The following is a 72089-nucleotide window of genomic DNA, read 5'->3' as shown; positions in this document are numbered from 1 at the left end:
GTTAGAAAAATTTCCACCGGATGTCTACTACACATCCGGACGAGATTTTTAGTGTTGAAAAACAGCATCCTATTTTGGGGGCGATTCTGACCCACAATCCAGTGCGCCGCACACCAGAAGTGACGTCACATTGACGGAGCCTCCATATGAAAACAAACAGGGATGCGACGGATAAAAGCAAGAGGCAAGATCAAGAGCGGCAATGTTATGATGAAATAAATATGTAAAATAATATCTCCGTAAGAGTATGCCTACCGCATCCTAACTAGATTCTGTTTATGATCAGATGTAGTATGTAGAATAGGAAAAAGAAAGAGTATGCGATTCGGAACGCACGGTTACTGTCTTTCACCTTGTCTCTGAAGTCCGCCTCGTTGAGTAGGATGGCTCTCTGGTAGGTGGCAATCCTCATGTAGTCCTGGAGCAGGCTCTGCTGCTGGGCCAAGCAGCTGTGGAACTACAACAACCATCAACCAACACTACAGCCCTCTTTTTAAACCTATGGCTGTGTTGGAAAAGCCCTAACAACGTCCTACTCATACTCATTTTGACGTGTATGTTGTGGTTGTGTATGCAAGTTTGTGTAGGCGAGAAAATGCCCGGATGAGTACTTACTTCCGGGAAGATTTTGTGTTATGGATCGATAGGTTTACTTTTCCTACTCAACCGCCCCCACAATGCATTGCGTCTTTTGAAACGACACAGAAGTTTTTTTTTTTTTCATTCTTTACTGCTTCTGTTCAGTGTAAACGGTCCGTTAAGTAGACAGTGTGTAGTATGTACATGTTGAGTATGTAGGAGGGAAGACGTTAGTAGGCTGTTTGGAACACAGCCCATGTATTTATCTCTAGCTACCAATACACAGTCTGGCCTTTTACCTGGTAGCCCAGTATTGGGACATGTTTAGTCCTTCCATCTAGCACAGTGGATTGTATCCTAGCAGCCGTCTGCCCTCTCTCTACCGCCTCGTTCTCTCTCTCTGTGCTCTCTTTCCTGGTCTCTCCATCATCACCCGCTCTCTTCAATAACTGCAGGAACTTCTTCATATCTGGAACACAGCCAAAGAGGGTTATTGCATGTCGTTAGCCTCTTAGCAGAATGGCCTAAATCATATTTACTCAACTCTACTCTATTCTACATCTACTCTACATCTACTTTTCCTTAGCCTAACAGCATAATTGCCTAAGTCATATTTTAAGGGTTATAGAGTAGGGTAAGGTAGATGTAGAGTAAAGTAGAAGTAGAATAGAGCTGCAACGATTAATCGACAAATCGATTATTAATCGATTATTGAAATAATCGCCAACTATTTTGATAATCGATTAATCGTTTCTTTAATCCTATTATGACAGTAAACTGAAATATCTGTGTGTTTTGGACATAACAATACATTTGAGGACGTCAACATGGGCTTTGGAAAATGTATCAACATTTTTCACCATTTTCTGACATTTTACGGACCAAAACACTAATCGATTAATAATCGATTAATCGAGAAAATAATCGACAGATCAATCGATTATTAAAATAATGGTTAGTTGCAGCCCTAGAATAGAGTAGATGTAGAGTAAAAGTAGAGTAGAGTAAACATGATTTAGGCGATTATGCTATGAGGCTAACGATGTTGTAGTTTGCTGACAAACTGACTGACCACAATTATAAGTAGTATGTACTTGATAAATACAGTACACACCGGTGGGGGATTTGAACCGCAGCAGGAGACTGAGTTTGCCAACGGCGACCAAGAAGGACTGTCCTCCAACCTGGCAACCGTCCATCTCCTTGGAAACGGTCAACTGAAAGACTGATGCTCCGTTGCCTGAAAGCGTATTGGTTTTGACCACACACACACACACGCACACACATGAACAGACACATTAAAACAACAGTGTGTGTGTGTATGTGTGTGTGTGTGTGTGTGTGTATGTGTGTGTGCCCACCATCCTGTACAATGAGCTGCTGAGCCTCCAGTCCTATGTTGAGGATCAGAGTGAGCTCCTGCTCTGCTCTCTGTCTGCACACACTGATCTGCTGCTGCGCACACACACACACACACACACACACACACACACACACACACACACACACACACACACACACACACACACACACACACACACACACACTTCAGAAATCAAGTTCCTAAAGTTCCTTATATTACTTCTGTATAAAATAACTGGTGGTTAATACACAGCCTAGGCTCTGTAAACTGGTACAGACGAAGCAAGTTTATTTATACAGCAAAATTCAGACACAAGGCAATTCAAAATGCTTTAAAGGGGCATCACATAGGCTACAACACGCCTAAAACATGCCTACAGAGACTAGACTGCGTATTAACACTGTTTTCTTTTGTTTCAGCGCACACACAGTAGGCTACAGACAGGTAGCGGATCGTGAAGCAATATTCACTGATCTTGTGCAAAAAATTATTTTTCAAAGGAACACAGTGCACATACAATACACATATACGGTATAGTGTGGGCTACATATGCCGTCTTTAGCTCGTTGTTATCTTACTGTCTAATTATTTGTGGATTTTGAGCCTTCAATGCCCTTACCAGATCAAATACATTCCAACAGGACACAATAATAAGGCAAAATGTGTTGAAAGTTAAAACATGAGGCATAAAACCAGCTCAATGTGACTTTAAAAGCGTATAAGCCACAGGTCTATAGTAATATGATCAGCTGTTTGCTTACCTGCTCATGTGTGTTCTCCTCCTCTTCCTCCTCCTGCAGGGTGAATACTGAGACAGAGAACGCCAAGCACTCCTCACTGCTCCGCTCCATTCTACACTGTGAACCCAAGCTGCTCTCTGGCCAGGCATAAGGAGGGACGTGTGTGTGTGTGTGTGTGTGTGTGGGGGGGGGGGGAAGGATTATAGGGGAAAGGGGAAGAAAAGTAAAGGGCGAGACCGTATAACTTTGGAAGAAACTAAGCAATCGTGCAGTGTTCCTGTACTAGAACACACAATGCTGTGCTAATGGTTATACTGTTATTATTACATTTTACATTTAAAACAGTTGCTAATTATACCCCACAATCACAGTATACATTTTTTTTTTTACATAAGTTGATGTCCTGATTCTTGGGGCCAGATTTAGTATGGTTAGGAAATACCTGGATGTCTGCTACATCCGGCCAAGATTTTTAAGTGTTGAAAACAGCATCCTATTTGGGGGCGATTCTGACCTACAGTCCAGTGCGCACTGGAAGTCACGTCACATCGACGGAGCCATGATGAAGAAAAAAAAAAACAGGGAAGCGACGGATATAAAAAGCAAGAGGCAAGATCAAGGCGCAATGTTACGATGAAGTAAAAAAGTCAAAGTATGTCCCAATTGTAGCATACTGCATCCTCTTTTTATGGTCAGATGTAGTATGTAGAATAGAAAAAAGAAAGAGTATGCGATTTGGAACGCAGGGATAATGTTAAAGGATTACCCATAGGGACATGAATGCCATTTCAAAGGGACAGAAGTAGCCCAGTTTTAACATTTAATAGAGAATAAACAGTCATTGTCTTACTAACATCATGGTGAAGGCTCCCTCTGCTGGATATAAAGCATTACTACAGGAGCACAGACAAATCAACCTATCTATTTTCATAAGAACAATAATTATATCAGGAAATGCCAACAATGTATCTGCTATGTATGCACAATAACAGTGGTACCTCTCAGTGGTGAATAAAAAAACTTGATAATGTAATACAATTTTAAACAACATATGTGCCAAAGAGTTTACATTAATTAATTAATTCATTCATTAAATATAAATATTTTTATTCTGCCCTGTGTATCCTACCATTAAATCTAATATATTCATGTCTCAGCATTATTCTTTAAAAAATGTTTTATTGAAATTATCAACGAAAATGTGTGACTGTCAGAAGCCCAACATTATTTTCAGCAAAGTTTTGTATTGAGATGAAGAATGTCTATTTGTCAAGTTAGTTGTTTTTTAAAGTTGACTCGCTGCTCTCCATCGCGGCACTATCTGATGAAGACGGCTGTGTGTTCATGTGGTGGTGACGTAGGGACGAGGGGAGGGGACTGCTAACTGAAGTCACCGACAAGAAGTTAGCTAGAAGGACCATATCACTTACTGAACCTTTAATGTCAGAGGGTAAATATATGACACATTTTCTTTCATATAACCCTCACTATATTAAAGGTGAAGTAAGCGGTTTATTTATATTAGTATAAGTGTTAAATATTCATACAGTAATCACTTACACGATGTGCGCGTTTCATAAAGCCAAATTCTTAGTCAGCTGCTCTGCATGTAATAAGCAATTAAATGTATGTAGTATCCCGAAATTTTATCCAAACACCAGAGAGAACGCTACACACCGACACCCGTCCGCACCCGTCTCACTCATGGTCTCACTGCCGGTGCACGCCAGCGCGACACATGGGTGAATGTGTATGCGCCTACAATGGCGGAGCAGGTAAAAATCCTTCCCAATGTCTGTTTTGATGGTTTTTATCATGTTTTATCACACTTATGGATCTGAGATGGCGCTAGATAACTCGCTGTGCATTAATGTGGTGACGTAGGGACGAGCAAGGGGACTGCTAACTGCAGTCACTGACAGGAAGTTAGCTAAAAGAACCATTCCGCTTACAGCTCCTTTAATAAACCTGTACACGTCATTTATTTAGAGTGGTTCCACGTTATTGATCACATCATTGATCAGCTGATTGAAACTTTGAATCAGAGAGTTCACATTGTGATTGGTGGACCACTCAGCAGCTGGCCTCTGATTGGTCCGCGTCTCTGAACCCATCAGAGGTGATGTCATAGTGGACGGTAGTGTCAACGTGGCATGGAGATTTAAAGATGGTGGCCAGCCTGGATGTGCCTGCCCAGTGTAGGAGGAGCCTGATGGTGGGGGCGTGTCCCCAACTCTCCCCCAGCGCAGGCACCACCTGTGAGTAAGTACAATGTATTTATAAAAGCACATTTAGAACAGTTCACACTGACCATAGTGCTGTACATCGTGCATTCAGTAGGTAAACAATGAAGGTAAAATAACAATAAAAAAAATAAAATAAAAGACATAAAAGACAGAAATCCACATATAAACAAAGATAGTAGCGCAGAGTTAAGATAGTTAATGGGGAGGGGAAAAAAGGATGACCTGTGATTGGCTGCCCCACAGCCGGGTGGTCATGTGGTTGGTCATCACCACGGCCATGTCCCGGCTGGTGGCCATGGCGATGAGCTGCTGGGCGATGCTGTGGAGGAGGCGTGTCCTCAAAGACAGCTCTCCAATCAGCTGGCGGAAGGGGAACGCCACGCTGTCAATCACCAGGAGGCGGGGCTTAGGGAGGCCCGACAGGAAGTCAGGAAGCAGCCGCAGCTCGGCCAGCAGCTCCAGGTAGTCATGACAACGCACCTGGCAACAGACAATCATAGGGGTGTAACGGTACATGTATTTGTACCGTACCGTGACGGTACAGGCACGTATTTGGTGTTACAGAGGTGGACCGCGGTCCGTTCGTGGCTTACATAGCGTTATATGGCGAATGTACAGGCTTGTTTTGCTGTGTGGAACTTAAAACTTGTCGTCGGAGTTCCCCCCGGACCATTTAGCCTCCGGCTCGGCTCGCACGTGCGCAGTAGCAGCCAGGATTGAGAGTCTCTTATGTCCATGGTGAGCATGAGCATAGACATTATAAAGGATAGACCCCGCGTTGGCCGCTACTGCCTATTGGCGCTGACGAGAAATGCGGGCGCCATCTTGGACCGGTCACACGTTCCACTCAGTGTAGTCTGTTTGGCAGGTGCAATGAACTGTCAGCGCATGTAATTAATCATATCTCATTAAATACCAAACTGATTTTCACGCGGTTTTCTTTGCTGCAAAGATCATACATGTAGCTAAGATACAGGGCACAAGTTTCGACGTGTTTTAATATTCATAGTGGGCTTAACAGTCATAGAAGATTCTGATATGATATAAGTAACCAGACGTCCGAGATCAAAACGAGGAACATCCCCCGAAAAGGGGGAAAACGGAGACATTTCCAGTTTGACTAGCAATCTGATTGAAAAACCTAATGAGGTGTCAACAAAACGGGAACAGGTAGTTGTTTCTGTTTAGCCAGGGACAGGCAACCAACAATGGGGACGTCTGGTCACCTTTATGATATGTGATGTAGGCTATGATAGGTATTTTGCAAATCACACACTTTAGACTAAATATGATAGAGAAGCAGAAACAGATAGGGGCAGTAAAGTCAGCTATTTTAATAAGTTAACAATATATGATTAGGCTATATATAAATATATTTATTCATTTACAGTGACGAGCATACACAATAAAGACAATCACAGGGATAACATAAACAGAGAACAGAAATAAAATAGGATAAAATATATTAATTTAAATAAAGTAGGCCTATACAAAATACAAAACAAGAGCAAAAATAAAATACTAAATGAACAATGAATTCAGCTAAAACAGTTACAGTCAGATGTGTAAAATTCAGAAATCATAGATTCAAATAAACCAAGAGTAAGAGCAGTCATTTTTAAATTGCTCTGCAGAGCGTTCCATGAATTAGGGGCACTACATGAAAAGGCAGTTATTCCTAAACTGGAGTTAGCTCGGGGCAATTTAGGAGGAGTAGTTGAGCATGGTACATATGAAGGGTGGATGTTTCCCATGAAGGCATTAAATACAAATAAAAACCAGTGTATATAATATCTCATTAAAAGAGAAGGACAACATGAGTGTTCATGTAAAAATATGTTTTATTTCTCTAATTTAAAACACAAGCTTGTTAGGCAATTGCCTCTTAAAAGAGGACGGGATTATTTAAAAGCAAAGTCTTCTTGGTTGTCCAATGTTCTATACTAGGGGGGGAATACCAAGTTCAGTCTAGTCTCGAGTTGGTTCCTCAGACACAGACAGGACATCAATGGTGCCTTGCAGCGCGGTACATTTAAAAACACATTTAATAGGCTACAAAACCACAGCAATCAAAAGTATTAAATTAAGGGAAAATCAAACAACAACAGCAAACAATAATACTCAAATGCATAAAATAAAGTTAACCATCCTTACAATCGCATTTTACTCCGAAGAGAAATTCAAGCGAGGCGAGTTTGGCAATGTGGTGCAGCCTTAATTTGTGAAAGACAGACACAACCAATGACAACAAGTCGGAATGGTGGTTGTCGATGCCAAACTGTGTCTCCTCAATATGTTCCCCAAGCAGAAACACATCCTCCGTTTCAATCTCCTCCCGGACGAAGTGTGTGACTCGGACGTCTGGTTACTTATATCATATCAGAATCTTCTATGACTGTTAAGCCCACTATGAATATTAAAACACGTCGAAACTTGTGCCCTGTATCTTAGCTACATGTATGACCTTTGCAGCAAAGAAAACCGCGTGAAAATCAGTTTGGTATTTAATGAGATATGATTAATTACATGCGCTGACAGTTCATTCCACCTGCCAAACAGACTACACTGAGTGGAACGTGTGACCGGTCCAAGATGGCGCCCGCATTTCTCGCGCTCAACGCCCAATGCGGGGTCTATCCTTTATAATGTCTATGAGCATGAGGGTCAGGCAGTGTTGCTAATTTAGCAACTTTGTCACTATATTTAGCGACTTTTCAGACCCCTCTGGCGACTCTTTTTTCAAAATAAGCGACCAATCTAGCCGCTTCTTCTGGTGTTATTGGCGACTTTTGGAGACCCTGGCTGTCGCTAAAGCATGTATCGCTCTTAACTTCTAAACGAGCAGCGGGTGACTCCGCGGCCACTCCCCCCGTCCCAGAGCACTGACAGGCGGCTGAGTCCTCACGCAGCAGTCAGAGCAAGAGATAAACAGCTCTCCACTCTAGTGTTCCGTTTGCATCACTATTAGCAGTTATAGTAACCCTCGTTTACAGTCTATCAGTAGTGCAAATAAAGATGTTATACAGTGCTATCGAACAGAGAGCGAACTGCATGACGAAAGTCAACAGGAAACCGGAGCTTGCAGGCGCCCCCCTGTTATTCAAATCCCGTTTGAGAGATAACTTAAGATTCCAGGTGAATTATGAAAACAGTGATAGACGTTTGGAACAATGTCGGTTGTTTCACTGTGATCGCCTATGCGGCAACACGTCGAACATGCATTTTATAAGGCACCAAAATAAATAAATAATAAATAAAAAAAATACGGGGCGATAGTGTATTACAGAACAGTTAGTGGCGTTCGGAGCGCAGAATCTAGGATCTTCTCCTTCCTATATCTGTCTATCTTTATCCCTCCACTGCACACTCAGTCACTACTATCCATGCTAAAAGGAAGCAGGATTATAACCTCATTTAGCACATTATTTTTAAATATTTTATATTATTTATTTATTTATTTTCTCCCCCATCTAATTTTGACGATTTTTAGAAAAATGTGTTGGTCTGTAAGCGCTAAGGGAGCATGTTTAAATAAAACCTGTGAACCTTAACTTTTAAATGTATTTTATTTCATGTTTCTATGTGCTACGCAGGCTTAGATATTAAAGGCCTACTTCACCGGTTTGAATATGAAGGTGTATTGAATTCTGAGATCCTATGTAGTATAAATGTGCGAAAAAAATTGAAATCGGTTCATCCTAGCCTGAGAAAAGGCCTTCTCGTGACATCTGTGATGTCACGAGAAGGCCTTCTCGTGACATCACAGAAAGAGAAATATAGGGTTAAAAAAAAAAAACTTACTTTGTAAATATTACTGTGATGTCTTTTACTGTGACATCACAGTAATATTTACAAGTACGTTTTTTTTAACCCTATATTTCTCTTTCTGTGATGTCACGAGAAGGAGAAATATAGGGTTAAAAAAAACACTCTTTCTGCCTTTTCTCAGGCTAGGATGAACCGATTTTAATTTTTTTTGCACATTTATACTACATAGGATCTCAGAATTCAATTCACCTTCATATTCAAACCGGTGAAGTAGGCCTTGGTTTTGGTAGACTTGACAATTCATACTATTTTTTCAGAAAACCCTCAGGCATTAAGGACATGCATCCTAGATTGCCATAGTCATCAATGGGTTAAGAGAGCTGCATCAATATTTTCTTTTTTTAAAGTTAAAAAGACCCATTAATAGCCTACTGTATATTTTTTCATTGCAATTTTAGTTACTGCACCTACACTAGTATTTAATAAGTATTTTATTTATTGGAGAATTGCAGCAGTATTTTTATATTTGTTATGCATTTTATTTGTATGTTACATACTGTCAGCTAGTTACTGACAGCTAAAGCTGTTCATTCTCCCTTAACTATGAACCGTACTGTACTGTACCGTACCGTGACTTCAAAACCGAGGTACGTACCGAACCGTGACTTTAGTGTACCGTTACACCCCTAGACAATCAGGACATCACTGAACATCTGTTACCACGACAACATGTCATCATTACCAGGACAATATTGGACAGGATGTGATTGGCTAACCATAACCCTTTCTAACCCTAACTCTCATACCCTAACCCCAGTGTTTCCCCCAGCGCTTTATAGCTAAGGCGGCCGCCTTAGCAACGCCAGCCCCCCGCCTTGACTACCACCCACCCCCCCAAAAAAAAAAAAAATAATAATAATAATTTAATTTTTTTTTTTTTTTTTTTTTTTTTTAGTGCTGCACAATTAATGTACTAGCAAGCGCGATGTGTACTTATACATGGTCATAACTGCGCGAAAGGTAAAAAGCATGTGTCTCCAAGCGTTTCTCTATCAGCTGCTCTGTGTCCGCGGCTTTGTGCGCGCGACCGTACTGCACCGCGCGACTACGGCATGCACGCGGGAGAGTTAAACGAGCAGAAGCAAACCGACATTTAACTGGTGGCGATAATAAACGCGGTGCAGTTCTATGGGGATATTTAGCTGAACAGAAAGAAGTGCTCTGCAAAGCTAGAACAGTTTAAGACTCCACATCACCGTGGCAACACAACCTATCTATCAGCTCAGACAGCGCAGAGAAAAGTTTGATGAATACATGAGAGTGATGGCCCAGGCACCTTTCAGTAAGTGTTTACAGAAGTGCCACACTGTTACTGTCTTTGACCTTTGGAGAAATGTATTTAGTCATTTTAAGGGGAAAACACATTGTATTTATTATTTCAACTATTGAGTTATTTTTCAAACAGCATGCTAGTGTAGGCCAAGAAGATTTATTTTCTGAATTTTCAATGCTGCTTTATTTTTATGTTTTAAATTTGGAAATACATTTTAGAAAACGACCAATAAACTCTGTATTTAAAAAGAAATCAAGCAAGTAGGCTAAAAACAACCATTAATGAATTATAGGCTATTGCATCACAATAGGCCTATTGTCCACAATAATCGCACAACAGCACCCCATCCGGAAAGGAACTTTAAAGTTGAATTTTCACTTTTATGTGCATACACATGTTGAGTGTATGGTCCATTATTTGTATTTAGTGTGTCTGTATAGTATTGCACCAAAACAGTAGAAGTTTTCTTTAATTGTGCTTTGTACTGCATGTTTGCACATCATTTGTACCTGCACATAGCAAACAAAATTGCACAACTGTAAGGTCAGTGTCTGTTGTATTCAAATTAACAGTTTATTTCTTTACTGCGCATTGGCATCTTTAAGCAAAATACCCCCCGCGCCTCCGATGACCCAGGGCAGTGACCACCTTGACTAAGCCATTTTCTGGGGGAAACACTGAACCCCATTTAACCCCAACGCTGTAACCCTAATCCTAACCCTTTCAACGTGTCATCATTACCAGGAAAATGTTGGACAGGATGTAGGGCTGGGCGATTAATTGAATTTCGATTTCGGTTACAATTTTGGCTTCCCTCGATCATGAAAACAAGATAATCGTAATAAAACTGTTATTGTGCGGCCCGCCGGGTCATGTGTAGTAAATGCAGCGCACCCTTCTGTCTCCACCTGCGCTCCGCCCCGCCCGAACACTGTCGCTTTCAGCGATTCCAGTGCAATTGTTTATTCAGCATAAAGTTAAAACGCTCGTCCAGGATGTTACACCGAAACACAAAAGCCTTGCGCGATTGAAGCAGCGTTTCACTCGGTGAAACATGGTGTGAGTGAGACACTGTGATGGCGCTGGGTAACGGTGTCATTCACTGTGAGAACTTGCCGGTGTGAGCCGCCGCGCAGAAAAGCTCTGTGGCTTTACGGGTAAAATGATAGTCGGGGATTCCTGCACGTTAACGTTGTTGAGGGGAAAGGCTTCCGCTTTCTGATTGCATTTCTCGAGCCTGAATATATTGTGCCATGTCGGCAAACTATCTGCGCGACAAGAGCAAATATACAGTGAGACGCACCCCCTCCGTTAGTTTCAGTCTACAGACGAAAAGTTACAACCAGCACCTAAGCATGGACTTCGTTTAAATAAAGCGTCTAATTTTTATGATCAGCGCTCTGATGCAAATTCTGAAGTCTGAACATTATGGTGTCAGCTGTAGTGTAGTTTTTTTTTAACAGCAACTCAACGTGCACTGCAAAAAAAAGAAGGCAATAAGTCGATCTTTTTGTAGATTCATAGCCTACCTCCTCTTATAAGTCGAAGTACAAATCAATGAATGGTTCACAATCACATCCCTAGTAAAATATAAATTTTACTCTTAGATTCGAAGGTTTTACTGATTATTTATTTTGTGTGGCTTTTTAGTTGTAGGCTATGTTTGAGGAGCACAATTGGGAGTTTTGTTTATGTAATGTTGAAAGAATTGGCTGAATTTTCATTTTGGTGCATCCCTACAATGAATAATCGTCTTTAATAACCGTGATTACAATATCAATCAAAATAATCGTGATTATCATTTTTGCCATAATCGAGCAGCCTTAACAGGATGTGATTGGCTAACCCTAACCCTTACCCTCTCTAACCCTAACTCTTATACCCTAACCCTATTTGACCCTAATGCTTTAACCCTAACACTGTAACCCTAACCCTATTGAACCCTAACCCTTTCAATGTGTCATCATTACCAGGAAGATGTTGGACAGGATGCTTTCCACGGTGAAGGTTGTCATGGCGACTCGCTGCTCCTCGTCCTCGGCCAATAAGGAGCAGTGTCTCACGGTCGCCGTGGCGATGTCCACCACCCTCTGAAGCAGGAAGCTTCCCTCAGTGTCCATGAACACCACCTGGCCCCCGACACCGCCGAAACACGGGGGCACCTGTACGTCCACCGCCAGCTGCAGACTGAGGGGAAACTAGTCATCAGTCGCTGGAGGTAATGAATGAATGAATGAATGAATGAGTGAGTGAGTGAGTTTGAATTAAATTCCGTATCCCTGCTCTAAGCTGTCCTTGGCATTTTTTTTTTTTTTTTTAACCTTTATTTATACAGGTAAATCCCAGTGAGACCGGAGACTCTTTTTCAAGGGAGACCTGTTCCCATTCACAAGTTACCACGCACACACATTCATCCACCGAATAATGACATTCACACGAGGCAAGGTGGGCGAAGTGTCTTGCCCAAAGGACAATAACAACCATGACTCAAGTGGCAGGGCGGGGATCGAACCGCCAACCCTTCGATCATTGGCCGACCCGCTCTACCACATGAGCCACAGTCACATATTAGTAATACATGTGAGTCTAGACACACAGCAGCACTGAACTGTTATATTCTTCTTATTATATTATTGTTATCAATAAGCGTGCGTGCGTGCGTGCGTGAGTGAGTGAATGAGTGAGTGAGTGTGTGTGCGCGTGTGTGAGTGAGTGCGTGAGTGAGTGAGTGATTGAGAGAGAGAGTGAGTGAGTGAGTGAGTGAGTGAGTGAGTGAGTGAGTGAGTGAGTGATTGAGAGAGAGAGAGAGTGAGTGAGTGAGTGAGTGAGTGAGTGAGAGTGAGTGAGCGAGTGCGCGCGCGTGTGTGCGTGTGTGTATAGTACCATAGTTGTGTTTTCCCGGTCCCTGGCGTTCCACAGACTTCCGTGGTCTTGCCGACGGCGATGCCTCCTCCCAGAGCTTCATCCAGGGCAGAGCAGAAGGTCACAATGCTCCTCAGATGCTCCTCCCTCTGTAGCAGCTCCAGGGCCGTCTGGACACCTGTCACAACCACACACACACACACACATACAGTCCCCTCCATAAGTATCGGAACAGTGAGGCCAATTGCTTTATTTTTGCAGTAGACTGGAAACATTTGGGTTTGACACCAAAATATGAATATGAGACAATAGATCAACATTTCAGCTTTCATTTCCAGGTATTCACATCTGGATCTGATACACAACTGTGAAGATATCATTATTTGTAAAGGAACGCCACATTTTTAGGTGAGCAAAAGTATTAGAACAGATAGACTTAAAATAAATTAAAGTGAATAAGACTTAATGTTTTGTCGCAAATCCTTCGCTTGTAATAACTGCATCATGTCTGTGACCCATTGTCATTGACATCACAAAACTTTTGCATTCTTCTTTAGCGATGCTTTTCCAGGCTTTCACCGCAGCCTCATTCATTGCATCATTGTATGCTACCTACTAACTAAGTTTTTCGTAAAGTTAGAAGAACACAATTGAGCAGTATAGCATGTTAGCTTGAGAATACATTTTACAGCGCTGTCGGTAGAGGTCTGTCATCATAAATAGTTTGAGAATAGTTTGAGAAGGCGGACTAAAACGAACTGAACGGGAGTTTCTGTTGTGTGTGTGTGAGACTTTACCTCCACGGGGCTGACACGGATCCACTGCGTCACTCTGCGTGTCTGCCGCAGCACTCATATTCATACAAATATTCACACATCTATCTATGGGATATAGATATATAAAATGATCTATGAATCAATATAAACATACATTTGTCTATCTACACTCAAACCGTCCCGCCATGACAGGATCCACACACACTTCCGGGTTTGTCTTTTCAAAATAAGACTCGCTTCATGCCTAAAAAGTGTCAGACCTTCAGTTTGCGGTGAGTATTTATTATCACATCTTTATTGATTTTGTCCACTGGTCGAATCGTTGATTAATCTTACGTAAATATATCTGAATCATACAATATAATTTAGGGTTTTCTTTTAACTTGAAACCCCTATTTTGATAACTATACCAGATTTTTTTTTTTTATGAACTTTATTGAAAAATTCTCAATACATAAATCAAAGGTACTCCATATATCTCATAAAGAATAAGACAAGCTTATTCATAACATATGAAATGGAAAAATGTATATAATATACATATATATTCAGCCAGGAAACCTATACAATTTGGGGAAACTTTTGCAGATGTGCATTTATGTATATGAAACTTTCCACACAGAATAAGTAAATTAACTTTATATTCAATGTTAGTACATTCATGTTCAGAGGACATCTTGACATGTAATTGTAATAACATTCATTTTGCACAAAATATCATTTTCCAGTCGAATCCAGAATGTGATTGAGTGAGTACAAGAATAAAATAAATTAAGTAAAGATTCCGGTTCAGCATTACAAAAGCTACATTTCTCGTCTGCTTCTAAAAAATGTAAGAAATATAAATTTGTTGGATATATATTGTGTACAATCATGACGTGAACTTCTCTAATATTGTTTGTAATACAATAGTTGAATGGGAGCAACCAGTTCTTCTGCTAGTCGATGTCAGTAAAGATGGTGGCCCAAAAGGACAATGGTGATAGGATGGCCTAGACTAGAGGAAAGGTGGCCACCAGTAACCATGAGGTCGCTGGTTCGATCCCCGGCACCGGACAGGAGGGTGTTAGTAGTAAAACTAGAGGTGGCCGCATTACGTATACGATGCCCACCGTCTGTACCATTGTGTCCTTGAGCAAGACACTTCACCCCAAAACTGCCCCAGGGGGTGCTGTAGCCTACTACGGCTGACCCTGTGCTCTGACCCCCTCCGAAGTGTGGTAACTTGAGAGGGGGATATGCGGAAAGACATATTTGAATTTAACCATTCAGTAAGCTACCTGTGCCACGAGGTGGCAGTGTCCTCACTGGGCTGGATGCCATAGTTCCATCTCCTCTGAAGCACATAGACCACGGGTTGGGCCGAGATGTTGAAGCGTGAGGACCAATTTACGGCCAGCGGACCGGAGGAGAGCTCCTCAATCGACAGCTCTTTCCTGGGCTTCAGGGGAGCGCCTAGGGGGGTGGGGGGGAGGTAGCATTATAGCATAGCATAGCATTATACTGTTATCAAGACATGGAATACACTTACATCCAATGTAGAGCAGGATATAACTGAGGGATTGATTTGTGAACACATTCCCCAAAACTGCTCCAGGGGCGCTGTACTACGGCTGACCCTGTGCTCTGACCCCCTCTGGAGTGTGGTAACTCGAGAGGGGGATATACAGAAAGACAAATTTCAATGTGACCATTGACTAATAAAGTAACTTCACAATACCAGAAGTGGATTTTCTGACACTGACATTTTCACGCCTCCTTATCCGTCGTGAAGAAGAGACAGACCCAGTTCCCAGCTGGCATCATACTTATCATATCCATATGTATATCTATGCCAAGTGGGGTGGGATTGAACAAGTTTTTACTTCTTCCCACCCCTTTTCAAATATGTTGTGGCATTTGTATAGAGTGCGTGGCGGCCTTATCAGTGCAGGAGTCACTATAGGGCTGACTCCTGTTGATGCATTTTTATTATTGTATTGTTGTTGCATATTTGAAATAAATTATTCATTCATTCAATCATTCATTCATTCATTCATTCATTCATTCATTCATTCATGCAAAGGGACAGTACTGGTGCATAGTACAGATGGCCTATAGAGTGAGTGCGCCCTTAGAACTCCACAAGAAGCTTTTGATAGAAGATCACTTCATTTGGGTTGGAAGGAGCTTCTTGAGGAAGTTGGGGGGCTGTGGCGAAGTGGATAGGGTGGTGGACCCGCAATTATAGGGTCGTTGGTTCGATCCTCAGTCTCCCCGCCACATGTGCAAGTGTCCTTGAGCAAGACACTGAACCTTAAAAGTCTCCTGATAGTTAGCTAAATGTCTCCTTTGCCACTACCCCCAGATACACCTGAATGTAACCGATTCGAGTTACTGAGAGATCTGAGTTAGGTTCAAACCGGCAGTTAGAGCCAATCAGAGCAGACTGGGGCTTTTTGGAAGGCGGGGCTTAAAGAGACAGGCTCTAAAAAAAATAGCGTTTCAGACAGAGGCTGAAAAGAGGAGATCCAGTTATTAGCACTGTGAGAAAAGATAAAGTGTTTTTGTGTGGACACTACACTATAAAAACAGTTTTCTAGTATCCAAATGACAATTTCAGACGTAAAAAGAAAGAGCACAAACGTGAACTTTAAACTACATCCAGAAGCTATTCCTTCATGTAATCTTAAACAGATAAAGCTGTGATTTAATACACGAACAAACTTCCATCATGGACTGTTGTGAAACTCCCAGTGAGAAACCCAAGAATGTGGACTCCCTTCCTCGCTATTAGCACACACACTCACTCAGTAAAACCACGGGGAGATGGGCCTAAACCTCTTCCATTTTTTTTTACGAGGTGTACCCCCCATTAAGCAAGGGGTTCCCTTCAGTAACAAGTGCCCGGGAGCGCTGTGGAAATAGTGAAGGACCCCACAACGAAAAAGCTTTGGGATTCCACCAGCACACACGCAGAGAGGGAGACACGCGTGTACACACTCAGTCATCCACTGAAGCAATGGAAAACACGGGCAAAGAGAAATCCAAAATAGACTTGGATTCCTGTGGGTTTTGTTTTTTTATGGGCAGTTACCATTAACACATTTGTGCTGACTGAAACACCACTCCTGTCCGATATTTGGGTTATATTTTAAAGCTTTTCTCCGTACATTGTAGTCGCTCAGCCAAGTTAAAGAAGAAATAAAGTGATATTTTTATTAATATACATGTTAAATCTCTCTATATTCATACAGCAATCACTTAAACAGTATGCGCAGTTCATAACACAGGTCTCCCAGTCATTCAGCTTTGCAGTAATCGCCAGATAAAATTATGAGTATCCCGCTTGTTTTTTATCCAATCAGGAGACAGAGCGCTATAAAGAGGCGGGGTCTCTGTGCCCCGTGAACGATGACTCGCTGCTCTCCATCGCGGCACTATCTGATGAAGACGGCTGTGTGTTCATGTGGTGGTGACGTAGGGACGAGGGGAGGGGACTGCTAACTGTAGTCACTGACCGGAAGTTAGACTAAAAGGACCTTTAGACCTCTATATACCTTTAAATTAACTGCATGCTAGTAGTCCATAGACTGATTTATATAGGCCTACATGATGCCATAAACACTCTATTCATGTGGAAAAAATTGCAAAGATAAGGGCCAGATGTTGTAGCACAGAGGCAAATTCTCTCACACCTCCCATTAATGTGGAGGAAACATTTAGGCTGATTTGAAACACACACACACACACACACACACACACACACACACACACACACACACACACACACACACACACACACACAAACACACACACACACACACACACACACACACAGGTGGGTGTGACTTGCATTGTTTTGGCAATGTATTTTTTTCTCTCCAGGGAATCCCATGCACATCCATGTAATGTTAAACAGGTAGCCAGCAAAACAACAACTTTTATTTTATGGACTCTCCTCCTATTAAAAAGTAACCACAAACATAGGGCAAGGCACTCGCTGCTTTTCCTTGCCCAGGGACAGGAGAGAGAAAATATGACGTGTTGGAAAGTGTGAAGATATCCCACTCCTTGGGATATTGGTTGGTTCCTCATTCCTCATCCACCCCCACCCCCTGCAGTGTTAACTAGACGCCTTACTTTTCCCAGCCGCGTTGCATTTACACACACACACACACTCACACCGTGCACACTCTCTCTCTCTCAGGCTTTTTATAGCGCTGCTGTGTATTTGGCCTTAATGAGAAATACTTTTTTTTTACCTCTGTATGTAGTCAATGGGCAGACTCCGCTTCCACACATACTAATGTCCTACTCATACTTATTTTATAACGTGAATTTGAGTATGTTGTGGGTTGTGTATGCAAGTTTGTGTAGGCGAGAAATGGCCCGGACGAGAACTTAGCCTACTTCAAGGAAGATTTGGTGTATGGAATCGATAGGTTTACTTTTCCTACTCAACCGCCCCCACAATGCATTGCGTCTTTTCAACCGACACAGAATTTTTTATTCTTTATTGCTTCTGTATACTTCAGAATAAACGGTCCGACAAACCTCGCATACACAATCGATGGTTACATTATGTAGTATACACATGCTGAGTATGTAGGAGGGAGGACGTTAGTAGGCCGTTTCCAACACAGCCATGGAGCAGTCTGTTTTGTTAAGGCTAGTCCTAAAACACAGTGTTAATAAGGCGACCGTGTCCAGATATGTGTGTTGCCGGAGTGCCGGTGGTCCACACACACACACACACACACACACACACACACACACACACACACACACACACACACACACACACACACACACACACACACACACACACACACACACACACACACACACACACACACACACACACACACACACACACAGGAAGGAGAGAAATCCCTTTGAGCTCCCTGATTATTCATTCACATATAAAAACAACACACTATGACAGTGTAATGGACTCATTGTGTGTACCGTGGCTGTGTGTGCCAATTTGCTCGGGCTAATGTTGGCCTTTCCTTTTTTCAAAATGTCAACTATAGTTCAATCAGGAAGAGATGAAGAATGTGTTGACCCTTTCTGGAGCCTTAAAGGTGTAGTTAGTGATTCTGGAGAACGCTTGTTGTCAAAATCACTCTTTGTCAAAATCAGTGAATATCTCCTCACTGCCAAATCGTAACGTGTGTGCACTGCAAAACAATCTTGTGATAATACATAATACACAGCCTGGGAGCTGTGAACGTGTAGTATGCAAAGGGTGTGTAAACAACTCGGCCCACCAAAGCTAGTAACATGCAAGTTTACAGAGCCTAGGCTGTGTATTTACAATGAATTTCTTTGCAGGGCACACACAGGTAGCGGATCAAAAGTAGATATTCACTGATTTTGACACAAGGGGATTTTGACAACAAGCTTTCTCCAGAATCACTGACTCCACCTTTAAGCCATGTGTTGAAAAGACCGCAAAGCAAATATATGGTCATGTAAAAAGGCCTACATCAAGTATAGAATAGAATACACATTAGAAAAGTGAATGAGAAATAAAACCTTTCAATAAAAGAAATAAAACACAGGTGAAAAGTCTTCAGATTTGATTTAAATGGAGCAGCAGACCTCAAGTGTTCTGGGAGTTTGTTCCAGAGATTTTTGGTGGCATAAAAAACCGAAAGCTGCTTGTTTGGTCCTAACTCTGGGGGACTGGAAGTAGACCTGTCCCCAAATTCAACTCCATTTGCTACTCAGTGGACTACTATGTGGACAGAGACTAGAGAAGCTAAGCTAAAGGGCTAAGGGGCTTATATAGCTTCAAGAGAGGCCTAAGCACAACAACATGCCATTGGGATTGTGGAGCGCTTCAACAACAACAACAACTCTGACATGGGGGTGAACGTGGCGAGGAATCCAGGCCATCAAAGATTACAACATCCCCCCCCAACACACACACACATACACAAAAAGACACACACACACACACACACACACACACACACACACACACACACACACACACACACACACACACACACACACACACACACACACACACACACACACTGAGTAGGATTAATGCAAGTAATGCTGCTGGCCCTGGTTCTCCCTATATATTTTTTTTTCAAAATAAATGTTGTCAAAACAATCTGCTACCTGTAAGCACTTGTGTGTTATTGTAATACACTGCATAGGCTCTGTAAACAGGCATGTGGTATAGCTACGATGGGGCCCTCTTTGTTTACCAGTTTACAGAGCCTAGGCTGTGAATGAACACACACACACACACACACAGTACGGACAGTGAGGAAATATTCACTTATTTTGAGAAGAATTGATTTTGCTGGTTTTTATTTTTTATCTAATTTCTCACAATTTTTTCCGACTGTTTTTGCTTCTTGTTTTTATTATCACTATATTATCTTAATGTCTTATTTTGTAATGTATTGCTATGCCCCTGTAAAGCACTTTGAATTACCTTGTGTCTTAACTGTGCTATAGAAATAAACTTGCCTTGCCTTACAGATGTTACCCTATGATACAGTACATGTACACCTGGTCACATAGCTAGTTTTATCATAGCTACATCTGATAGTATCGATATTCCCTTCAGGCACACTACGCTCCAATCGCATTTTTATCTTCCATACATATTGGCTATAAATCACATTGGGCTCTTTGGCACAGGCGAGTGGGCTCAGGGAACATGCTGAAGTCGCATCCTCTCAGCATCCCGACCCCTCACTGTGTGTGTGTGTGTGTGTGTGTGTGTGTCTCTCTCTCTCTCTCTCACTCTCTCTCTCCCTCTCTCTCTCTCTCTCTCTCTCTCTCTCTCTCTCTCTCTCTCTCTCTCTCTCTCTCTCTCTCTCTCTCTCTCTCTCTCTCTCTCTCTCTCTCTCTCTCTGTGTGTGTGTGTACACGCCTAAGATCTTCTAGCCCCTCCCTTGTCTATATAATTGGAGTTAAAGTGGACTTTCTCCCATCACACTACACCCTCAACCACTCCTGGACACATTAGGCAGAAGCGATGCTGGTTTGCGGTGGTGTCATGGCGAGCGCGTCTTTTTTGTGGATTATTTTGCTCTTGAGCGCCGGTGGCGTGAGCTCCAGGAAGCCCCGGCCCCAGCAGCCCCATCGTGCCGGCGGAGGTGGCGTCGGTAGCGGGGATGATGGAGAGGATTCCTGGGCAGAGAGCGTCTCCAGGGCGCGGTGTGCGTCACGGTGCCTGGGCTTGCACAGAGTGGCCGCGCTCTCCTCCTCCACTACACCGCTGCTGAAGGTAAAGAGACGGGACCGGGCTTGGAACTCATGCGCTTCTGATAAAAGTAACCATAGGCAATGTCATGGTCATTGTCTGAGCGCACAATTGATGGTACTTTGTTAGGCTATAGAACCGTATAAATAGCACGTATGACAGTGAGGGCAAAATAATTGGGAAAGTTTATTTATATGGAACAATTCAGACTAATAGATATTGAAAGTGCTTGTCTATAAATTAGACAGTAATAAATGATTGTTGGCTAATTGCAATTAAGAGATAATAAACCCCTTTTATTTATTTTATTTTATTTTATTGCATTTAGAAGACATTTCAAAGAGTCGAGAGTCGCAGGGGACGCTACCTCACGTTTTTGTCTGGGAGTTTGTTCCTAAGATGTGGCGCATAAAAAGTGCGGTATAGAAGCATACGGGTGACTTATCTTTTTATTGTACTAACAAATCATGCTTTTACTGTGGCTATACTTTCATATTACATAGTGTTTCGAATGCTTGAATGAGATTTTTAATTATTTTTTACAAATTTTCCCAACAATTTGATTTGAAATCACACCCACATAGCTACATCCTAAATGCTGTTTCAAATAGCTAAGTACAACATGGTTCTTCTGTTCATTCCTAATATTCATCTTTTTAACCAATTTCGTTTTAAGTATACTAAAGGTGCTATGAGGAACTTTTAAATATTTCTGAAATTTTTCCTCTGATAATCATAAATTACATGTAAAGGCAAACAAGACCGTCAGTGCAAAGAACACCATTTTTATATAGTTTTTCTTAATGCCTTAGTCATGGATATACGCTCACCCAGGAACAACAGCTGCCCTAAAACACTACCGCTTTTGTACAAAGGGGGTGCAACAATTAACAAACTATTTATTTCAATTTAATTGTGGAATGTTTGCAACCCATTTTGATAAAACCTTCTCACTCACTCACTCACTCACTCACTCACTCACTCACTCACTCACTCACTCACTCACTCACTCACTCACTCACTCACTCACTCACTCACTCACTCACTCACTCACTCACTCACACCAAAATTCAGAGCAGACCATATTGCTTGTTATCCTGATTATGTTATGCATACAGATCTGTCTCCTATCTCTCTCTCTCTCTCTACACACACACACACACACACACACACACACACACACACACACACACACACACACACACACACACACACACACACACACACACACACACACACACACACACACAGAGTCCCATCTTAGCTCCATGGCTTCATCTGGGCAGCATTCCTGTACACTTATAACAATGATAACTGCACACAATGATATGTTAAGTCCACAAAGAGAAAGAACACAACATAGATATCAGACATAGTCATTAAAGCCTGTGTGGGGCTGTCTTGATTTTTTGGGGTTTATTTTTTGGTTGTTTGTATCTCAACAAAACCAAGAAGCAGACAACTGTAAGCAGATTTGAGAAAATATCAAATTCGATGTAGTGATATAGTTTTTTTTTTTTGCTGCGCTGATGTCAAATAATTGGCCGGCGAAGTGTGAAACACACTCACACACTGACCTCATGGACGTGGGTGGGGTGTGTGTGCGTGTGTGTGTGTGTGTGTGTGTGTGTGTGTGTGTGTGTGTGTGTGTGTGTGTGTGTGTGTGTGTGTGTGTGTGTGTGTTGAGATCATCCCTCTGACTGATGGGATAGGGTTAGTCCCTCCCCCCTCCTCTGCCCTGTCATAGAGGATATCTGTTTAAACGATGTGATCATTGGAGAGTGCAATTTATTTGTGTGTGTGTGTGTGTGTGTGTGTGTGTGTGTGTGTGTGTGTGTGTGTGTGTGCATGCTCTCCTAATAATTTTTATTTACCTATCATACTATGCACTGGCAAAGCTAGTATTTTTGTACTGAGTAACAGCTACTAAAGCAGATACATTCCATACCACTTTATCTTGGATATGTATTGTGGGCTCATGTTTTTGGTATGGGTGGGATATGTATGCGTTGTGTGTATATACAGTATATGTATGCTGGCCAGGAATTATATCTTATCTTATCTTATCTTATCTTATCTTATCTTATCTTATCTTATCTTATCTTATCTTATCTTATCTTATCTTATCTTATCTTATCTTATCCATACTTTCAGACATCCATGATTTGAACAAGCTAAAGGTGGAGTCAGTGATTCTAGAGAACGCTTGTTGTCAACATCACTTTTCGTCAAAAATCCGCGAATATCTCCTCACGATCCACCAATTGTTCCGTAATGTGTGTGCACTGAAAAAAAAATTGTGTTTAACCACAGCCTAGACTCTGTAAACTGGCATGTAAACAAAAAGAGGGGCCCATATGTAACTTGCAACATACCTGTTTACAGAGCCTAGACTGTGTATTATTAACACAATTTTTTTTTCAGCGCGCACATACAGACAGGCAGGGCCGACGGACTGGGTAGAAAAGTGATACAGTCGTGGGGGGGCCCAAGGCAGAGGGGGGCCCATAGAATTTTTTTTTTTTTTTTTTTTTTAACAAGCTAAATGTGTGGCCCCGATCTTTGAAGGCCCTGAACAATGCCATTCCAAAAAAAGAAATAATTGACTGGCTCATGATAGGCCCCTGACCCTTGCAAGGAGATCAGGGGCCTGCTCATGACTAAGCCATGTATGCGGGAGAGTAAGCAGGAGCAAGCCAACATTGAATTGAACTGGTGGCGAAAATAAACGCAGCGATGTTTCTATGGGGATATTTAGCTGTACAGAAATAAGTGCTGGCAAAGCTAGGACAGTTTAAGACTCCACATCACTGTGGCAACACAACCTATCTATCAGCTCAGACAGCGCAAAGAAAAGTCTGATGAATACATGAGAGTGATGGCCCCTGCAAGTTTCAGTAAGTTTAAAGAAGTGCCACACTGTTACTGTCTTTGAAATGCATTTAGACATTTTAAGGGGAAAACACATTGTATTTATTATTTCAACTATTAAGTTATTTGTAGAACAGCATGCTAGTGTAGGCCAACAAGATTGATTTTCTGAATTTTCAATGCTGCTTTATTTTTATGTTTTAAATTGGGAAAGACATGTTCCAAAACAACCTGTATTTAAAAAGAAATCAAGCAAGTAGGCTAATAATAACCATTAATGAATTATAGGCTATCGCATCACAGTAGGCCTATTGTCCACAATAATCACAGCCCCCCATCCATAAAGGAACTTTAAAAAGTTTAATTTGCACTTGATGTGCCTACACAAGTGTATGGTCTATTATTTGTATTTAGTGTGTCTGCATAGTATTGCACAAAAACAGTAGAAGTTTTCTTTAATTGTGTTTTGTACTGTCTGTAAAATTATACCTGCACATAGCAAGCAAAATTGCACATCTGTATTCAAATAAACAGTTGTTTATTTCTATAGTGCGCATTGGCATCTTTGAGCAAAATACCCCCAAAATTTTCGCCGCGGCGCTTTGCGCCGCGCCTCCTGTGACCCTACCCAGTGACCACCTTGACTAAAACATATTATGGGGGAAACATCGGTAAAAGTAATGATTTGGTCATTCATCAGATGAAATATTGTGGAGTTGTCTGGCTCAGAGAGACATGTGTATTGTAAGACCGCTTTTCAGGGGGCCCATCAGGACTTTTTGTATAGGGGCCCAGAATTTGGTGCTACGCCCCTGCAGACAGGTGAGGAGATATTCACTGATTTTGAAAAAAAAATTAAAACAAAGAACATCATAGTGTAATGTATATGAAATAAATAACAGTCAGGTACATAAGTAAGCAGGTGCACCAAAGTGAGTGATCCAATCTGATATTATAAATCACTTTGGGTGAACGTTGAACAGTGATTTTGTACTTGAGATAGACAGCTATGAGATAGACAACATGAAGATACACTGTGGTATTGAAGAACAGTGATAATGCACATTAAGCTGAAATAACCAAATGTCTAAATAACTCATTAACTATCTAATCAAATGACTTATGACAAATTAAATCACACAAAGGCAATACTGTAGAAAGTAGTTGTAAGCCTTCATATCAATCTATCAATCTATATGTGCAGTGAACCATGGGAGTAGGTCCCCACCAATCAGTTTGAATACTACCTGTGTGTGTGTGTGTGTGTGTGTGTGTGTGTGTGTGTGTGTGTGTGTGTGTGTGTGTGTGTGTGTGTGTGTGTGTGTGTGTGTGTGTGAGACTTTGTAAGTGAGACTGTGTGTGTGAGTTTGTAGAATGTCACACTCTGCCCTACGTAAAGTGCTTGATAGACAGCTAGCTAGGCATTGGAAAGCCCCTACCCCCATCACCTGGCTGGATGTTGGTATCAATGTAGCTAGCTATAAGTATATAAATAACTTTCCAAAACCCAATATTTGAACATTTAGGACGTGGCCAGTGTTCCCTATCAAGCACTCTATTTCATTTTTTATTGCACAAATATACTGACTGTTTGAAATGCCTTTATGGAAAGATTGTTTTTTATAGTGTGCACCGTTCATCCTTTGAAATAGCATGGTGTGCTGATTAGATAGCAGTATGCCTCTTTCGCTCACGCTGGAAAAAATAAAACCCCAAATCTATTGCACTAACAGTCCCACGTGACTTGACCAGTCATCCTGGATGTGCACTCATTATTTTTTACAGCAAACAAGCCTCAGGCCTCACAGTGGGGGAGATCTGAAGGACATCAAGCCCCACAAACCCCGGAGAGGACAACAACACTCATTGTGTCTTTATACAGGGGAAACAACAGTCAGGCAATACCAAGTGTGAACTCTTACAAAGGGGATAAAAGCTGGGGTATATGATTTGGTGAGAAAATAGCAGTTGGGATAGAGATTCGAATCCAAATACCTCAACCGCTCCACTTGTTCTCTTTGGTCCCTCCCCTATGGTCCCTCCCTGACACGCTCTACACCAACAACGTCGGTGCCAAAGTGATCAGACAGTCCCAACAGCCAATAAGAACGGAGAATCGGAGCCTCGCTCTGATTGGTCAAAGTGTACATGAGCGGTGGCAATTTTTTGGGGGCGGCACACAGAGGCAGGGGAGAGCAAACTGATGAGTAGATATTCTCAGACCACTTCACCTACATATAGCTGAATGGCTAATATGACATTTTTGCCAAATATTACAGTGAAAAAGCTACCCACCCTAGCTTTAATGTGTTTTACTGTAATATGTGCTAAATTCAGTAAGACTGACTTGTTCTTATGTCCTTCTGTCTTTGTTTCTCTCTTCAGAGTAATGGCTCCCTGGGCTGGTGTAGAAGCCATAAACAATGCGCAAAGGTAAGTAACCATGCTCATTTTCCCCATGTTTTTTAAAGGTCACATATTAATGCTGATTTTCACGTTCAAAATTGTTATTTGGGGTTCTTCTTGACACTGAGGTATACAGAAGCAATAAAGAATTTAAAAAAAAATCCTTTCGTGTCGTTTGGAAAAGACGCAATGCATTGTGGGGCGGTTGAGTAGGAAAAGTTAACCTATCGATCCATACACAAAATCTTCCCCGGAAGTAAGTACTCATCCGGGCATTTCTTGCCTACACAAACTCGCATACACAACCACAACATACTCAAATTGACGTCAAAATGAGTATGATTGAGTAGGACGTTAGTAGGGCTTTTTGAACACAGCCCAAGTGATGGAAACATCCCACTAGCTCTGACTCTCACTAGTTCTGACTGCTTTACACTTGGAAAATTAACTTAGGAAAAAAAGGATACTTCTATGACATCCAACTACCATCACATATTCATTGCTGATTTCCTCTATTTTGACGTGTCCGAAAATGGAACCCAAGAAAGCAGATCATCTTAATGTCACTTTATGTTCTTTTACATGCTGAACCAATTTAAAATCGTTCCGTAAAAATGTAAAAACAATATGGACGCACTTTCAAGCAGCCTGGTTGCAGTTTCTATACACCTGTCCATGGCTGCAGCACTGTGCTGTGTGTTGCTATCATGCACAGACCTGGATCACACAGTTTCCTATAGCTCATCAGTAAAGATAGGGAGGCACGTGAGACCGCTATTGTTTTCCAGTGCAATAAATCACTACACTTTTGCGCGTGTGTGTGTGTGTGTGCGTGCGTGCGTGCGTGTGTGTGTGCATATGTGTGTGTGCGTGTGTGTGTGCGTGTGTGTGTGTCCTGCCTGGATGCATTTCTGCAGGCACACATGTTCTTTTCTATGTGTGTGTGTGTATTTGCGTGGCAATAAATTAGCCCACATGCGGCACCAGTGACAGTGCGCTCTGTGTGTGTGTGTGTGTGTGTGTGTGTGTGTGTGTGTGTGTGTGTGTGTGTGTGCATGTGTGTGTGTGTATCTGTGTGTAAACATGTATTGATTCATGCTTGTGCGCTGTTGTGGTTATTAGCCCATCTTTCTCAGCTCCAGCCATACATCACCAGACTTGACTCTTTCTTCTCGGCACACTGTACACTCAAGCACTTTCCCAGATCATACATCATACGCACATAAAAGAGTCCTATGTTGATGGATAGTATACACGCTTGGCAAGCTTCTCCCTGACCATATTACATATAGACTACTTAGTTCCGGTTATTTTTTGAAGATATTTAAAATGGCCCCCAGGAATATATTGTGTCTTCCTGTTGAGCAATGTAGATTTAGCAGCCTCTCAGTTTGGTAACCACGCGATGGCAGTGATGGCTAATCGCACTGACATGTTAGCGCATTAGCTGTCTCCCCGGTTGCGTCATTAAAAGCTATTAAAATGAGATATCCAGGCCAGTGAGTGCATTTACATGGCTCTTTTGATTGGTGTTTCAGTGAACGATCAAAAATACCCAGGTGTACTTAAACTTCCAATTGCATTTTGCAGTATGCAAACCGGAATGAAGTATAGTATAAAAAAATAAATAAAAAAATAATGTGATTTAGGAGAGTGATTGTAACAAACAGCTCTGCCTAAATCGGAACTGAATCTTCATTGGCATTTTACAGTCTTGGAAGAAATATAATATAATATAATATAATATAATATAATATAATATAATATAATATAATATAATATAATATAATATAATATAATATAATATAATATAATATAATATAATATAATATAATATAATATAATATTCATAAGTATGTTTTGATTAGTGTATAATCTCTTGTAAAATTCATATTTTTTATTAAATTAGAATGGGACTTTTATATCTACATACACCGCCATGTTGCACCACCATGACTGTACAGTAGCACAGAATGGACAAACTTACCGCCCTTACACATATAGAGTGGGCGTCCTGGGGAAATGCACCTGTTGGAAGACCAAGAAGAAGTACTATAGAATAAATAACTAGGTACATCTTCACCTCATCACTTGATATTGTGGAGGCAGTGGTGGATGATGCCATCTTAAGTCATTTTTACCTGGCATTTATTCTCTACCTTTATTCATACAGGTAAATCCCATTGAGACCGGAGACTCTTTTTCAAGGGAGACCTGTTCCCATTCCTACGTTAACATTCACACACACATTCATACTCCGATAGCACCGAACTATCGACATTCACACGAGGCAAGGTGGGTAAAGTGTCTTGCCCAAGGACACAACAACCATGACACACGTGGCAGGGCGGGAATCGAACTGTCAACCCTTCGATCAGTGACCGACCCGCTCTACCACTTACCACCTATATACGAATTGCACTCCTGGGTGGTTAATTGCGAGATGAGTGGCTGTTGCAGTGCGAAACCAATGCATTCCTCTGGAGCATACTACATTGCACTATACTTCAGAGCAGATTGTATTGGTCCTGTGTGCACTTATGTTCACATCAGTGTACACTATAGTAGCATCAGCAGCAGGCCTTTACATGTAGATGTGGAGTCTGTCAGCACACACACACACACACTATGTTGACAGGCTCTCTCTGAAGGATTGCCACTGAAAGCTCTTTCATCTTATCGGACACTTCTCAATCATGGACCGGGGATGTGTTGGAAAAAGCCCTACTAACGTCCTACTCATACTCATGTTGACGTACATTTTATTGTGGTCGTGTATGCGAGTTTGTGTAGGCGAGAAATGCCTCGGATGAGTACTTACTTCCCGGAAGATTTTGTGTATGGATCGATAGGTTACTTTTTTCCTACTCAACCGCCCCCACAATGCATTGCGTCTTTTCGAACACGACACGGAAGTTAAAAAAAAATATATATTTTTTGCTTCTGTATACTTCAGTGTAAAAGGTACGACGAACCTCGCATACACAATCGATTGTTAAGTAGACAGTACGGAGTATATACATGTTGAGTATGTAGGAGGAAGGACGTGAGTATGGCTTTCCGAACACAGCCATTGCTTGTTGACCCTTCTGTCACTATCTCATCTAGGCAGCCATTTTGCAAAGTGCCACAGTTGATAAGCAACACACTCCCACACAGTTCGCTTCAATTCAGCTCCTTAAAAAGGAGGGACATGCACTGACACTGGCCTCTCAGCTCGCAAACCAAGGAAAAATGAGCATTGAGTGTGTGTTGTGACAACCTTCCTTCAGTAGCACTTAGCAGTCATTGAAGTGGACTTGAAGACTCCCTACTACAGCCTCGTTGTGATGTTTGACTGGGAGCCATTTATTTCAGTTCTCCTCGCACAACTCGTTGTTGGAGAATTCTGACTTACCAACGAAATGGTTCTTTCTGATATGGGATTTGGAAGACAGCACTCAAATCTTTCATTAGCAAGAAAGAGGAAGGTTCTGTTTTGCCGACCGACCACGGCAAAAGTTTAATTTACCAGTTAACCCCCGCTGTTCGCTAAACGAACGAGGCTTAATACGTCACCTTGTTCATTGCTCTGATTGGTTGTAGTGCTATCCAATCACGTGCAGTGGTATTTGAAATGCACGAGTAGGAGCCGTGCCTTGAGTTAGGAAGGTATAGGCTCTAGATGTGGGTCTGGATTTCCAGGCTAAGAACTCACACACCGTCAGACGTATTATAAAAATGTTCCTTGTGAAATTGTGATTTTACGTCTTGGTCTATGTATGTCTAAAGGTTTTGGAAGACTTTCAAAGACAGTGTGTGTGTGTGTGTGTGTGTGTGTGTGTGTGTGTGTGTGTGTGTGAGCGTTTTGAAACAGGAAGCCCGGAGACAATCTGTGTGTTTTGCTCTCTTGAGGGGGGGTTTGTCTGGGCAGCCAATCAAACGGCAGAACACTACCAAGACAAGAGCTTTCTGCACGCACAGCAAGTTGTTTCGCTCAATTATCTGCGGTCACAATGTCAGACAAACACACACCTACAGACAGACAGACAGACAGACACACAGACACACACAGACGCACACACAGACGCACACACACACACACACACACACACACAGACACACAGACACACACAGACGCACACACAGACAGACACACACACACAACCACACACAAAAAAATATATTCCAATTTACCGCTAAATTCTAACCGCTCGGACCAAAAAATATCGTCTGTCGTCTTTGCTTTACCAGTGGGTGGACTGAGGTTCTTTTAACAAATCGCTCCCCCCCCCTCCAACCACATCACTAAAAGTTCAGCCCCAGTCAGCTGTACTCACGGTGTAAAGGCAGTTGATGGAATGCTTGATTTGAGCTTGAAATGGAGCGGAAAACTAACTAGACTGCTGTGGTGGTGGTGACACAACGGGGAAATGGCACGCGGCCGGATATATATAGGGACGTCAGGCTGGATTTGTTGGCCCCCGGAGCAAGCAGGGGGGAGATGGGACATGGCAGGCCTAGCACAGGGCTATCAGACATGCTTCAAGGAGTCACCGTCACAGAGCACCGAGATATATCTACTCAACTGTGCACTGTGTGTGGCGTGTGTGTGTGTGTGTGTGTGTGTGTGTGTGTGTGTGTGTGTGTGTGTGTGTAGACCACTTAGCAACACCTTTACACCCCCCCCCCCACCTCTCCACTCATACACAGGAGTGGTTCACATCAATGGCTCAGTCTCAATGGCAATTTAGAAGAATCTCCAGATACTTTATTATGGGGCCAAGGATTGAATTACATTGCATGATCAAATGTCTGTGTCAACTCCATAGGCCTTATGCGTTTTTATATAGAGTGGGCGTCCTGGGGAAATGCACCTGTTGGAAGACCAAGAAGAATAGAATAAATAACTAAATACAACTTCACCTCATCACTTGATAAGTTTGCTCAGAGTTGAGTAATAGTATGCAGCGCTTTCTCCTACTTTCCGCAACTTTAGTGTGTCCTTGTGAATGTGCTGTACATTGCCACCCACCCCCCCATTGTTTCTCACTACAGCATGAAATTACAATCAGTGTGCCCTTAATTGGTGCCCACGCTCCAGTGACGCAGGACAACTTTCATTAGCCATTTTTCCCCATTTTTAAGTGTGCATTTACATATGTACTTGGGTAATATCCACACTCTCTTTTTGACTATATGGATAAAACAGCTAACAAGATGGGGGAGCACATTGTCAGTGTTCTTCTTGGACTTCAAGGTACCATTAAGGACATCAATGTATTTTGAGGACGTTTTCAAGAGAACCTGACATTGTATTTTAGTCTAATTTACTGACATTACCTCCCAGATATGATAGCTGTATGCTACTGTGAACTGTTGTGCGTGTTGAAAGATAGAAGAAAGTTCCATACTGTATATATACCGCATACTGCGATGCAATCTCCAAAGAGACATTGGAAGTTTAAAACATTTAAATAAAGAATACATTTTAGATTGACCCCGACCTGTGCGTATACATGTGACTGTGGTCTTTCTCGTTGTACTCACTCGTTGCCTCTCCTTCCACAGTGCTTGGAGCCATGCAAAGACTCATGGGAGATGAGGAGCAAGAGCAACTGCAGGGAGCTTTGTGAGGTACACAGCCACACACTCATTCTGTGTGTGTGTGTGTGTGTGTGTGTGTCTGTCTGTCTGTCTGTCTGTCTGTCTGTCTGTCTGTCTGTCTGTCTGTCTGTCTGTCTGTCTGTCTGTCTGTCTGTCTATCTATCTATCTATCTATCTATCTATCTATCTATCTAAAAAAAAAAGAACCAGTCAAAGGCAAACTAATTGAACTGGTGGCGAAGTGTATGGGGCGGCCGCGGTCGACCCTCAACTACAGGGTCGGTGGTTCGATCCCCCGTCTCCCCCCGCCACATGTCCAAGTGTCCCTGAGCAAGACCATGAACCCTAAATCGCTCCCGATAGTTAACCTTCCATCTGTATGTGAATGGTAGCGTGTGAATGGGGACAGGTCTCCCTTGAAAAAGACCCTGCGTTCCAAATCACATACTTTTTCTTTTTCCTACACTACATACTAAAGTACAGACGAGTTTAAGGGCCACAGTAGAGAAAAAAAATCAGATAAGGAAGTTTTTTTTTCATTATGTTGAGAAATGTCAAGAATAAAGACGAATACTCCAAAAGGCTATTGGAGTTAGTGGGGCATTTATGTATTTTCAGCATACTACAATTGACGTGCATGTTTTGGGACATTCTTAATCTTTTTCTGGCATACTAAATAGTAGGGAAGTATGGTAATTGGAACTAGGGGGGAGTCTCCGGTCTCAATGGGATTTACCTGTATAAATAGGTTTGAAAAAATAAACTCCCCTTTCCCCCCTCTTCTCCCTACCTCTAGCGGGTGTTTCCCAAGAAGCAGTGGGAGTGTGTGACCAGCTGTGAGTTCCTCCAGGGTGTGCTCGCGGTGAAGCAGGGGGTGTGTCCCTCCCCGGACAGGGCCAGCGGCTTCGCGGCCGCCTGCGTGGAGAGCTGCGACCGAGACACGGACTGTTCTGCCCAGAAGAAGTGCTGCGACAACGGCTGTGGACACACCTGCCAGGCCCCCAAAGACCTCTACAAGGGTTAGCGTCTATTCTGTCTTGTCTGTCTGTCTGTCTGTCTGTCTGTCTGTCTGTCTGTCTGTCTGTCAAAATGTTCATTCTACTCAAACATATGCCTATAAATAGTACAACGAGAGACACTGAATATTTGGAGTGGTCTCTTCATTTCTTTCCCAGAGCTGGATATATAAACACAACCAGAATGTGTTCACAAATCAATCCCTCAGTTATATCCTGCTCTACATTGGATGTAGTGTATTCCATGTCTTGATAACAGTATAATGCTATGCTATGCTATAATGCTACCTCCCCCCCACCCCCCTAGGCGCTCCCCTGAAGCCCAGGAAAGAGCTGTCGATTGAGGAGCTCTCCTCCGGTCCGCTGGCCGTAAGTTGGTCCTCACGCTTCAACATCTCGGCCCAACCCGTGGTCTATGTGCTTCAGAGGAGATGGAACTATGGCATCCAGCCCAGTGAGGACACTGCCACCTCCTGGCAGGTGGTGGCACAGGTAGCTTACTGCACTATGTCATTTTAAGTTAAGTTACTTTATTAGTCAATGGTTGGTTTCATTCAAATGTCTTTCCGCGTATCCCCCTCTCAAGTTACCACACTTCGGAGGGGGTCAGAGCGCAGGGTCAGCCGTAGTACAGCGCCACTGGTGCAGTTTTGGGGTTAAGTGTCTTGCTCAAGGACACAATGGTAGAGATGGTGGGCACCGTAGACGTAATACCAGCCACTACTAGTTTTACTAACTAACACTCTCCTGTCCGGTGCCGGGGATCGAACCAGCGACCTCATGGTTACTGGTCGGCCACCTTTCAATCTAGGACATCCTACCACCTTATACTTTAGCTAGAATTTTCTCTTAGATTAGATGGAAAAATATGCTTCTGGATTATGGGTCAGAATTGCCCCCAAATAGAATGCTGTTTTCAGGACAAAAACTCTTGGCCGGATGTAGTACGACTTCCGGGTCTTTTATAACCATCCTAAATCTGGTCACAAGAATCGGGACATCCTAAATCTTTTTTCTACCATACTAAATAGTAGAAAGTATGCAATTTTTTTGTGTGTCGCTAACAGCAGTGTGTTGATGTGTTCCTGTCTGTCAGAGTACGGAGCAGGCAGTGAGACTGTCTGACATCCGGCCCGGGCGCTGGTACCAGTTTAGAGTGGCGGCCGTCAACACGCACGGGACCAGAGGTTTCACCACGCCAAGCAGACACATCCACGCCAGACGAGGTGTGTGTGTGTGTGTGTGTGTGTGTGTGTGTGTGTATGTGTGTGTGTGTGTGTGTGTGTCTGAAAGCACCCTAAGTGTTGTCAAATGTTTTGTCATTCTGGTGATTCATGCATAATACCTACTAATAAGTATAGAACCACTTTTGTGTTACTAGAAATAGTACAAGTACTGACTGTACATATAGCCTATCAGATGTGTTCTAGATACAACTTGTATAGTGTAGTGTGTGCAATCAGCCTGTGACTGTGTGTGTGTGTGTGTGTGCGTGTGTGTGTGTGTGTGTGTGTGTGTGTGTGTGTGTGTGTCTGTGTGTCTGTGTGTGTCCGTCCCAACCAGACCCTTCCAGCCCACCCGCTCCCTCTGAGCTAACAGTGGCTAACATTAGCTTTGGCCCCGGGCGTGCGGTGGGGGCTAGGCTGCAGTGGAAAATGCCCACAGACCTGGATGTCCCCATTCACCACTACAAGGTGAGCTGGAGCTGGACGGCCCTAGCTCAGCCCTCTGCTTCATCAGCCACCAAAAGGAGGAAGACAGTCAGAGAGGTGAGGGGCTGACATATACGTAAGAGTGCTATGAAAATGACCCTGCGTTCCGAATCGCTTACTCTTTCTTTTTTCTATTTTACATACTACATCCGATGATAAAAATAATCTAGTTAGGATGCAGTAGGCATACTATTGGGAGATACTTTTACTTATTTATTTCATCATAATATTGCGCCTTGATTTTGCCTCTTGCTTTTATATCCGTCGCATCCCCGTTTGTTTTCATATGGAAGCTCCGTTGATGTGATGTCACTTCAGGTTCGCACTGGATTATGGGTCAGAATCGGCCAAATAGGATGCTGTTCTCAACACTAACAATCTTGGCCGGGTGTAGTAGACATCCGGGTACTTCTAACCATCCTAAATCTGGCCACAAGAATCGGGACATCCTAAATCTTTTTTCTACCATACTAAATAGTAGAAAGTATGCGATTCGGAACGCAGGGTGAGAGTTAGGAAAATTTGACTGGGGCTGTGTTCGAAAAGCCATACTAACATCCTCCCCTCCTACATACTCAACATGTACATACTACATACTGTAGCAGTCGATTGTGTATGCGAGGTTTGCCGGATCGTTTACACTGACGTATACAGAAGCAATAAAGAATTTTAAAGAAGACATTCTGTGTGGTTTGAAAAGACGCAATGCATTGTGGGGTTAGTAGGAAAAGTAACCTATCGATCCATACGCAAAATCTTGCCGGAAGTAAGGGCTCATCGTGGCATTTCTCGCCTACACAAACTCGCATACACAACCGTCACATACTAAAATTGATGTCAAAATGAGTATGAAAAGGACGTTTAGTAGGGCTTTTCGAACACAACCTAATACAAAATAAGCCATTTTAGTTCACTCTTGTTAAAAAAAATCTATTTAATTAAAGGTGCAGTGTGTAGAGTTGATTGGCATTTTTTCAGAATAGACTTGGTAGAAAATGTGCTATAATATTCGTAACTACGTTTGAATTGGTGTATAATGGTTTCAAAAAAATGTATTACCTTTAGAATGAGCGTTTTACAGTATATCTACATAGGAGCGGGGCGCTGAGGCCGCTATGTTGCACCGCCATGTTTATACAGTAGCACAGAATGGACAAACTTAACGGCCTTACGCGTTATATATAGTGAACGTCCTGGGGAAATGCACCTGTTGGAAGACCAAGAAGAAGAAGAAGTACTATAGAATAAATAACTAAATACATCTTCACCTCATCACTTGATATTGTGGAAAGACTTGATGCAGTGGTGGGTGATGCCATCTTTAGTAACTAGCTTCTTGTCTTTGAAGGCCACCGTAGCTTCTGTAAATTCGTCTGTAAAGGGGTTAGCAAGGGAGCGTTGACATCTGGTATCTCACCACTACATGCTCCTAAATATAATAGTAATATATTACACACTGTACCTTTTTAAAAATATTGTACAATACAGATGTAAGATGTCAAACGTTGGTGTGTGTGTGTGTGTGTGTGTGTGTGTGTGTGTGCGCGTGCGTGCGTGTGTGTGTGTGCGTGCGTGTGTGTGCGTGCGTGTGTGTGTGTGTGTGTGTGTAGACCCAGGTGGAGTTGGACAGTATGCGTGCTAACAGGAGTTACAGTGTGGAGGTGCAGGCTGTCTCCTACTGGGGTCAGACTCAACTCAGAGGACCCAGGGCCATACTACACTTCTCTACACAGCACAGTATGTCTTTGTACTTCATCACAAAAAAGACTTCTGAATTATGAATTTCGGCCTGATAACCTTGTCACATGTGCAAGAAAAATATGCCGAATTTTTGCTACAAACCCCAGTATACTTGGTGAGACTGCGGTTGAATAGGGTAACATTTTTTTTTACTAAAGATATCATAACGATACTTTGCAAGTTTAATTACTTACATTAAAACAATAGTTTTTTGTATTGCACATTTTTCAGAAATGTGATTGTGAATGAATATGCATGATGGCAATATCTAACTATCTAACCAGGTGTTCCATTTTCAAAAATCATTGGGTAATAACATTTAGTATAGTGCTAAGAATGAGTATGGAAAGTTTATTTGATGTAAGTGCTTTATATGTTGAGATTTTTGTGGTTCAGAGTATTGAAAAAAACTTTTATTGAATATTAATATATTAAACGTGTTAGCCGTAATGCAAAATGCCAAAGTGTTTCTTTCAAAGAGACTGGCTTATGAAATCTGAAAAATTCAAAAGGAATGAATACTGCTAACTTTCAGAGGGGAGAATGAGTGAATAAACTGTTATAAAATGAATGGAAGTGAATGTATTAATCCTATATGAACTGACTGTACTGTAGCATAGCGCTGTATCTTATGTTTATATCGTTCTGTATTCCAGCCCCTAGCGCCGCTCCTAAAAACCCGGGAGACATTTTGGATGTGGGCACGCCCTTCTACCAGGAGGGACAGCTGAGGGTTCACGTGTACTGGCAGAGCAGCAAGGGTACGTACTAATGGAAAGCCAAAATAACCGGACCGGACCAAACCGCTCCGACCCGCTCTGGCCAAGATCCACTAAGGATTGCTTGAGCAGTGGTAGTGATGTTGTAAAGTGTATCTTTTGACCAACTCCCATTGACTACCAGTGTTCGAGCTAAGCTAACCTGAATGGTAAATGGACTCCACATATATAGCGCTTTTCCCTGGTTTTTCGCAGACCCAAAGCACTTTACATTGTTTTGTACACATTCACCCAATCGCACACAGATAGCAGCAGCTACCACGCAGGGTGCAAGCTGACTATCGGGAGCAAGTTAGGGTTCGTTGTCTTGCCCAGGGACACTTGGACATTGGCGGGGGATCGAACTATCGACCCTGCATTCCAGTGGACGACCGCCCTACCCGCTTTGCCCTTTACTATATCAAAAATGCACGCACAGTTACTGGAACGGTTTTCTGTCGCCTATTTCTTGAGCCGGAGAGTGAGGCTAAAAGAGCTTAGAATTATAAAATGTTGAACTATTCCTTTAAAGACCTACTTCACCGGTTGTAATATGAAGGTGTATTGAACTCGGAGATCCTATTTAGTATAAATGTGCAAAAAAAATTAAATTGGTTCATCCTAGCCTGAGAAAAGGCAGAAAGAGTGTTTTATGGTCTCACTGTCTAACCCTACATTTTTCTTACTGTGATGTCACAGTAAGAAAAATGTAGGGTTAGGATTAACAGGACAGCTGGGCCAAGGGAAGACTGAGGGAAGACTCAGGGAAGAAAAACCTCATTCATTATATTATTATGGTGATTTTATAATGATAGAACGCCGGTTCCGTATGGGTGAAGTATTCCTTTAAGTGGATCATTGTTGTAGAGCTGCTGTTAAATGGCAGTGTTGCACTCTCTTGTTGTTTGTGTGTAGATCCATCAGTAGAGTTCTACAGAGTGCAGTGGGCACCGGAGTACTGTGGACACAACCAGACCAGACCCATGGAGAAGATAAGCACACAGGTAACCCAATAGAATGAATACCGGACAAGGCTATAGTCAAATTAACACCCAATATGTACAAGTTGGACCTCTGATTTATGCTTTAAAATTGACCAGTGCTTGAAAAAACAATGTTGTCTCGCCCTTGGACCACATAGTCACTGTGTTGAATGTCAAAACATAATTAATCATATAATAATAATAATAATAATAATAATAATAATAATAATAATAATAATAATAATAATAATAATAATAATAATAATAATAATAATAATAATAATAATAATAATAATAATAATAATAATAATAATAATAAATATAATAAATAAATAAAAATCAGTCTCCAGCCCTTGTTTTTACTACCAAGACCAAGACATGTTCAAACATTTTCTATCTTTATGTATTTTTTCAAACTATTTTTTTTTTTTTTCTTTCTGTGATGTAGAAAAGCTTTGTGAGCCTTCAGGGCTTACTGTTCTCCTGTAAGTACAAAGTGATCGTGCAGCCGGTGGGCAAGAAGAGGAGCCGTGCTGCTGTTGTGTCGGAGAGCACCAGCTTCTTTACCCCCTCCTGCGCTGCCCTCCAAGCCAAGAGCCCCAAACACATCACCTGTCCTGGGGAGAAAGGTGAGGCCAGCTCAGCCTGTAGCTTGTAGCATGTAGCGCCCTGTTTATAGTCACTAGCTTATTTTGAGTGTGATAATAGCTACACTGGTTGAATTGGGATAAGTGATTTTGGGGTTTCTTCTTTGTTTTAGTTTGTTTCCCTGCATTCCAATTCCCATACTTCCCTACTATTTAGTATGCCAAAAAAAGATTTAGGATGTCCCAATACATGCACGACAATTGTAGTATGCTGAAAATACATAAATGCCCCACTAACTCCAATAGCATTTTGGAGTATTCGTCTTTATTCTTGACATTTCTCAACATAATAAAAAAAAAATCTTCCTTATCTGATTTTTTTTTCTCTACTGTGGCCCTAAAACTCTTTTGTACTTTAGTATGTAGTGTAGTAAAAAGAAAGAGTATGTGATTTGGAACGCAGGGTTTGTTTATTTTTGTAAATATTAGAGTATTGTATAAATATAAATGATTTGAATGCGCATTATGTAAATGGTTGTTTAAAACTGATACATTCATAGCAGATAATTACGAGCAGATGAACAAGGGGTGGGAATACATAAGCTCCGGCTTCCTCTCACTCCTTTTGGGACATAGACACTACATTTATTTTTTAAATATTGTTTATGACACTTTATAATTATTGTTGTTTTGTGTTATGTGTATACCAGTGCATACTAGCTCTTTTTTTTTTTTTTTATCAAAATAAAGACGAAATTAAATTATTTTCTAAATTCATATATTAGAATTGCTGTGTTGCTTAAGCCTTCCTAGCCTTACACATAACATCACCCACCAACAATGAAATGTATAATAGTTATGATATCAGACAGAATCGTTCAATATCCAAAACAATCAAAGAATTGATTTCAAAATATTGATGTTGGTTAATAAAGCACTAAATGGTTAATCCGTGTACCTTCCGTTCAACCCATATCCGTTTGGAAATCAAAACACGAAAAACGAAAAAAACTGTTTGATTTCATTTTTTAATTATTTGTTTCATTTAAAAAAATAAAAAACGGACTGTTTTATTCAAAATATGCCTGTAAAACATGAATTGATTGCCATGTCTTATTTTTTATTTTCCATGTCGCCCTTTACATACGAAAATGGGAAAGGAGACAAACAGAAAATGTAAGAAATGTGTATTTTCATTTTTGAAGTTCCAAATGATAATTTATAGCCTATTAGTCAGCGGTTTAAACTGTGTCCCGCTGCCACAATGCCACGAGCTATGTGCGGCCAGCGCCGTGATGGCTCTGACCCATAGACTGTTTTCTGACCGTGGCTATCTCCGTCTTTTAAGTAGGCTAAAGGCCAGGACACACCAGCCCGAAAATCGCCGTCGTAGAGTCGATAAGGGGTCGGGAGACGAATCTGTTTGGTGTGTGCCGTGACGTCGGCCGACGTAGAGGTCGTCGGGCTTGTTTTGAGCCGATTGAACATGTTCAATCGGCGGCCGACCGTCTTTCATTTGGAGCAATTTGATTGGTGGAGGGCTAGCGAATCAGTGAAGCCCGGAAGTGAGGCGGGTAGCACAAACAGCTAACAACAGCTAGCCATCGTTTTAATGTGTTTGTTCGTTTCGTTTTGAGAGTACTCACATGCATCAACCCTTGTTGACTGCTCGACACCATGCTCGACACTCTCTGCTAAAAATTGTGATCTTATGGTCCATAAATATAAATACGTATTTCTATCTATGTTTATGCTCTAGACAGCTGTCCCATCATTTCCGGCTTTCGTATTTTTTCGGGCCACAATACAGATTAGCGCCGCCTGCTGTTATGGAGACATTACGTCCCGCGCAAGCAACAGAGCGTACGGAAAGTCAGCAGTCAGTTTGGTGTGTTCTCTGGCCGCGACGGGAAGCCTGGAGCTTCCTGAAACGGCCGACACTATTTTTTGCGTAGTCGGAACAAGTAGAAACAAGTCGGACTGGTGTGTCCTGGCCTTAAAGCCTCTTGTCGGTAGTGGAAACGCATGGCAGATCTAGTAGGGTAACCCTGCCGAACCGTGCCGAACCGAACTGTGCTGCTCAGAGGAAACGAGGCATGATCTAAACAGCGACAGACATACAGCTGTTGATCCAGATCAAAACGGGACAAACCACCAAATGTTTAATCTTTATTGAGAGGGGAAACACATTTTGGCTGGCTGCCAAAGGCTGCTATGTCATTGTCTGTCAAAGGCTACCATCAAGAGCCTTATTTTACAAAAAGCTCAATTCAGATACCCTATAGCCTAAACGTGGACAAAATATAGCCTAGACAAGTTTCTTCTTTCCTCGACACACACACACACACACACACACACACACACACACAGACGCGCGCGCGCGCGCGCCCTTAAACTGGGCGATTGCCCACTTTGACTCGACAAGTGAAGTGAAGACAGGGAAAAAAGAGAGACAGAGACGACGATCGCCTCAGACGCAATTTTCACTCGTGGACCTAACCAATACAAATGCTTTCATATGCAGCTGTCTGCACTGGGGCCCATGCCTCAGCTGATCACAAGTATCAATAACATTATCAATAATGTAGGATGTGTCCTTCAGTTCCCAGTGCGATGCTGACGTCCGCACGTAATCGGTGATTAATGAATGAAGAGTAAAACAAACATTTATTAGATGATTATGAGACCCAAGGAAATTGCCTACCTTTGCGCAATGGTTAAGTTCGCCTCTGGGCGCGCGCACACACACACACACGCGTGCGCACGCACTTCTTTCACTAAATTGAAACATGTATTTTTCAAAATTGACATTTAGGCCATTATTCTCATATTTGATATCCTGGTCATGAATTGTGATTAAAAATGGATAAAAACGTGTTTTAGTATATAATGTAGATGAGAGGATGATTATTTAAAAAACAGGTCACTTTTCGTTTTTCGTGTTTTGATTTCCAAACGGATATGGATTGAACGGAAGGTACACGGATTATGGTTGAGGGCCGAAATACATTTCTGACCTGCTGATGCGTTATGAACCGTCCGGAGCCCTTAGATCGTCTGGGACAGGTCTACTTACAGTTCCCCCAGAGTTAGGACTAAACAAGGAGAAGCAGCTTTTAGTTTTTATGCTCCACATATCTAGAACAAACTCCCAGAAAAACTTGAAGACTTTTCTGTTTCCTTTCCATTTAAATGTTTCATTTCTATTCACATTTTTCATTCGCTTTTCTAATGTCTATCATATACTTGACGTAGTTTTAATCTTGATGTATTTCATGCACCCTTTGAATGGGCCTTGTGTCTGAATTGTGCTATAGGAATAAACCTGCCTTGCTTCTTGCCCTTTAAGCAGCGTCCCCTCCAAAGGTCCTGGTGAGGGCAGCCAACCTCACGGCTTCCTTCGAGATCAGAGGAGGGAACATGACGGCCATCTTTAGCTGGGCTCCGCCCCCCCAGCAACTGACTGGTTACCAGGTAACCTGGGCTGAGGTCATCCCCACCAAGACACACACCAACAACAACAAGAACAACAAGAAGAAGAAGCCTCACAGCCTCATATCCCAGTCCCAAATCCTTCCCCCGGTCAGTGCTAATGGTTTTATACATGTTGAATGTGGCTAAGGTTAGCCTGTGTGTTCATACTAGGGTTGCTGGACGGGTCCCGGGATTTCGGGATTCCCGTGAAATGAGTCAGTCCGGGAGTACCGGAAATTGGACGCGGGACCCGTCCTCCCGTTTTTTTTTTTTTTTTAGTTTTTTTAGAGGGGGGATATATTTTTAAATATTATTTAGACAGGCAGGCATACGAAATACCAGCGCCTCTACAATACTGAAAGTGCTGTGTCCGAGGAAGAGTCTGATGATACCCAAGAATATGCGTATCAGCCAGAGCCAAGCGAGCAGACGATGACCCAGAGCCTTACTGCACATCTGCAGCAGGCAGTCATTAGCCTCGTTAGAGATGTCGCCGTCTTGCTCAGACCTGCGCAATTATGACGCTCGGCTTGCTGAGCGCACCGCATTTTTGTTGTGCGCTCAGCAAGACGGGCTTCATAGTTGCGCAGGTCTGAGCAAGACGGCTCCAAGTCGAACGAGGCTAATGACTGCATGCAATGTCCCGAGCCAGACCAGAGGTATGGGAATGACCTCCACAAAATAATTTCAAACGAGTTTGCGCTCTTCGAGGCAACCAAAGAGCGACCCAAACACCTGCAGCAGCTCTACTCTGCACTTTCCACCATACAGCCGACGTCCGTGGAAGAAAGAGCGTTCTCGGTGTGCGGTCAGTTCGTGACAAAGCTCAGAAACAGGCTGAGCAGTGTCTCTTGAAGTCACACTTCATGAAAATAAAAGAAAGGAAAGCTGGAAAGTAATCTTGCTTAGCGTGTCAGTTTGAATAGGCTGTTAGTTCTGTCATGTCTTATTTCACACGTTAAGAGCAATCGGTAGTGCATTTTTTGTTATTTGCCTATCCTTTGGAAAATATTCAATTTAAACTGATTTCGTTCATAGAAATAAAAATAGATTGTTTGAAATACATTTGTTCGCCAAACACCGTTTTTTGGCCATGTTTTGATATTGAACCTCTGTGAAATTGTTTTCGTATTTTCTTCATAAAAACACCGTTTTCAATAGGCATCTTCTGGAAAATATTTTGCCTAATTTGAATGGCTTTTCTTCATGTTATTTAAGTAGAAATAAAACGTGATGTAATATAGCATTGTTCTGCTGCATTTATTTATCTATTTGCATTGATTTAGTCCCATTAAAGTAGTATTAAAGGGCAATAATGGTTTCAACGGGAAATCCCGGGAAATCCCGTGAGGAGCTCTGAAATCCCGGGATTTGAAAAGGGGCCATTTCGGGAAATTTCAGCAACCCTAGTTCATACCCACTCATACCCTGCGTTCCGAATCGCTTTCTTTTTTCTATTCTACATACTACATCTGACCATAAAAAGAATCTAGTCAGGATGCAGTAGCCATACTATTGGGACATACTTTTACTTATTTATTTCGTCATAACATTGCGCCTTGATCTTGCCTCTTGCTTTTATATCCGTCGCATCCCTGTTTGTTCGAGGCACAATCGATGTGATGTCACTTCACGTAAGCACTGGATTATGGGTCAGAATCGCCCAAATAGAATGCAGTTTTCAACACTAACAATCTTGGCCGGGTGTAGTAGACATCCGGGTCTTTCTAACCATCCTAAATCTAGCTACAAGAATCGGGACATACTAAATCTTTTTTCTACATACTAAATAGTAGAAAGTATGCCATTCGGAACGCAGGGAACATGTATGTCCTCTGTATAATTCTCCCCGAGTTTGAGAGCTTCCTACGCCAGAATGTCAGGGCTAAACAAATGACCAAAATGATATGATATAATCGTAGCTCAATATTATGAGAATGAAGCTTACAGGTTAAAATGTTTTGACTGTTTTTATGATTTATTTTCTCGTTAAATGATGCCTTTATCTTGCTTTCACATTTTTTTTTTGTTGTAAAGAAATTACGAATATTTTCTCGTCAACATTTGTCTCTTGATCTTAATACTCGGTTGCACCAACCAACCAATAGGAGTTTACAGTAACTATTTACATCGTGTGTTAGTCAATTAGTTTCAAACCCCAAAGGAGTAGACCCATATGTGTTGCTCTATTTCGGGGTTAAAACCCAGAGTTGTAGAAAAATACAACGGTAGAACCCAACTTAGTTTGTCCTGGGTTATTATTATCCTTGTGTTCCAAATCACATACTCTTTATTTTTACTACACTACATACTAAAGTACAGAAGAGTTTTAGGGCCACAGGAGAGAAAACAAATCAGATGAGGAAGATTTTTTTTTCTTCATTATGTTGAGAAATGTCAAGAATAAAGACAAATACTCCAAAATCCTATTGGAGTCAGTGGGGCATTTTTGTATTTTCAGCATACTACAATTGACGTGCAGGTATTGGGACATCCTAAATCTTTTTCTGGCATCCTAAAGAGTATGGAAGTATGGGAATTGGAACACAGGGTATGTGTCGTCTTAAACCGTTGCTTTATTTGCAGTATGCTGAAATGAGCTAGAGACCTTCAGTTTTGCCCCATAACTGGAAAATGATGTACAATTAATACTTCATAAAAAGAAGAAAAAAACTAAAGTTAGGCCAAAAAAATAGAAACTTCAAAGGGGCCAGCCCACCCACACTGTGAATCCCACTGATTTGAAATTTGACAACTTGATAATCACTGCCAAAAAAAAAGCGTCTTGTGCAGTAATCAGCTAATAGTAAGCTGTGATCGATGCTTTGCTAATTTGCAAGTGAGTTCATATTGGTATGCAGCCCTTTGCGGGGCCCCAGATACATCAATGCACTCTGATGAGGCCAAACCCCGCTCCAAAAACATCAATAGAAAAAAAGCTTGGCAAAAATGTCATTCCTTTTTATTTTTTGAAGGAAATTTGGCCCATAGTAACTCATTGACCAATTGTCCAATCATCATACAACCTGGTAGATATCTTCTATTCATTGTCTATGGGCTGAGGCTAGCCAAATGCTAAAAATGCTAAAAAACAAGCCAGTGGACTGAAGTGAAGCATCTTGGGTGCACATGCTCTGATCTAAAGTAATTACCAAAAATCCTAAGATTAATTTTCATTTGGTGTGTGGCTGTGGTTTCAATAATGTTGGCTCATAGCACAGGTTGTCCTTGAGCGATCCTGGATATATACAGTACAAACTCTGCGTTCCAAATCACATACTTTTTCTTTTTACTACACTACATACTAAAGTACAGACGAGTTTTAGTGCCACAGGAGAGAAAAAAAATCAGATAGGTCATATTCTTTTTTTCATTATGTCGAGAAATGCCAAGAATAAAGACGAATACTCCAAAATGCTATTGGAGTTAGTGGGGCATTTCTGTTTTTTCAGCATACTACAAATTGACTTGCATTTATTGGGACATCCTAAATCTTTTTCTGGCATACTGAATAGTAGGGAAGTATAGGAATTGGAATGCAGGGTTGTATTGGTTTGAGACTCAAGTTATGCTAAAGCTTATTCTTCAGATCCCTTAACTAGTCTTACACAAACATTAATATGCCTTATACGTATATAATGTATAATGACAAGGTGACAAACTGCTGTCCATATTTAAAGGTGCTCAGAGAAAAAGTTTTTGTTAATTCTTAATCAATACCCCCTTTGGACAAAAGGGATATTGATTTTACTACGCCAGCTGTAGTTCCTGGGTGAGTGTATACCCATGAAAAAGGCATAAAGAAAACGATGTAAAATGATCATTCTTTGCACTGATGGTCTCGTTTGCTGTGACACGTAATTTTTGATCATCAGAGCGAAAAATTAGACTGTTTCGGAAATATTTCAAAGTTCCTCGTGGCAAAACTAACTCCAGTTAAAGTTCACTTAATTACTTTAAAAATAGTTTCAATTTATTTTGGAGCAAAATACTCAAAGACAGAACTAATGTAATGTTCTTTAGCTTTTAAATATGTTTTTCATTTACTGTTCCTCAATTTTATTTCATTTTTAACATTTACAGCAGTACAGTTAAAGCTACTACGAGTAAGTCGGCACGTTGGCGACACCTTTGAACAAAAGCGGTAGTATTATTACGACGCCAGCTGTCGTGAAGCTGTTTTGTAGCTCGTGCAGGGAGTGCAGGATTCAAATAATCAGGAAGCAATATGGTGCGTGTCCGTGTGTTGAAAGTGTGAGGGCACCGGACTCTTTTCGGCTCCGTGAGTCTATGGGTGACACAGCATCAACTAATGCCAGTAAGTGCTAAACACACCTGATTGCAATGAGTTGATGCATTGTCACCTCTCACGGAGCTGAACGAGTCCCCGTGTCCTCACACAAAGCGAATGAACGAGAGATGGCAGTTAGTATGGATCATGATGAGCTAATGTGTTTATGTTGTAAATAAATAATGACTATTTCCGATGAATAATGGTCATCTGATGATGCTGGTGAGGCAAAGTAAACTTTGTTTTAGTAGGCTACCGCTCATTCATTTAGGAGTAAACACTGCAGTCTAGTTTCGCTGCGTGAAATTGTGTATACGTTTCTTGGCAACGCCCTCCCGCCCGACTATCACTCTCACTTTTAGCTTTTCTTCATTGCATTTTCTTTTTTGGTTCAGCCCCGTTATCAGTCATTATGACGACAAACAACTGTCTCAAACAAGGCTCCCGCTCCCCTTCCCTCACCAGGAGGGATAGGCTTCTCAATTCACGTTCCTGCGCCACACTGAAATCTGTGACCAATACGGATATGTGACCATAGAGCATGCACGCGTGAACCGAAAATCGGACTGGGTGTACGACCAGATCAAATGCAGCAATAAAAACTATATAAAAACGTCTTTCTTTGCACTGATGGTCTCGTTTGCTGTTAAAGGTAATTTATGATTATGAGAGGAAACATGAGGCTGTTTAAAAGATATTTAAAAGTTACTCGTAGCCGCTTTAACTATGCCATTATATTGTTACGGATGCAGTCAAAATATTTACCCTGCGTTCCGAATTGCATACTCTTTCTTTTTTCTATTCTACATACTACATCCGACGATAAAAATAATCTAGTTAGGATGCTGTAGGCATACTATTGGGACATACTTTTACTTATTTTTTTCATCATAACATTGCACCTTGATCTTGCCTCTTGCTTTTATATCCGTCGCATCCCTGTTTGTTTTCATATGGAGGCTTCAGGTTCGCACTGGATTGTGGGTCAGAATCGCCCAAATAGGATGCTGTTTTCAACACTAACAATCTTGGCCGGGTGTAGTATTTCTAACCATCCTAAATCTGGCCACAAGAATCGGGACATACTAAATCTTTTTTCTACCATACTAAATAGTAGAAAGTATGCGATTCGGAACGCAGGGTGTGTGTTAAACTCTCCACTACATTTCACCCTTCTTTCCTCCTGTCTTTTTCAGAGCGCTAATGTCCTGGTAGTGTCCGGCCTCCACCCAGCCTCTCTCTACAGGCTGGAGGTTCAGCCAATCACAGCGCAGGGCGAAGGGCCCGCCACCACGAGAACATTCCAAACCCCGGGACAACACACCACACTCAAGCACAGTAAGCAATGACAGAAATCAAACCCTGCGTTCCAAATCACATACTTTTTCTTTTTACTACACTACATACTAAAGTACAGAAGAGTTTTAGGGCCACAGGAGAGAAAGGAAAATCAGATAAGGAAGATTTGTTTTTCATTATGTCGAGAAATGCCAAGAATAAAGACAAATACTCCAAAATGCTATTGGAGTTAGTGGGGCAACTATGATTTTTCAGCATACTACAATTGACATGCATGTATTGGGACATCCTAAATATTTTTCAGGCATACTAAATAGTAGAGAAGTATGGGGATTGCAGGGACAGAGAGGAAAAAGACTAAGGCTTTGTTCGAAAAGCCCTACTCACACCCTACTCAAACTCATTTTGACGTCAATTTGAGTATGTTGTGGTTGTGTATGCGAGTTTGTGTAGGCGAGAAATGCCCCGGATGAGTGCTTACTTCCGGGAAGATTGTGTGTATGTTTGTTTAATTGCCTTAACCAAACAGTATTCCTCTTTGCTGTCATAACGTGTGTACATGTCCTGTCTCTTCTGACCCAGGACCCAAGCTGTCGAGGCATCACCACAAACAGCCAATGATCGAGCGGCACTGAACACTGACGGCCAATCGTACAGCTCCAATTCAAAGTCTCCAGCCAATTGATGACGAGTGCAGCCTTCGACCAGCTTCACCATTATGCATTCTAACTTACACTTCATTCTCTTCAATGCAATATCTCCCTATATGGATTGAGCTGGCCATGTTAAAGCTGCTGGGATTGGTATCACACTACACACAATCACAGTATAGTAGCAATAGCAATATTCAGCTAGTTATGGGGCATTGTCTCATTGGATTACACTAGTAATACAGAGGTGTCACTGTTAACATTACATCAGTCAACACCATAGATAGTAAATAATATGGATGTAGCATCCGGGCTGACCTCAGTTATTCACACGGCATCCAATAATCCTGGTTTGTGCGCGTCGCCATTTTGTGAGGGGGAGGGAGATAGCTGACGTAGTATACCTCCGAGGCAAAGTGAGGGACAACGGGCGGAGAGCTGTCACTCAAGAGATCGCGCCAATACATTTTAACCTCCGATAAAATAAAAACTAGCGTGGTCCGAAAAAATTCACCCCCCTCAGTGTTGTCATGGAGATATGACCTAAACATACAGACTAGAATGGTTTTGTGGACCAGGCTGTAAATAGGTTTAATAAGACTTTGAAACTGTCTAACAAGTGAGTCAAAGAAAAATGGCTCAGTCTTGGTACCACCCCCCTAGTGGCACTTCCGGTTACTACAGTTGTGGTCACTTCCTTATTGGATGCTGGTAAAAATCGCTGAGGTTGGAGCTTGGGCAACACCATATACATTCCAACATGCTCTTTAGGACTAATGGTTCATTTTATTGTATTACTCTTAAAACGTACAAGGTACAACCATTTAACGAAGTTCCCTTTGCCACCCAGCTGATAGAGAAATCTCAGTGTATGATATGCGAGTGTGCAACATGATATGTAGATATAATAGCTAGAACAATTTGATTCACGTTAGGCTTGGCGACGGTTAGAACTTTGTATTTTTAAAGTAGCGCCAGAAAGCTAACCAGTGAAACGTGTGATTGCACCGACAGTTGTTTCACACCAAAGGAAGTGAATGAAACGTCAACTAAAGGGTTAATCCGTATATCGTCCGTTTCGATCCATATCCATTCTGAAAACAAACAAAAAAAGGAAAATGAGGGAACCAATTTGATTTTATGTTGTTTTTCCGAGTGCAAACCGGCCTTTGAATATACATGTATTGCCCCTTCTAGTCAGAAAGAATGGGAAATTAGGGGGGGCGCCCTTAGCTCAGTTGGTAGGGCGTCCCCCCCGTCTCATTCGTAAAATTCCAACTAATCTAAACATTGACAGAAACCTGGCCTGCTGTTCGATCAAGTATGTGCAATCCACATTAATGTTGGCATCGCATCGCCAAATATTTCATTTTTATTCAGTGAAAAAAAATGGTCACCCAACCTAAAATTCTCCCTTCTGTTGCCTACTGAAAAGCATATACGTTTCCATGTTGCCCAAAGAAAGGCAATGCGTGTCATTATAGAGAATTCCTGACCACTACATTGCTAAGAGAGAATTTTAAATTTTTAAATTTTTAAATCAGCATTTAGGCCAATATTATTATACTTAATATCCTGGGTATGAATTGTGTTTAAAAAAATTGGGAATTTTTCTATGATATACAGTATAATATAGATAAAAGGTTGATCATTTTATTTTCTAAACTGTTCACTTTAAATGTTTTGATTTAAAAAAGAATATGGATTGGATACTGTAATAACGTAATGCCGGCCGAAGATCTCATATTTTCCCAATTTTCAATGTAAGCAAAGCAGATAATGTATTAAATTGCAAAAAATAATAAGCCAAATTTAAATATTCATTCTGATCAAATCATATTTAAAGGTTCAGTAAGAGGAATGGTCAGTTTAGCTAACTTACTGTCAGTGACTGCAGTTAGCAGTCCCCTCCCTCGTCCCTACGTCACCACATTAATGCACTGCGGTCTTCAAGCAGCGAGTTATCTAGCATCATCTCAGATCCATAAGTGTGATAAAACATGATAAAAACCATCAAAACAGACATTGGGAAGGATTTTTACCTGCTCCGCCATTGTAGGCGCATAAACATTCACCCATCTGTCACTCTGCACGTGCACCGGCAGTGAGACCTATGAGTGAGACGGTTGTCTGTTTGTAGCGTTCTCTCTTCTGATTGGATACAAATTTCGGGATCCTCCAATAAGTTTATTTGCCGATTACATGCAGAGCAGCTGACTGAGAGACCGGCTTTATGAAACGCGCACATTATGTAAGTGATCACTGTATGAATAAAGAGCGATTTAACACTTATATTAACATAAATAAACCGCTTACTTCACCTTTAAGCAATGCTGTGATTCTGGTTCCACCTCTAGTGTCAACCTAGTTCCTTTAATTACCTTCTAGGTGTGTTACCCTGCCCTGAAAATGCATGCAAACACCTAAATGTCAATAGTCACTGTCATTGAGTGGGTAAATTCCAGGATATTTTTTTCTGAAAAATGAATTCCCTGCTCGAGATTAGTTGTGTAGTAAATGACGTGTAGGCTCTCCCTGTACTCTGTAAATATCTGTATAAAATGTGTGTCTGTATTTATTTAATGGTGGTATATTTGAGTGCATACTGTAAACTTGTAAACACATCTGTCCTGTGTATGTGTGTGTGCTCAGCCTTTTTGAGACCCCTGTACAAAGATGTTTTTTTTTTCTAACTAAAGATAAATTCCGTGTAAAATCCTGCGCCATTTTTTATTTCCTTATTGTTTGGCTGGGTTGGTAAAGCCCGACCAACATCCTACTCATACTCATTATGACTTTTGTGGTTGTGTATGCGAGTTTATGTAGGCGAGAAATGCCCGAATGAGTACTTACTTCTGGGAAGATTTTTGTGTATGGATTGATAGGTTTACTTTTCCTACTCAACCGCCCCCACAATGCATTGCGTCTTTTCAAACGACACGGAAGTTTAAAAAAAAAAATCCTTATTTTTTCTGTATACTTAGGTGTAAACGGTCCGACGAACCTCTCATACACAATCGATGGTTAAGTAGACAGTATGTAGTATGTACATGTTGAGTATGTAGGAGGTAGGACGTTAGTAGCCTGTTTTGAACACAGCCCGTGCCTTTATTCTCTCTCGTTGCTTCATCAGTAGCCTTTGAGATTTTTTTTAAAGATAACCCCGGGGGGGATACAGTTTGTGGGAACGGGGGATGTGTACCCTTTTACACACACACACACACACACACACACACACACACACACACACACACACACACACACACACACACACACACACACACAAGTTTCATGATGATATCTATGTATCTATATATCGATAGCAGGAGAAAAATGCACGTTTTAAACCCCTTGTAAGTGTTTGACCCAAAAGCTCTGAAGAGACGCCAACTTACAGTAAATAAACGGTGACGCTCAATTCTTCATTTCCCATCATGCTCCTCACCAGCTGCTTTCCTTTGCACCGACTGAAGTGTAAAGCAGATGGACTGGGAAAAATAGCACACACACACACACACACACACACACACACACACACACACACACACACAGAGCGCAGTTGCGTGCAGAAATCCCCCCAAGATCCGAAAACGATGGGGTCTTTGAAAAAAAAAAAAGCTGTCTGGCCACTTTCTCCTTAATGCTGATTTGTGTTCCATGGCTGATGGTACTTGGGGTTTTCATCTCCCCCTTGGGACACACACACAAACACTATCCAGCAGTACAGACAGAGAGAGAGAAGAGACCTCCATAAATAAAGGAGAATCACACTCAAAAATCCATCCATTCTTCTCGGCCTGATTTTTAAACTGCGGTTTGCTTGGGAAGCGCTCCAAAAAGCACTCGGTGTCGGAGCATAATTTGGGCTTTTTACTCGAAAAAACCTCTTAACCATGAAGGTGGAATAGAAGAACAGTTCAAAGCGGCCAAGTGCAACAGTTATCTTTGGGCCTACCTCACAAGACCCGGGGTAGAGCCATGTCTTCAGGGGCCCATACATAGGCCTAACACGTATACCAATTTTTCAGAGTTTCCTATTATCAGTGGAGGATGTTTTTAAGTCCTCAGTATGGTTAGCATGAATGGTAAAGATTAATAGTTCATTTATGCCTGGCTGTCTTGTGTGTCAGTCTATATCTCAGACACTATGTCAGCCTAGTAGCCTAGTTAGGAGACACTTAAAGGTGCAGTGTGTAATATGACATCATCAAGAAAGTTCTACAAAGTTCTAGAATACATCACTCCCTGGGTAACCCCAACCCTTTCGAATAATAACAGAAGCTACAGTGGCCTTCAAGGACAAGAACAATTCTAAATTTTAAACAATGCACCTGATGACATTCCAACTATGACACTTTCAAGATGGCGGCACTAGGCCTTGGTCCAAAATATGCAGAAATATGGACATATATGAGACCCTTTCTAAGGGAAAAAAAATTCAAAACGTTTTTTTCAGCTATTATGCACTAAATTAAATGTACTTATGGATATTATAATTACTTTCTTCAAAATCTGCTAGGAAATAAAACCCAAAATTCTACACACTGCAGGTTTAAACAATTTACACAGGTGGGGTTAAATGGGTGATAGACAATGATTAAAAGATGTGTTTTGAGATGGGACTTGAAAGTGGAAAGGGTGTCAGAATTATTAGATGCTGCTATAATTAGCCTGAGTACCAGATTTATTATCGTATTTGTTGAGAGAGGGTCCTAAGTGTTTGTGAATTTACTTCAGCGGGACATATGTAGGGACATTTTTTAGGAAGCATTGTCTTGTAATAGGCCCTACATTCAATGATATGGGGTAGGCTGAAGTGGTTAGGGACGAAATAGGCTATCTCTCCTTGCCTTCTTCCCCACTGAACCATAGGCGTTTTTTTCCTTTAAAAAAACCACTATGAAAGATAATGTCAACCTTTTGAAGTGTTCAGCTGTAGCCTAGCCTACATTGTTAAAACATATCTTTTCAATGCCAGGATGCTAAAAAAAAGAAAGAAAAAGACATAGGCCTATTATAGACAACACACATCTCCAGTGCCGTGATAGTAGGTTATAAAAAAAATGTAATAATAAAAAAAGGAGAACTGTCAGAGTGTTTCAAAGTGAGTAGTCTATTAATCATCCCAAAAAGCGGCAGCGACATCGCTTAAGTGGAGAACCAGTGCTCAGGTGGTTTCTGCATGTCATTCCCCTCTCTGCCCCATTTCATCTCTGTCTCTCTATCAACACAGCATGGGTTTGCTCTGCCTTTGACAGCATCTAGCCAGTGAACTATTTTGCATGTCAGTCCTCCCTCTCCCTCTCTTTCTCTATGACTCCTTTCATCCTCTCATCCATCAATAAAAGGCTAAAAAATGCCCCCCAGAAAAATACACCAAAGGAAAAGAATATACAAGCCTGAGTGATCATGAAGAGGGGAGTACCAGTGCTAGCTTATCAACATATTGAACAAGGAAGACATGTCCTACTTCTAAGTCATACTAAATGTATTTTTATGCCTACTATGGACTTATTAGTTTCAGGCCTTTTGATACATGTCATTGTTTCTTCTTCTGGTTGTATTTGGTGTAGCTGTAGTGCTGTATTGACTCATAGCCGCGTTAAGTATGTCGCATCATGCTCTGCCCTAAATCTGCTCTCAGAGACGGGTACATGTGAGGGCTCCGACACATCGCCGCGGGCTGCACAGGCCTTTCATGCATTTGACCTGATGTGTGTGTGTGTGTGTGTGTGTGTGTGTGTGTGTGTGTGTGTGTGTGTGTGTGTGTGTGTGTGTGTGTGTGTGTGTGTGTGTGTGTGTGTGTGTGTGTGTGTGTGTGTGTGTGTGTGTGTGTGTTTGTGTGTGTGTGAGCTCTTTAAATAAATGGTTATCCCGCTAAGTAATTGCAACAAACCATCGTAAAGTAACACAATATGAAAATCCCCATACTTCCCTACTATTTAGTATGCCAGAAAAAGATTTAGGATGTCCCAATACATGCAGGTCAATTGTAGTATGCTGAAAATACATAAATGCCACTAACACCAATAGCATGTTGGAGTATTCATCTTTATTCTTGACATTTTTCGACATAATGATCAACTACATCTTCCTTATCTGATTGTTTCTCTTCTGTGGCCGTAATACTTTTCTGTACTTTAGTGTGTAGTAAAAAGAAAAAGTATGGGATTTGGAACCCAGCCAAAGGATTCCACTTGCTAAATGTTGTTAGCGTATCAACACTGCTCCCTGGTGGTGACACTGCAGCAGTGCCTCATATTTAACCCCACCAGCACATCTGTTCAGAGAGAAACTAATGTGAAGCGTTGCATGATATGGCTGTTCTCACCCATAGATAGTATATATCACCAGGCTAGGAAACAATGGGCTAGGTTTAATAGGCTAATTATTTTGAGTGTCTCCTAAATGTTAGTTATCACAATCACTGGAGTAATAATACCTCAGGCCTTGTTAATTTTGACATACTATATGAACATATTGGACCCAAAAAAAAAAAAAAAAACTTTGAATAGATAGATTGGATAATTTTATATTATGATAAAGCACCAACTTCCAAGTGTCATTCCAATTTCATGTCATCATGTGTTAACATTATGTTTGGTGTGTGTGTGTGTGTGTGTGTGTGTGTGTGTGTGTGTGTGTGTGTGTGTGTGTGTGCGTGCGTGTGTGTGTGTGTCCACCAGACCCAGGCATAGTCCTTCAACAGTATCCCTCTCTCTCTCTCTTTCGCATGTTTTGGTCTAAATAGCAGCGTGTACACACACACACACGCACACGCACACGCACACGCACACGCGCACACACACACACACACACACACACACACACACACACACACACACACACACACACACACACACACACACACAGAAAAGAAAAAAGCTGGCCCTGCACTGATGTAATACTTAGTTTTGTCCAGCGGGTGGCGCCATTGTCTCATTCTAAACCCAATCCACTGATGAGACAGTAGGACAGGATGCGATTATGAAGCCTCAACTGACAGAGCGCAGCGACCAATCAGAAGAAAGCCGCCCACAGATGGAACAGCCAATGGGTGTTTTTGTATCCGTCTTACAGTCCGAAACGACAATAGGGAAATACACAAATAAACAGTTTTCTCCCCGTTTTCTTTCTGTCTGCCATATAGGCTCGGCTTATTTTATTTTTTAGAGTTTGTACCGATTTGAGAGGACGAAGTGGGAACTCGGCCCGTATTCTCGTCGTTGCATATTCCAGCAAGAACTTATGACATTCAATCAAAAGCCAAACAACAACTATCGACCCAAAAACCTATAGCCTACACGGACCCGTCCCGCGAGGTCAGTCCCGAGTCGGAATGTCCAGCCAGGCGTCGCCCCAGCCCAAGGACACACACACCGGCCGGTAAGTGGAGAAAAAAACATAGCCTACGTAATGTAATTCCAAAGAATAAACAGAAAAAAAAGACCGAATAAAATAATGGATGGATATGGCGTGGGCAATGCGTAAAGGCGCACGGATTGGAACATGACGCACTTCATGATGCTGTGGGATTTAGTTCCGTCAGAATCTTATTTATAAGGCCGATTAAATATGTAATATCATTGATTTATTCTCATTGTATAATGCAACAGAATTCGGAACATCAGACATCAAATTAATCATTCACAATAATGATAAGTATATGCAATAAATAATGTAGTTGCTTAGTTGAAATATTTGGCCATTATATCAATGTTGTTGGACTTAAAAAGCAGTGTTTATGGTTGGGGTAGTAGTGCCATATTATGAGTTGTGGTGATGATGGGCTATTTTTATTGGTCTACCCTAGTTTTTTTTTTGGTTCGTTTTGGGCCGGTTTCGATTGGCAATTGTTGGGCTGGTTTTGTGACAAAGACCCTGGCAACCCACCCTGACATCATGATCCGAAAAAAAAAGATGTTGTCCGCTGAAACAGGTGGATGACGCTGCCATCAAAAGAATGCAAAATCACACAGGGGAATTTTACCCAACCACACCAAAACATTCCTGTGTTTCGTTTGCACGTGACAAGGTGATGAGAGTAGGTCACACCAACTATTTTATATGATAGTGCCAATACATGTGTGGGTGGACAGATGAATGGAAACGTCAACAAGTCAAATGCCTGAACCATGTTTTTCAGGATGACAGATTATTGTGATCTATATGACGTAACTTTGAGACAGTGACGTATGATGAATGTGTGTACACATGACATGCAGTCTTGTGGCGAGCTCCATTTTTATCCAATCGTGTTTGTTCCTGCACAGTTCAGTTCAAATCGTTCAAATAAACACAGGCTACAACCTGTTCCTTAAAAAAAAAAAAAAAAACGAATAAAACTAATTTAGACAGGATACAGATTTTCATTTAACTTTTATTTATCCTCGAGAGACCAATTGAGGGCTGACCCTCATTTACAATGACGTCGAGATCAAACAAATTCAAAGGAAAAACAACAATACATAAACAATATTCAATGCAAATACATCAAATACACAACAACAGGTGAAGAGAAAAACAATTGAAACATTTACACAGTGGTGAAGAGTGGCAGCAATTAAAATGAAATGGGTGGAAGTACAATATAGCCTAATTAAAACAGTTACAGGTAGAGTTTGGCAGATTTAAGATAGTTTGTTTAAATTGGTTAAAGGATATGAAGTTATTTAGTTTAATTTGTTGCTGTAAGTTGTTCCAGGAGTCAGGGGCACTGAAGCTAAAAGCTGTCTTTCCCAGCTCAGACCGGGCAAATGACAACACGGTTCTGTTTTCAAAGTGACATAGTGTTTAAAGTGGATGTGTGGACAATAATCTTTAATTTAATATTATAATATGATGATATCCTTTTTCCGAAGTGTTTTTCGTTATAGCAGTGACAATAGTTTCAGTCAGGCGTGTGACAGGGCACCTTACATCTGAGGTCCTGTTTGTTGTCATTATCCACTTCCTGCTTTTTAGCCGGGGCGGGTTGGTTTGTCAAGCCACTGGTAGAGGATCAGTGTGTGCGCGCGTGTGTGTTTACCAAAGTGTGTGTGCGTGTACGTGGGTGTCAAGCGTCAAGAAGTGTGCGAGTGTTTTCGGCGTCATTACACTTCGTGAGAATAAGTACAGTTGAAAAACAGACAGTGACGTCGGAGGAGGAAACAGCGTGAAGTTAGTGGAGTAGAAAAAAACACAAGAAGAAGACGAGGAAGACGGAGGAGTTAAAACCAAAACACCAAAATATCAAGAGGAGTGAGCGCTCGCTGACAACAACTGGACTCCCAATGCACTGAGTACCTTTTTTTATATATATACGATCTATGACTGGTACTGATTGCACCAGTAGCCTACTGTTGACAGCCAGAACTACTACTAACTGAGTGACCAAGTGGGGACGTTCTGAGGAATGCTTTGAAGGATTATCTTCTCTAATCTCTTTACACACACACACACACACACACACACACACACACACACACACACACACACACACACACACACACACACACACACACACACACACACACACACACACACACACACACACACACACACACACCTTGTGTCTTGTAAAAGACCTTTGGTATGTGGATTATTGACTTTGGAGCCTGTAGCCATTTTTGAAGTCCTAGAGCGCTTCTATTAAGTGTGCTTCAATAACTCATTGTAGTGATTATCACTGAACAGAATACTACTTGTTATAAAACCTAGTTCATACTAAAGTTATGTATAGAGCTGCACCTAGTACACTTCATGCACAAAGTGCATCTCATTTAGCCACGTTTATTTTTGTGTTGTATGTGTTCATGTAAGTCCGACACAAAAGCTTAGCATTGTATCCTAGCGTTATCTTTGAACACAGTACACACACACACACACTCACACACACACACACACACACACACACACACACACACAGTACGGCTTTGTCCGTGGGCTTGTAGGTCATCATCAGACAGGCTCTTAACCATGAGACCTCTCGGTGACTAAAGTGCGGCGTGAATCTGTGGAGTTTTTTTTTTTTTTTTTTTTGTGAAAACGCTTCAAGGAACATTTCCTATTTTTGGGAGTACACACACACACACACACACACACACAGAAGGAGGGGGATATTCAAGGCCTCCAGTCATTCATTTTCTTGCTGGGAATATACCGCTCCAAGTTCCAAGGACCTTTTCTTCCCCCTCCAATGAGTTGTAGTTTGTCCTGCTACAATGTAACCAAGAGGAATGGAAGCGCAGGAGCCCACAAAACAAATGCCATGGATCCAGAATTTGGGGAAGAAAGCGATTTGGGCCGAGAAGGAGAGAGGGTAAAGAGAGCAGGAGAGGTGGATGTTTTGTTGGACATAAAAGGAAGGGATGGCGATGGAGATGGAGATGGAGATGGAGAGGGGGATTTCAGTTCTGCCTCTTCCTCGTCCATCCCCTCCCTCCCTCCATCCCCCTCTCCCTCCTCTCCCTCCGCCGCCTTCAAGCCCATGTGTGTGGAAGACGAGAAGGAGATTCTCACAGGCTGCTCCAAGTCATTCACAAGTGGACTCAAGCTCTTCTCCAGGAGGTAAGGCTAATTTGCGATGTATAGACCTACATTTTTTTTTTTAAACTTCCAAGACCTGACACCAAACTAGCAAAACAATTAAATATCTCCTGCACACTCTCTGTCTCTCTGTCTCTCTCTGTCTCTCTCTCACTCACTCACTCACTCACTCACTCACTCACTCACTCACTCACTCACTCACTCACTCACTCACTCACTCACTCACTCACTCACTCACTCACTCACTCACTCACTCACACACACGCACACACGCACACACACACACATACACATAAAAAGGCAAAATCGGCCCCCCTGGTAAATGCATTGGCTACAAGTGACAAGCTGTGCTTCAATAATACTCACTGTTTGAGTGTTAATGTGTTCAGGGGGAAAAAAAACTGCAGTACCTAGTTTTGACCAGCGGGTGGCGCCATTGTCTCAGTCTAAGGCCAATGCACTGACGAGAGGATGTGAACAGATGTGGAGTTCTTGTCGCATCCGAGCTTTGTCCACACACACACACACACACACACACACACACACACACACACACACACACACACACACAGGATCATTTTATTAATTCCACCTGCTTTGAAAAGAATACAGATTTTTCCAACATTGCTAGTTTTCTGCCGCCACGATGAGTCATGGCAGTGTGTGTGTGTGTGTGTGTGTGTGTGTGTGTGTGTGTGTGTGTGTGTGTGTGTGTGTGTGTGTGTGTGTGTGTGTGTGTGTGTGTGTGTGTGTGTGTGTGTGTGTGTGTGTGTGTGTGTGTGTGTGTGTGTGTGTGTGTGTGTGTGTGTGTGTGTGTGTGTGTGTGTGTGTGTGTGTGTGTGTGTGTGTGTGTGTGTGTGTGTGTGTGTGTGTGTGTGTGTGTGTGTGTGTGTGTGTGTGTGTGTGACCTTTCCAGTGGGTCACTTGCCATTACGTAGACGAGAGAAGGGATACGAATTCCCATGGCAACTGTGGTAGTCCATGTGTCGTTCTCAATGGATGATGTTTTTGTCATACTTTGAAGAAAAAAATGAAATGGGTCAACAACAAAAAAAAACAGTATGCTTTCATGTGTATTTGAACCTGTTGTGTAGCTGTTGGGAAAAAAACCCTTTAAGTGTGTACTTAATTCACATCTCCAACTTTATGTAATTCAATCTGGTATCACTCCCTAACACGCTGCTGTGAAACTGGGACGCAAAGGTCACCTTTTGTGTCACTCTCACTTTTCTCAGGCGTTTTTTGTTTCCTCTGTGTGTGTGTGTGTGTGTGTGTGTGTGTGTGTCTGTGTGTCTGTGTGTGTGTGTGCTATACAGAATACCTGAGAGCCTTACTGCATTATATGTGTGTCACAGTGTGTACAGATATAGACATTTACAGTTACACCACAAATTGGCGCATAACAAATTCACCAGAAGAATGCAGGAAATGAAGTGTTTTAATCTAGACGTGCGTGTGTGTGTGTGTGTGTGTGTGTGTGTGTGTGTGTGTGTGTGTGTGTGTGTGTTATCTCAGCTTGTCAAGGAAGTACACCAAGTTATTTCAGTAGACCTCTCTCTCTCTCAGGCTCTGTGTGCGTCTGTGTTTGGGCCACACCCCCTCACTCTCTCACTTCCTAGCAGCACACTGGCGGTGTCTCTCGCCCCTCCCTCCCTCCCTCTCTCTCTCTCCCCTCTGCCACTGTAGGCCAGGGTTTAGTTGTGTCGATGAGACAGTGCTGTGGGGAAGCATGAATGGATAAGCCTCTATCAGGTTGGCTCCTTAATTATTATTATTATTTTTAAACTATATTTATAAGGTTAAAAGAACATTGCATGAGTTTGATTGGTTGTCTAGATTACGTTGGATTAAGCAAAGTGTCATTTTAAACAGTTTAAGAAAAAAATTGTTCCTTATGGTGGATTGTTAAAAATATGGTGACACTTTACAAAAATGGTACATTAATTAACTGTAAAGCTTAATTGAGGCTTAATATGCATTTTCTAAGCATTACCTAACTGTTAATAAATGCTTAGTAAGTGCTTAATAAACAAAAACGTAGCATTAACTGTTATGCTAAATGCTCAACTAACCATTAGTTAACTAAGCATTCAATTACCGTTACTAACTTGGCATTAACACTTACATAATACTTGATAGGCGTTAACTATGCATTCACTGACCATTAATAGCATTAGCTTAGCATTAAGTAACAGTCCATTAATGTACCCTTGTTGTAAATAGTTACCAAAAATAGTTAACAATGTGAAAGGGAAATGCGTCCGATGGTGGCCAATGCAGTGCTGTGTTCTAACTAGTTCTCAGTTCTCTTAAGACATAAATAGGATTGTAAGGCCTAACTAACATGCTGATCTGAGGTATGACTTCCATGACAGATGTGGCAGGAAAAAGTGCAGATCAAACTGATTTCGGACCAGCGAAACAAAAGTCATGCAAAACATCTCCCCCTGGTTCCCACAACAACCTAGGAATGATTCATGCTGCTTTTCACAACACAGGCCCTTTTGTGAAGGTTCCTCTCTGCTCTCACAAGTCACTTCAAAATGCAGTAGCCTACCTGTTCTCAATTGTGAAAAAATGTATTAAACTTTATTTAAATAGACATTATTTTTAACACGGGGTACGATTTTTGTCCCATGAACGCAGACAAAAATCAATTTACGAATAGAATGCATTCCTACTCCTGTAAGCTGCCACCAACCCTACGTTCCAAATCACATACTCTTTCTTTTTTCTATTCTACATACTACATCTGATCATAAAAATAATCTAGTTAGGATGCAGTAGGCATACACTTGGAACATACTTTTACTCATTTATTTCATTGCACCTTGATCTTGCCTCTTGCTTTTATATCCGTCACATCCCCGTTTGTTTTAATACGGAGGCTCCGTCGATGTGACGTCACTTCCGGTGCGCACTGGATTGTGGGTCAGAATCGCCTAAATAGCACGCTGTTTTCAACACTAAAAATCTCGGCTGGATGTAGTAGACATCCGGGGTCTTTAGCTTAAACACGGCATGGTCCTGTCTATGTACTGGATGTACTGACTTGAAACTTTCGGCTTAGACTACTTGCTTACATTACCTACAAACAATATGTGTAATCATGTAAAAAAAGGGGTCGCTTGTAATGTGTTGCTTTTCTACTTTTGAGACTTGCTTTTCTTTTAAAGATATTTTTTTGGCATTTTTAAGCTTTATTGATAGTGCAGAGAGACAGAGTTGAAATGGGGCAGAGAGGGGAGTGACATGCAGTTAGCTTACTTAGTTTTTAAGTGACAAGCAGCAGTTACTTATGAAGCTAATATATTGTCAAATCAAATCAAATCAGTTTTATTTGTATAGCCCAATATCACAAATAGACATTTGCCTCAGTGGGCTTTACATTCCATACAATATGATACAATATGACACCCTGCCCTTAGACCCTTAGCTCGGCTGAGAAAAAACTCCCAGTATAAAACCCTTCATCGGGATAAAAAAAAATTGAGAAACCTCAGGGAGAGTTGACAGAGTAAGGGATCCCTCTCCCAGGACGGACATACTGCAATACATGTCGTGTGTGTGTGTGTGTGTGTGTGTGTGTGTGTGTGTGTGTGTGTGTGTGTGTGTGTGTGTGTGTGTGTGTGTGTGTGTGTGTGTGTGTGTGTGTGTGTGTGTGTGTGTGTGTGTGTGTGTGTGTGTGTGCAGTCATTTTGCTGACCTAAACGCTGCTATTTAGACTAAAAACATAGCGTGGTAATGGCAGTGCAAAATATGGCGACTGTTTGGAGTAGAAACACTTCTCCATATAGAGAAAGAGAGAGAGAGAGAGAGAGAGAGAGAGAGAGAGAGAGAGAGAGAGAGAGAGAGAGATGGATACTGTAGATAGAAGAACTAGGCCTGGGTCTGGTGGACACACACACACACACACACACACACACACACACACACACACACACACACACACACACACAACATAATGTAAACACATGATGACATGAAATTGGAATGACACCGACTTGGAAGAGTTACAGTTGGAGGTTAATCAGTCATGTAAGGCAATGCAACGATACTAACATCAACAGTTCTAGGGAAATTGTGTGTGTGTGTGTGTGTGTGTGTGTGTGTGTGTGTGTGTGTGTGTGTGTGTGTGTGTGTGTGTGTGTGTGTGTGTGTGTGTGTGTGTGTGTTCTGGTCAGTTCACTGCTATTTTTTTGAGACTGTTGTGGCGAGCCGTACTTTTCTAGTGAACCCGTGCGGTCCAAAATGTCTACTACTTAAAGGTGGGGTCAGTGATTCTGGAGAACGCTTCTTGTCAACATCACTTTAAAAAAAAAAAAAAAAAATCCATCAATGTTGTTAATACACAGTCTAGGCTCTGTAAACATGTATGTAAGCAAAGAGGGCCCACCGTAGCTACCAACATGCCCATTTACAGAGCATAGCCAGTGGGTGTTTTTTTCAGCGCACACACACAGACAGGTAGTGTATATATTGTGAGGAAATATTCAATCGTTTTTGACTAAAAGTAATGATGACAACAAGCGTTCTCCAGAATCGCTGACTCCACCTTTAACTAGATAAAGCCAGAGTGCTCACTAGTGAGTAGCACCCAATGAGAATGAGCAGGAGGCTTTCTATTGGCTCTACAGTTCAAAATAAAAAAAAATACAAACCAATCAGGAGGCCGGATTTTGTCTTTATCCCGCCTACTTCACTTTTTATGGTAATTGGAATGGATGAAGAGTGTACAACGAGAGTTTTGAGAAGTGTGTGTGTGTGTGTGTGTGTGTGTGTGTGTGTGTGTGTGTGTCTGTCCAAACCCTGGCTAAGTTTAGACAAACAGAACATAGGTCGTTCTGGGTGAAATATTTATAAAATAAACACACATCCTGTCACATGCTTCAAGTCACTGATGACCTTTTCCAGTATTTGTCCAAGAACCCCATCTTTTCCTCAACCCCGTAAACAGATGTACAAACATGTAAATGGTTTGCTGTGGCAGTGGGAAGCGGATGTTATCTCACATTAAATCCAGGGATGTTTATGCCGAAAATTTGGGTAAGAAATTTTTTTGCGGTGTCCGGCGATACATTAATTTTAAAAACTGTCCTTTTTTATTATAATGATTGTATGATTTAAGTGTATCATAAATCGGACAAATTACCAACATGCGAACAAATCCTTCTGTGATAACCTTCAGAATAGTGCCGAGAATGATCATGGAAAGTTAAGAATTCTAATTTAGAAGTTGAGATGTTTTGGGTCAGAGTATTGAAAAATAACTAGTGTTGAGATAATGGCTGTTAGAGATGGTAGTATAGGAGAAATAATACAGACGCAAACTTACATTTATTTATCACCTATATATATGTGCATTATGGACCTTTTTTATTTAATAGTATGAAAGAAGACATGCTATGGAAGCAAAAATAACAAAAAAAACTCAAAATTGACCAGTGCTTAAAAAAAATTGCTGTTACAACCATTGATTTTTTGAGTTTATATGTTGTTTGTGAGCATATTTTTGAGCGTGACTACTTCTCTATTATATAAATATTTTGCATATAGGCGCATGTCATATTTATTTTTAGCACTACTAGTATGTCAAAATCCCCAGGACATTTTGTATATTGTTTTTAGAAATGGGAATGTCTATGTGTGGCTTTCCAGCCAGCTGTAGCCCTGGCTTGTGTTTGACACTTGACATTAAAGTTACAAGCCCCAGGGGGAAGTGTACTAGGTTTAGGCACTGTCCCTGCGTTCCGAATCGCATACTCTTTCTTTCTTTCTATTCTACATACTACATCCGACGATAAAAATAATCTAGTTAGGATGCAGTATGCTACAACTGGGACATACTTTTACTTATTTATTTCAGCATTACATCGGGCCTTGATCTTGCCTCTTGCTTTTATATCCGTCGCATCCCTGTTTGTTTTCATATGGAGGCTTCCTCACTTCTGGTTCGCACTGGATTGTGGGTCAGAATCGCTCAAATAGCATGCTGTTTTCAACACTAACAATCTTGGTCGGGTGTAGTAGACATCCGGGTCTTTCTAACCATCCTAAATCTGGCTACAAGAATTGGGACATCCTACATTTTTTTTCTTCCATACTAAATAGTAGAAAGTATGCGATTCGGAACGCAGGGTGTGTGTTAGAGAGCATCCATTGCAAATTTGTTGTTGCTAATTCCTTTGCTAATTCAAAGGAATTAGGATGAAGAGACCACTCCAGATTGGATGGATACCAAACACACCCTGCGTTCCAAATCACATACTTTTTCTTTTTACTACACTACATACTAAAGTACAGAAGAGTTTTAGGGACACAGGAGAGGAAAAAAAAATCAGATAAGGAAGATTTTTTTTTTCATTATGTCGAGTAATGTCAAGAATAAAGACGGATACTCCAAAATGCTATTGGAGTTAGTAGGGCATTTATGTATTTTCAGCATACTATATTTGACGCACAAGTATTTCTAAAAATTTCTAAAAACAATATAAAAAATGTAGGACATCGTAAATCTTTTTCTGGCACACTAAATAGTAGGGGTGTATGGGGATTGGAACTCAGGGATAGTCACAGTTAGTAGGCTTTCTATTGCTCTCTATGTGCAGCGGGCTGTGAGATGAGAGCACATGGAGAGGAACATATATTCAATAGCTTCACTCTCATACGGTGCTGTTATAAGTCTTCTTTCTGTGAAAATGATCTTTTAGCGACGATGCATTGTTTGTGATTTATTACATTTTTAATTAATACATTTTATTCATTCTCAACATTTCTTATTTTTTCTCGATGTGCATAATGTGTGTGTGTGTGTGTGTGTGTGTGTGTGTGTGTGTGTGTGTGTGTGTGTGTGCCTGCGTAACATGGAATGCCTTGTAACGACAAGTTTATAGTACAAGTGGGGCCAAGTGCCAAGACAATGTTTTTGTACGTGTTTTACTTGACGGAGTTGAGAGTTTATGTTAGAGATGTTTTATTATGGACAGTAGAGCCTGTTGGTTCCACACTGCAAAAAGTAACTCCCTTGGTCAGGGAAATGAGAAAAAAAACTGTTATGCAGCATTGGAAAGCCACAATTTTCAATTATTCCCATAATTTTTTCGAGTGGACTACAGAGGTAAGAGCTAGGTCTCATTGTATTGCTTTAGGGCTGGAAAATCCCAATTTTTTTGTGTGCGCTTGCATACTACTCCCTTATTTCCCATGTAAATATTTAACCTGACAGCACACTTATATCTGGATAGTCTCACTCACACACAGTCACATATGGAAACCTCTTTATTCCTTCCCATTAAGTGCAACCAGGCACTTCACATTAGCCAGCTGCCTATCCAGAAGAGGGCATTTCTCTACCTAATACCTATACATTCTTGTCAGCTAAATACCCATTTTTCCTTTGAGCTTACTAGTGCACAGATGCAGAATTTGTACACAGTCTTTTAGCCATAAGGTATATGAAAAGTGTCCCTGGGCAAGACACTGAACCCTACATTGCTAGCTAAATCGTTAGCTTGCAACCTGCACGGTAGCTGCTGCCATCAGAATGTGTTTGTGATTGGGTCTGTGGAAAAAGCCAGGGGAAAAGCGCCATATAAGTGCAGTCCATTTACCATTTACCATTTATTGTGAATTATTTTGAACAGTGTATTTGCTGAGGCCATTTCACAGGCATTGTGTTGTGCAAAATATGTGGCCAATTCAGGAAATTGTGCTCTAAGAAACTATCTGTAAAATGAATTGGAAAAAAAAAATTGTGCGGAATGATTTTTTTTTTAAAATGACTTCCCATCAAAAAGAACAATTACTCTCCACAGGACCCAGCTCTGTTTGATTGGGGCCACGCTTCGAAAAAACCTTGAGTGTATGATTGGCTTTCAAGCATCACATTCGCCTCACAAAGGAGCAATGTTCTGTCGAATCGGACGTGTCTTATTCCTGGAAAACACAAGATACACAGGGCCATGTTTTTCTGCCTCCGTACGCAGATTTTAAATGTGAAATCCAGTCTGGGTTGGAGCCCTATTACAAAGAGGGTTAATCTGTATGCTGCTCACATTTAGCCACACACACACACACACACACACACACACACACACACACACACACACACACACACACACACACACACACACACACACACACACACACACACACACACACACACACACACACAGGTGGGTAAAGGCTTTAGAACGGACTATACTCTCTTCTCATACCTCCCTCACTTTTTCCCCAGTTATGGTAAGGGATTATCATTGTAAGAGGCAGCTGTTACATAATGGCCACACAGACAGACACACACACACACACACACACACACTCCTGCACAGTGGGGGGAAAAACACAGTCATAACAGCGTTGTTCCAAGGCAAAGAGGAGAGGAGGGAAGGTCCGATCAGGGGGGAAACAGTTTTTAAAGGTCACAGCTTACATTGCATTTTCAGATTCAAAATTGTAATTCGTCTCTTTCTGTCTCTTTAAGCCCCGCCTTCCAAAAAAACCCACTCTGCCCCCTGAATCCTACTGCCAGTTAGATTCAGAGGGTGGCTAGGGGTGTGGCTTATCAAAGGTGGCGGTAGTGCTCTGTTAGGCTGGTAATGGGGGATTGGGGGGATTGCTTCTCCCCTTATGACATCATATGATATGTAAAATAACTTTACTGACACGTGGGGACACTTTGTAGTCAATGTTCTGCTTGCATGTTTGTTCAATAGGAATGTACGGACTGTCTGTATTATCTCATTACAGCTATTCATGCAAAGCAGAAGGTTATACATTAGGGTCTGACTACAATACAAAGGAAATGTCTGTCTCGCTTATAGATAGTTGTTAGTTATCCAGCTGAACTTTTTTCTCTTGTATAATGTGGACACACACATGTTGAGTGGAAGTATATGACGTCACGTGTGGATTTAATCTGCATACGGGACAGCGTGATGAATGACAATGGAGTCTTTATGTACCTTGTTATGCTATTGGCTATCTTCAGCTTATTTCACTAAGAATGGACGTGTGTAAGTGAGTGCTGTCACAGAGCCAGGGTTTGCAGGTCAAGTGTGTGTGTTAGTAAAACAGCACACACACAGTTCGAAGTTTGATGTCAAGCAAAACAGAAGCAGTTTGTTACTCCTAACTTTAGTGCATTTTATCTGAATCATTTATTTTGAAATTCTCATGCTTTTATTTTGACGGATCAAATTTTGGCCTTAAAAAAACTGAAATATCAACGCTAATGACTTTGGCTGAGTTCCAATCCCCATACTATCTACTATTTAGTATGGGAAAAAAAAAGGTTTAGGATGTCCCGATTTGTTGTTGCCAGATTTAGTATGGTTAAAAATACTCGGATGTCCACTATCAAGCTGAGATTTTTAGTGTTGAAAACAGCATGCTATTATTTGGGCGATTCTGACCTACAATCCAGTGCGCACCGTAAGTGACGTCACATCGACGGGGCCTCCGTATAAAAACAAACAGGGATGCGATGGATATAAAAGCAAGAGGCAAGATCTAGGCGCAATGTTATGATGAAACAAATAAGTAAAAGTATGTCCCAATAGTATGCCTACTAGTACTGCATGCTAACTAGATTATTTTCATGGTTTGATAGTAGTGTGTTGAATAGAATAAAGTAGAGCTGCAACGATTAATCGTCGAATCGATTATTTAAATAATCGCCAACTATTTTGATAATCGATTAATCATTTCAAGTAATTTTTTAATACATTTTTTTAAAAAATCTAATTTTTTCAGCTTCTTAAATGTGAATATGTTCTGGTTTCTTTAATCCTATTATGACAGTAAACTGAAATATCTGTGTGTTTTGGACATAACAATACATTTGAGGACGTCAACATGGGCTTTGGAAAATGTATCAAAATTTTTCACCATTTTACGGACCAAAACACTAATCAATTAATCAAGAAAACAATTGACGGATTAATCGATTATCAATATAATCGTTAGTTGCAGCCCTAGAATAAAGAAAGAGTATGAGATTTGGAACACAGGGATGATTTGGAGACACTGCACAATCACTTCAGACCATATGGCTGGTGTGTGTGTGTGTGTGTGTGTGTGTGTGTGTGTGTGTGTGTGTGTGTGTGTGTGTGTGTGTGTGTGTGTGTGTGTGTGTGTGTGTGTGTGTGTGTGTGTGTGTGTGTGTGTGTGTGTGTGTGTGTGTGTGTGTGTGTGTGTGTGTGTGTGTGTGTGTGTGTGTGTGTGTGTGTGTGTGTGTGTGTGTGTGTGTGTGTGTGTGTGTGTGTGTGTGTGTGTGTGTGTGTGTGTGTGTGTGTGTGTGTGTGTGTGTGTGTGTGTGTGTGTGTGTGTGTGTGTGTGTGGGGCTTGGTTATCACTGTTTTTTTACGACGCCGTGACCTTTAGGACTTAACAGATTGTGGTAAGGATTTATGGTACAGCGAGAGGCTTGACTCTGCTTAGTGTGATCATGATGGGTCTTCCTGTTCTGCTCTATAAGGTTTCAGTTTAGCGCACGCTTTAAGCCGCACACTATTTTTTTCTTCTCTATACTCCCACACTGCTCTCTCATCTGATGTCTTGTGTTCCATTTATCCATTCTGTGAAGGACACAGTTCACACCACTTTGGTTTTCTCTGTTTTCCGCCCCCCCACTCCTTCCCCCCGCCCCCCTTTCCAAGCCCTCGGTAAGGTTTATTATGTCATGCCGTGTGGTTTTCTGCGATAGCTTTGCCGTGGCTCTCTGACTCAGCCTTTAATGCCTTTCTATTTAGCTGAGCTTTTATTTTAAATAAAAAAATGCCTCGCTAACTTCATATTTGTACTCCATTTTGTCTTATCTTTAGTATGATTGTCAAGTCTATGTTGACTCTATGTCCATTTTAATGTTAGTGATGCATTTCATTGTATCATTGTAAAGCCCTTTGAGCTGCAATTCTTACAATAAAGGTACTTTACAAATTTCAGTTCACCTATTATAACCACATACCTTCTTTATGCCTCGCTGACAGAGCTAATACGGTACAGTGTTCATTCAAAGTGAGCGCTAATGTATATCGTTATTATTATTATTATTATTATTATTATTATTATTATTATTATTATTATTATTATTATTATTATTATTATTATTATTATTATTATTATATACATGCAGTTTCAAGTTTGCACACCTAGCTCAAACTGCCTCATACCCTGCCTTCATGATAGGTTTTCATGAATAGTAAAATTCCATCTCATGCCCTTATGTATAAAACCGGTGCAACACCCTTGTCTATTGTGCAACTTTTGGAGAATTTTGATAACATCCCTTCCTTTCCACTCTCTCTCTGTCCAATCCCTATCAAACTATCAACGCCAGCATTGTCAAGGCGCTTTGCTTACGGCCAGAGGCACCAATTTGTATAGGAAACACACACGTACTATTTTCATGCCAGACTGTCATTACATTATATACAATAACAGCAGTAACATGAGTGCCATTGTTGTGAAAAAATTTGAATCCATGCAAATGTTCAGCATCGGTCTCATGAGAAGCTAAAGAGCTAAGCTAACACGTCGGACAGTGTTTCTATCAGTTCACCATTAGCTCAAGCTTCTGCCAATGACAGCATAAATAGGTACTTTTGGACTCTGCAAGATTTGGTTCACCGAGTACCCCTAAGGCAAGGCAAGGCAAGTTTATTTATATAGCACAATTCAAACACAAGGCCATTCAAAGTGCTTTACAGGGGCAATATTAAGATACATAAAACACATTAGAAGACATTTAAAAGCGAATGAAAAGAAGTAAAACATTTAAATAAAATAAGAAGTACAGGTTAAAATGGAAACATAAAAGTCTTCAGACTCGATTTAAAAGAACTGAGGGTTCTTTAAGCTTCTCTAAGCTCGAATAGAGAAGAATATCTTGGAAAATGAATTGGAATTGAGTAAGGAATTCATGCAGAAGGGGTCCAAACCAAGTACTGAGTACATATGCATGATTATACTTTATAGAGGGCCGACATTTCAGTATTTAAAATCCCTTTTTTATTGATTTCATGTCATATTCAAATTTTCTGAGATTTTGAATTTGGGGTTTTCATAAGCTGTGAGCCATAATAATCAAAATTATAACAAATAAAGGCCTTGAAATATCTCCCTTTGCATGTAATGAGTCTATATAATATATTATTTTCACCTTTTGAAGTTGAATTACTGAAACAAATGAACTTTTGGACGATATTCAAATTTTTCGAGTTTCACCTGTGTATATATATATATATATATATAGGGGAAGGTGGGGTGATTTGTGCATTTTGGAAGTTGCAAAACCCCTTGTTTCTAGAAAACCGTGGAAGAAATTGGAAATGTGAGCACATATTTAAGAAGAGCCATCCATTTGACTCATCCTGTAAAGAAGGGAGACACAAGGAATAAGATATAAGCACATTTAAGCTCAAAAAACTGTGTTTTGCCTTTCAAAGTAAAATTTCCATGATCAAGGTTTTTTGATTATTGTGTCTGAACAATTATAGACACGTTTGAAAACATTTGACACATGTTTTAGTGCTTTGGTATGCTACATTTTGAGTCTATATAGTTAGCACAATGTCAACCCTAAATTGCTGCATCATGCCTATTATCCAAAATTCTGGGGATGGGGTGATTTGTGCGCAAGGGCCTGGGTGAGTTATAAGTAAGTAAGTAAGTAAAATGTATTTATAAAAGCACATTTATGACAGTTTGCACTGTCCAAAGTGCTGTACATAGTGCATTCAGTAGGTAAACAATGAAGGTAAAATAACAATAACCAAAATAAAAGACGTAAAGCCCATACATCCACATAAACACAGATAGTAGTGCAGAGGTAAGTAAGTAGTGCAGAGGTTAATGGGGAGGAAACACCAGGGTGTACATATGGGTTTTGAGCCTTGATTTAAAGGCAGAAATGTAGGGGGAATCACATTTGTCAGGTGGCAGTTGGTTCCACAAGCACGGAGCAACTAGTGCAAAGTACATTTCTGAGAGTTGTGCCAGTGGCATGGCTGTATACGCTGGTCACCAAAAGAAAGTGATTGTCTACAGTAGCTCAGAAGAGAGTGACATCTCAATTCCACTTAACGACACCACTGATGAGAGTTCAGATGGCCAGAAAGATGATGATGGTGACTTTGTCATTGGGGTGATTTGTGCGACAAGACAACTTTTTTTCCGAAAGCTATATTTCTTAAAAAGTTTATTCCAGATCCAAAGTTTTTATTGCCAGGGATGCACAACATCCTGAAATATATGTACATATTTGAGTTGGAGACATAACTGTCAAGGCCTCACTTTAAAATCA

At 41.3% G+C, this 72089-nt stretch overlaps 4 protein-coding genes across 8 annotated transcripts in view; 2 read left to right on the top strand and 2 right to left on the bottom strand.

The window, feature by feature from the left end:
- Window positions 1-2793, bottom strand: part of LOC307269638 (histone-arginine methyltransferase CARM1-like) — a gene marked incomplete at both ends in the record, with an annotated part of 11932 nt that extends 9139 nt beyond the window's left edge. The window contains 5 exons of the mRNA XM_080052635.1: window positions 353-457; window positions 879-1048; window positions 1694-1819; window positions 1941-2034; window positions 2704-2793. Of these exons, the coding sequence (XP_079908761.1) occupies window positions 353-457; window positions 879-1048; window positions 1694-1819; window positions 1941-2034; window positions 2704-2793 (585 nt within the window). The remainder of the gene's footprint in view (window positions 1-352; window positions 458-878; window positions 1049-1693; window positions 1820-1940; window positions 2035-2703) is intronic.
- Window positions 2794-4475: 1682 nt separating this feature from the next.
- Window positions 4476-13853, bottom strand: rad51c (RAD51 paralog C). The gene is made up of 5 exons (XM_080052848.1): window positions 13689-13853; window positions 12913-13069; window positions 12000-12216; window positions 5151-5408; window positions 4476-4938 (listed from the first exon to the last, which is right to left on the bottom strand). The coding sequence occupies exons 1-5, from the start codon at window positions 13750-13752 to the stop codon at window positions 4756-4758; spliced, it is 879 nt and encodes a 292-aa protein (XP_079908974.1). The 5' UTR covers window positions 13753-13853; the 3' UTR covers window positions 4476-4755.
- A 6788-nt stretch (window positions 13854-20641) lies between these two features.
- Window positions 20642-50963, top strand: LOC307270069 (anosmin-1-like). 2 transcript variants are annotated; one of them, XM_080053208.1, is made up of 14 exons: window positions 20642-20910; window positions 26143-26190; window positions 31714-31779; window positions 32546-32768; window positions 33073-33257; window positions 33862-33991; window positions 34329-34534; window positions 36088-36214; window positions 36874-36978; window positions 37891-37979; window positions 38407-38587; window positions 41898-42127; window positions 47507-47648; window positions 48192-50963. In XM_080053208.1, the coding sequence occupies exons 1-14, from the start codon at window positions 20659-20661 to the stop codon at window positions 48242-48244; spliced, it is 2037 nt and encodes a 678-aa protein (XP_079909334.1). In that variant the 5' UTR covers window positions 20642-20658; the 3' UTR covers window positions 48245-50963. The 2 variants fall into 2 exon arrangements, with proteins under 2 accessions (XP_079909334.1, XP_079909333.1); XM_080053207.1 differs by having other exon boundaries at window positions 41895-42127.
- Window positions 50964-55425: 4462 nt separating this feature from the next.
- LOC307269799 (diacylglycerol kinase zeta-like) overlaps window positions 55426-72089 on the top strand; it is a 79230-nt gene continuing 62566 nt past the window's right edge. For 3 of the 4 annotated variants that reach the window (XM_080052845.1, XM_080052844.1, XM_080052843.1), the window contains exon 1: window positions 57263-58807. In XM_080052845.1, the coding sequence (XP_079908971.1) occupies window positions 58437-58807 (371 nt within the window). In that variant the 5' untranslated portion in view covers window positions 57263-58436. Of the gene's footprint in view, window positions 55646-57262; window positions 58808-72089 lie in introns of those variants that run through there. The other variant, XM_080052846.1, reaches the window with a different exon arrangement.

This window comes from Ammodytes marinus, assembly GCF_949987685.1.
Source record: "Ammodytes marinus genome assembly, chromosome: 24".
NCBI classification, from domain to species: domain Eukaryota; kingdom Metazoa; phylum Chordata; class Actinopteri; order Uranoscopiformes; family Ammodytidae; genus Ammodytes; species Ammodytes marinus.
This window is presented reverse-complemented; position numbering and strand designations above follow the sequence as displayed.

What these genes read in the sequence shown, in the direction of transcription:
- rad51c (XM_080052848.1), bottom strand. Translation starts at nt 13,752, where the DNA reads ATGAATATGAGTGCTGCGGCAGACACGCAGAGTGACGCAGTGGATCCG. An exon ending in ACCGGGAAAACACAACTATG is followed by an intron (nt 12,217 to 12,912) that starts GTACTATACACA and finishes GTTTCCCCTCAG; the next exon opens with TCTGCAGCTGGCGGTGGACG. An exon ending in TGTGGGGCAGCCAATCACAG is followed by an intron (nt 4,939 to 5,150) that starts GTCATCCTTTTT and finishes ACTTACTCACAG; the next exon opens with GTGGTGCCTGCGCTGGGGGA.
- LOC307270069 (XM_080053207.1), top strand. Translation starts at nt 20,659, where the DNA reads ATGCTGGTTTGCGGTGGTGTCATGGCGAGCGCGTCTTTTTTGTGGATT. An exon ending in GGAGGAAGACAGTCAGAGAG is followed by an intron (nt 34,535 to 36,087) that starts GTGAGGGGCTGA and finishes GTGTGTGTGTAG; the next exon opens with ACCCAGGTGGAGTTGGACAG. An exon ending in TGGAGAAGATAAGCACACAG is followed by an intron (nt 37,980 to 38,406) that starts GTAACCCAATAG and finishes TCTGTGATGTAG; the next exon opens with AAAAGCTTTGTGAGCCTTCA.